Source organism: Malus domestica, chromosome 09, assembly GCF_042453785.1.
Source record: "Malus domestica chromosome 09, GDT2T_hap1".
Classification (NCBI taxonomy): domain Eukaryota; kingdom Viridiplantae; phylum Streptophyta; class Magnoliopsida; order Rosales; family Rosaceae; genus Malus; species Malus domestica.
Window position 1 is genome coordinate 29,068,414 of NC_091669.1, and position 71,982 is coordinate 29,140,395.

The window sequence follows — 71,982 nt, forward strand, 5'->3', positions numbered from 1 at the left end:
GTATTGAGGAGCGAGCCCTTATTCTATAAAAATGACTCCCCTACCTTCAACGCCACAAGCCAAGGCAACATAAGCTACAAGTTGAGCAGCCTCGCAACATGTGCTAATTCTAGTTTAGCATCATTTCACATTGAGCACCGCCTCATATCGAGTATCAGTTCTAGACGGCATCTAGTTACTTCGACCCACACACGGACTGAATTTCAAGTCTCTAGCCAAAAGACTCTCTTGACTGAAGACTTTGGGGATTACTGTTTGTACCATATTTAAGGCCTCCGTATTTAGACCTCGTATAAATACTCAGGGGACTCAAATGTAATTATGTAATAGATGAAGGGGCAAATATGTAATAAGTGAGAAGCTCTCATTAAGAGAGGCCGAGTTTTAGGCCATGGGAAGAAAGCACATAGAAAATAGGCTAGAGAGCACACTGTCTCTAGCCTTCTTGTATATTCACCATTCAGGGTGAAACAATATCAACATCAGTGTGGACGTAGCCCAAACATTGAGGTGAACGACGATACATCTTGTGTTCTTTACTTTCTTGCAGATTCACGGTCGAATTTACGTTGTTCCAAGACCCCTCCGGTTTTGTGCATCAATAGAAGTCATAATCCGACATTCATGAACAAGTCATAATCCAACATTTAACAAGAAATCATAATTCAACATTCAACATATAATCCAACATTCAATAAACATGTAGCAACATTCAATACATAATCTTAATGCAAACTACAAACCACATATATAGTCCTAATTCATAGTTTTAAGGTTTTAGCTCCTTATTTTTCTTTGTTGAACATATATTTCAACCAAGTTAGTTGGACTTTAGGATCTTTCATCATGCCAAACACCTCTTGCTTCTCCACACTACAAAATAAACATGTAGCAAACAACCATAACTCGCTAGGTGGCTTAAAACCAGGCAATTGTGCAACAGTCGCTAACGCTTCCGGAATACTATTGCCTATATGCAATTTGGACATCAATGAGTTTGCAGAACTCCTAGTTTCATAAACTTCAACAAGACGGTCAATTTGACCACAAAGTTTTGCAGCACCTCCAATTTTTTTCCCTTTCTTATCAACCTTCTTCTTTTGCAATTCTCCTTGGTTAGCCGCTCTTTTTTGTCCCTTCCTAGTAGTTTGCCTTAGATCCTGCATAGTCTCACTTTCTTCCTCATCATCTAAATCAATTTGTCCTATAGATTCATCTCTTGTCTCTGGTGGTAGTACCCTAGATGAAGGTGCCCAGGCATGTTCACCGGTAGCAACTGTGTTCGAGAACATCCTATCTAACTTGTCATCCGTCTCAGGACTAATTCCCTTTTTTCGCAACCTTCCATATTCTTTGTTTATCTACAAGTAAGAAAGAATATGGTTAATACATATTGCATGATATCATAATATTAAAAGATAAATACACAAACCTTACTTTTATTATTCCACCACTCCTCAGAGGCATCAACGGTACCCTTGCTTGAATTCCATCCTAGGCCATTTTCTTTACCAACTAGCTCTTTCCACAACTTCCACTCATTTTTAAGTGCATCCCACTTATTTTTTAATTGCTTTCTTTCATAATCATGCCCTGTCTCTACCTTGAAGTTAGCTCTAATATTTGCATATCCATTTTTGTCAAAGTGAGTGCCCGGACGATGTCCAGCCTCAACCTCCTTGATGCATACATCACAAAATATAGATATATTGTGAGCATTCCATGTAGCTGTAGGATTTGACGAAGATGCCCCCTTGTTTGCCATTGATACCAACTAGTTGGAGCTTCAATCTGTGCTTAAAGTTGCTTATATGTGAGTGTCATTTAAACCACAGTGCAGATATACAATACAAGTGAAAGGGTTGTATTATGTAAGGACTCAATTATATGAATTACACCAGATTAATTATATATTAGAGGGAAAACTAAAGGTGGTTATCAATTCAAATAAAATGCAGTTGTAACCTACACAAACTGACATCAACTGCATCTCTGATAGGGAGATGTAGTTGTAGCATATAAAGTCGATTTTGGTCTCTCTTCTCGGGTACTACTTGTTCTCATATCGAATACCAGTCCTATTGAGAGTATTGAGATACTATTTCTGAATCCAAGAGAAGAGAAGACAAGATCATGGCTTCACTGTCTTCCACACCGGATTAATTCTATATTTCTTATACTATCACAAACCCTAATCATGCACGTACTGCATTTAATATGGTCATGCATAGTTTTGATTATCGTTTTAAGCACTGTCATATTGGTATAGTTGTAATCAATCCTTATACATATACTTGTCTACACATCCTACAAAGCTTCCAATATCTCTCTCACACAAACACACAAACAAATTCAAATTCCCAATTTGCATCTCACGATCACCAAGTAGCAGAGAATAAAAGAAAAATTGATGTAACAATTGAACCAAAAATGAGAAATAGCAGCAGCCAGAAGCATGCTCAGGAATTCCATTCCACAAAGGCAAATTAAATCAGCAACAATACAAATTAAAGGGGAAGTAGAAGAAAAAAATGAACCTCCACGGAAGAACAATCACAAAGCTTAGGTGTACAAGTCTTCAGTCAAACCAAACATGGAACACTCCCTCCCTTTTCTGTCTCTTTCTTAATTAGGAACTCAATCTCACATATGAATCAGTACAAAAGACAATAAAAGGGCCAATACTAACATATTACAATGTAAAACTGAAAGCAAATAATCCGTCATAACTAATCGGCATGGAAAACCACTGCTGCATATTTCATGTGAAAAATACCAATGGCTACTCCATACCACCTGAATGAGAAACAGCAACCAAAGAACCTCCCCACACAAAATGAAAATGATGTACAAGTGAACTTCCTCACATCAATCATGAAAAGCACCAGAGAATGATATACTTTTTCTTTGTTACACCCATCCACATTGTAATTTCCACCAATTTGATATAATAACCAGGAAAAGACCCTGTTACATTTTTATTGCTAACAAAGATTGTTTGACTTTTGAAACACTCAAAATGATGATCACTGATCCAACCAAAGTCATAGTATTAAAAAAAGTTGTAAACCTGACTACAATGACAGGTGAAACCAGCACCAATGAGGAAGAAATAGTCACAACAACTCCGGTTCAAGGGCAAAGAGCAGATAAATACTAAATAGGTCAGGAATGCTGTCGTCTACTATAAAGTCTAGTGTGACCATAATGAACAAGAAAGTGTGACTACCAAGAGAAAACAAATTCGAGTCTTTTACAGCCTTGATAAATATCTTCATACCCAATTTCAAGGACTTCTTGTTATTAACTCATCACTTCCCACAATCAATGACTAATGGAGAAAGCAACTTCCGCACAATCTTCAAACAGTACCGTGCTAATCCTAGCTAGGCATATTCTCAAAAACTAAAATCGACTCTTTTATAATGACTCCATATAGACATCTAAAGGTCAAGCTTTTAATAATATCAAGAAACTTTTATGACTAGAAAATAACCACATTCTCTAGAATACTTTCGCTATACCTACGATAAGATCAGGTCACACTACTCCTGCAATTTACAGACAACACCAATTTTATACTCATCTTATGCAAAAGGTTTCTTATATCTTTGTTGGCCTAAAAAGACATAGAAAGGAAAGCACCAAATAATTTGAACACATAGCACTCTGCACATATAGCATACAACATACAACATACACATTCTCCCTAGCGCACAAATTTTCTTGTTTCCTCCACAAACCCTAATTTTTTCCCCAATTGTTTTCTCCATCCCCAGTTTTCTCGACATCCATACATTCATCCCTTTGCTCTTCCCACCCCTCTTTCACTCTCCCCATCCCCAAATTAAAAAATCCAAACAAATAAATAACAAAATTTTAGAGAAGAGAAGCTTACCAGAGGAAGGAGGGAAGGCGACGGCGATAGAATGAGGGAAGGCGACAGCTGGCGCTGAGACCGACGGAGAAAGAGGAAAATGAGGAGGATGAGAAGAGGTACAGCTGCAGGCAACAGAGGAGAAGAGGGTGAGTTCAGGAGGGCGTGCGAGAGAGAAGATGGAGTGAATGTTCTGTGATTTCAGGAGGGCGTGTGAGAGAGAAGGCAGAGAGAAATGATGGCAACATTGGCAATTTGAAAATTTCATTAAAAGAATTATTGTAGCTTTGTGTTTTGAGAAGAAACTGTTTTATGAAGTTGCTATTTGCAGCTTCAGGTTTTGGACTTTTTTTCACCCTAAACTTTGAAATAAAGCTGTTTTTCAAAGTTTACCAAACACCAAAACTACTACTAGCTTTTTTTCACCCCAGCTTTTTTTTAATCACCTCACTCCCAAACCTGACCTAAGTATTGGTTGGCGAAGAACTCATGGGGTATAGAATGGGGGTGAAGAAGGGTACATAAGAATGCAAAGAGATGTTGGTGCACCTGAAGAACTTTGCGGCATTGCTATGTCTGCATCTTATCCCACTGCATAATTTTATGGATAAATTTTACCCCCTCAGATTTGGGGTTGATTTCAATTTCTTACAACATCTTTAAAACATTTCCATTTCATACATTTGCTTATCATTTTATTTCAATTTCATACATCCGTTAGAAAATCCGTTAAGTAAACTATTAAGTGATGACGTGGCTGCCAAATTTGTGCCACATGACAAAAAAAAAATTTTATACATTTAAAAGATAATAATTTACCCTACCCTATTAAAATTAAAAAAAATAAAATAAAAAACCCTAAAACCCATATTCCCCAACCCACCTTCTCCCTCTCCTCCACACTGTTCACCTACCCCTCATCTTCAACCTCTTATTTCCTCCCTCCCTCCCACCAACACACTCTACAAATCCTTGCAATTCCTACACACCTTGAAACAAAACCGAGCAACTCCAAATCCCTCGCTGCAAAGCTCTCTCCTCTCTCTGCCGCCAACCCCAACCCTATCCCCGAACCAACCCAAAACCCATTATCTATCCTCACTCTATCTCATCTCACCGAATTCACATAGGCTCATCTGCCCTTCCCCTAATTTCAAACCCATACATGGACACAACCACCATTGTTGGTGCCTCCAGAGTCCATGAAGTGCACAACTGCACGTCTTTGTGTTTTCCGAATTAGCGGTAATGTGGTTCATCTTGGGAGTCTAAACCTTTTTGAGATCCCCGACTACCAATGGAGACTGGGTTTTTTTTGTGACGGAGGCTCAGATATTTGTCGCATTCACCCCTGATTCGCCTTTTTCCAACGAGGCTCATAGACCTAACGACGTGTAGTCATCCCTGGTGACGGAGATCTCATCCCCGACGACTAGATCTGAGTGATTTCGGTGAAATAGGTCTGGAAGATGAAGATGCACAACGAAAGAGAGAGGTTGTTGAAGAAGACGATGTGGAGAAGATGTGGGGTGGAGGGGTTGCGGGGGAGGTGAAGGTGGGGTGCGGGGTTGTGGGGGAGGTGGAGGTGGGGTGGGTTTTTTGGATGAGAGTAGAGGTGGGCAAATGGGTCCTAAACCCACAGGTTGTGGCGGGCTCATAAGGTTCGAGGCAGGTCCAAAATCTTCAAAGACAAAACGAGGCGGGGTGGGTCCAAATGTATGAGGACACGGGCTTTCGGCCCAAACTATCTAATGGAACAAGTCTGCAAATCTCAAATCATGCTTTATACCCAACCAAATTTCTCTCTTGTCCATCACAAACCCACCCACCCTCTCCCAAATCCACCTTCAAAATTTAATAACGATTTTTCCAACCAAATCTCTCTCTCTTGTCAGTCACAAACCCTTCCTTCTTCCAAATCCCAAATCCACCTACAAAATTTAATAAAGATTGAAGCTTTCACTCTCACAGACAGTGAGAATGGGCAATGAAAACCCACATGGAATTCTGATCAGGGGAAGCTTTTTATTTGTGGAATTTCATGGGTGACCTCATATGATAAGCTTAATGAGTACTTCAACTACGACGACGTTTTATAGAAGGTGGTCGTGAGGGATAAGGTCTTCGGCCGCCCTAGAGATTTTGGGTTTATGGTTTTTGTAAATCCTGCTATTCTCGATAGGGTTCTTCAGTATAAGAACACCATTGATGGTAGAACGGTGGGATTCAAATTCCCAATTTTTTATTTTTTTCGATGGTAGAATGGTTTGTGGTTTCAGAAACAAGGAGAAGATGGTTAAAGATTTGAAAAAATAACTCGATTCTCTCTAGAAGTTGGGCACTATAGAAATAGAGTTCACTGCGGAGAAGGAGTTCTCTACATAAGGACCTGTGGAGGACCCATAGAACCGGCCCGTTTCAAACTGGTCGGGTTAGGTCTGGTTCCACTTTTAAACTTTCTATTACCTAATCTGGCCCATCCCGTTTTATTTTCAAGCGGGTCCAGTCCAGTTCCTCTAATTTTGGGCCCGACCCGATCCGTGCCCAACCCTAGATGGGAGGAGAGGTGAAGAGAATGGAGGAGGAGAAGGTGGGTCGGGGGAAGTGGGTTTCAGGGTTTTTTTTTTTAATAATAAGGTAAATTATTATATTTTAAATGCATAAAAAAATTATTTGTTTACCACGTGGCACAAATTTGGCAGCCACGTCAACACAAATGTGGATCTCATATTTGCAATGTCATCACTTAACGGATTTTCTAACGGATATATGAAACTGAAATAAAATGATAAGTAAATGCATGAAATTGAAATGTTTTTAAAATGTTGTATGAGGTTGCAATCGACCCCAAAACTGAAAGGGGTTAAAATGTAATTTACCCTAATTTTATAGTATCAAATTAAATATTGGGTAAATTATATTTTACACCCTCAAGTTTGAATGCAATTGCAACCTTATACATTATCTTTAAAATATTACAATTTTATACACAGAGTTACCATTAGTTGCAATATCATACATCCGTTCAAACTTTTGTTAAGTAAATGGTTAAGTGATGATGTGGTAAATATGGGTCCCACTTTTTAATGATGTGGTTTCAAATTTGTGCCATGTGGATTAAAAAAAATTTAAAAAAAAAAATGATAGACAAGAATTATCACAACTTTAGCGGCTCGGTCATCCACTTAAGATTCCCAACTATTCCATTTTTTGATGTTAATAATGTATAGCGGCCGAATAGGACCATTTTCTTCCCAAGACCTTTTACCATTTTTTGATGTTAGTGATGGAATTTTCTTCCCGAGAACTATGGATTATACCGAGAATATTTGAAAGGATAAATGACTTGGCTTACAAGTCATTGGACTTTCAACGATTCTCGGAGCCCTAATGTATAAGAATTATGGAGTCTTAACTAGTGTTAAAAATATCGGTATCAGTGGGAATATCGATATGTAAATTTGTGAAAATATTGACGGATATATCGAATATTGACATTGGCTGCTTTCGATGGAAATAATGGAAATTTATAATGAAATTTTAGGGATTGTTTAGCATTGGTTTGGATGAAATATAAGAGTTTCTCCGATATTTGACAGATGTGTCAAAAATATTGATGATATATGTCGAATTTAGCATAAACTTAAGAGTTTCTCCGATATAAGGCCAATTTTAGACTCAACCCCCTCATATCTTTAATTCTATGATTTTTTGCATATATCCATAGAAATATCAACTCCGCCTATGTAAGTTTATCTTACATGGCCGGTCCCAAGCCCGGGTAAAGGAGGAGGGGGAGGGCGTCAGGTAGTCGACAACCGGCACTCCACAGTTACGTCGAATCCTTATGAAAATGAATTCAGAACGAAATCGCGCTAAAGCTAGGGCGTCACCCGTAAGTGGCACGCTGTGTGGCCCGAGCACAGTGATAAGTGAGCAAGGGTCGCTGTATCTCCATAGGCACCCGGATGCAGTGTTAAATGAGCAAGGGGGCCATAGAAACTTCTTTTCGAACGACTCCACTCAAAGTTGTTTGGGAGCATATGCACCTATCAACTTTACACAGGACACACAAAAGAAGTACTTTGATTCCATTAGACGAGGGAGGGTGAAGAAGCTAGGATAGAAAGGTAGAGTTCAGAAGAGTAGAATGCGTTTAGGAACGTGGAATATAGGAACCTTAACGGGAAAATCTATGGAAGTAGTGGACGTTATGGTGAGGAGAAGGATAAATATTATGTGCCTACAAGAAACTAAGTGGGTTGGTCTTAAGGCAAAGGATCTAGAAAACTCAGGGTTTAAACTTTGGTACTCGGGCACAAATAGAACGAGAAACGGTGTTGGCATCATCGTGGACAAGACCTTGACACAAGATGTTGTAGATGTCAAGAGGGTAGGAGATAGAATCATGGCAATCAAGATTGTGATAGGACAAGAACGTATCAATGTGATTAGTGCGTACGCACTCAAGTAGGGTTGGATATGAGTTCGAAGGAGAAATTTTGGGAAGACCTTGGAGACTTGGTGCAAGGAATTGCTCAGACGGAGAAGTTATTTATAGGAGGAGATTTAAATGGACACGTGGGCAGGGAGACAGGCAACTATGGAGGTTTTCATGGTGGCCATGGTTTTGGGGAGAGAAACGAGGATGGGGAAGCTATCTTGGATTTTGTAATGGCATATGATCTCTTCTTAGCCAACACCTTCTTTAAGAAGAGAGAAGAACATGTGATCACCTACAAGAGTGGGTCGTCAAAAACACAAATAGATTTTCTTCTAATGAGGAAAGGGGATCGTATAACTTGTAAGGATTGCAAAGTTATACCAGGAGAGAGCGTGGCTAATCAACATCGCTTGTTGGTGATGGATGTACATATCAAAAGAGTGAGAAAAAAGAACAAGACTTGGAAGTGCCCAATGACTAGATGGTGGAATCTAAAAGAAGAAAAACAAGTCATTTTCAAAGAGAAAGTAATCACCCAGTGTGTGTGGGATAGAGAGGGGGAAGCTAGCCAAATGTGGGATTCCATGGCTAGTTGTATCTGAAAAGTAGCAAAAGAGGTGTTAGGAGAGTCCAAGGGCTTTGCCCCACACCAAAAGGAATCTTGGTGGTGGAATGAGGAGGTACAAACAAAGGTGAAGGCTAAGAAGGAATGTTGTAAAGCCTTATACAAGGATAGGACCAATGAAAATGGTGAAAGGTATAGAAAAGCGAAGCAAGAGGCGAAGAAAGCTGTGAGAGAAGCTAAGTTAGCGGCTTATGACGATATGTATAAGCGACTAGATACCAAAGAAGGAGAGTTGGATATCTATAAACTAGCTAAAGCAAGGGAAAAGAAGACAAGGGACCTAAACCAAGTGAGGTGCATCAAGGATGAGGATGGAAAGGTTCTTGCTACAGAGAACGCGGTTAAAGATAGATGGAGAGGTTATTTTCATAATCTTTTCAATGAAGGACATGAAAGGAGTGCTTCTTTAGGGGAGTTGAGTAACTCAGAAGAGTGTAGAAACTACTCTTTTTATCGTCAAATCCGGAAGGAAGAAATGGTTGTAGCTTTGAAGAAGATGAAGCATAGAAAGCAGTAGGCCCAGACGATATACCAATCGAAGTGTGGAAAGTTTTGGGAGGGACAGGTATAACATGGCTTACTGACCTTTTCAATAGGATTTTGAAAACGAAGAAGATGCCAAATGAGTGGCGAACGAGCACTTTGGTGCCTATCTACAAGAATAAGGGCGACGTACAAAATTGCATGAACTATAGAGGTATTAAGCTAATGAGTCATACAATGAAGCTCTGGGAGAGAGTCATTGAGCATAGATTGAGGCAAGAGACACGGGTTTCGGACAACCAATTCGGGTTCATGCCAGGGCGCTCAACCATAGAGGCAATCTATCTCTTACGAAGATTGATGGAAAGATATAGAGATGGGAAAAAGGATTTACACATGGTCTTTATAGATTTGGAAAAAGCATATGATAGGGTCCCAAGAGACATTCTTTGGAGGATTTTAGAGAATAAAGGAGTACGAGTAGCATATATCCAAGCTATAAAGGATATGTATGAAGGAGCAAAGACTGCCGTAAGAACTCATGAAGGACAAACCGAAAGCTTTCCCATAATTGTAGGATTACATCAAGGCTCATCCTTAAGTCCTTACCTTTTTGCGTTGGTAATGGATGAGTTAACAGGACATATTCAAGATGATATTCCTTGGTGTATGCTTTTCGCAGACGATATAGTGTTGATAGATGAAACTCAGGAAGGGGTAAATGCAAAGCTTAACCTTTGGAGAGAAGTGTTGGAATCTAAAGGTCTTCGCCTAAGCCGATCAAAGACAGAATATATGGAGTGCAAGTTCAGTGCAAATGGAGGCCAAAACGAGTTAGGGGTGAGGATCGGAGATCAAGAAATACCAAAGAATGATCGTTTTCGTTACCTAGGATCTATCTTGCAAAAGAACGGAGAATTAGATGGAGATCTCAACCATAGAATACAAGCTGGATGGATGAAGTGGAATAGTGCATCCGGCGTGTTGTGTGACCGCCGTATGCCACTGAAGCTCAAGGGAAAATTTTATAGGACGGCAATAAGGCCGGCGATGCTGTATGGCACAGAATGTTGGGCGGTGAAGCATCAACACGTACACAAAATGGGTGTAGCGGAGATGAGGATGCTTCGTTGGATGTGTGGGCACACAAGAAAGGATAAGATTAGGAATGAGGATATCCGGGGTAAAGTAGGAGTAGCCGAAGTTGAAGGAAAGATGAGAGAAAATCGGTTACGGTGGTTTGGACATGTGCAAAGAAGGCCTACTGACGCTCCGATTAGAAGATGCGACTATGGGACAGAGGTTCAGGGCCGAAGGCGTAGAGGAAGACCTAGGAAAACTTTGGAAGAGACTCTAAGAAAAGACTTAGAGTACTTGGATCTAACGGAGGACATGACACAGGATCGAGCACAATGGCGTTCAAAGATTCATATAGCCGATCTCACTCAGTGACTTGGATTTTCCAAGTCTCCAACCAAGAAGTTTTCCTCACTCGGGAAATTAAGGGAATACTACCTCAAACAACCTACATGCTCCACTCACAAAGCTTCAACATACAAGCTTCAACAAAAGAAAATTCAGAGAACTTAGCGAAGAAGACTTTGGTGTATTCAACACAATAGGTTGAAATGAAGGAAAGCTATTTATTGATATCCCCGATAAGTCACAAATATGTACATATACATGAGTCAAAATAAACAAACAAGAGGGAGCCTTCACAAAGGTTGCTTAGGAGAAGTCTCAGCAGTCGGTAGAGCCCCAGAAAGAGCAGGCACGGGAGGGGGATCATTTGGAGCCTCAGTACTGGACAGAACCCTAGAAGGAGGAGGCAGCAGAGGTTGATCATTTGGAGCTTCATTACGCGGTACAGCCCCAGAAGACGAAGGCAATAAATGCCTTTGGAACAAACCCACAAATCTCTGATGATCAAGTAAAACCTGACCATCAGATTCCTTCATCTGGTCAAGCTTCCTCTTCATGTTTGTAGCATAGTCATGTGCGAGCCGGTGCAACTGTTTATTCTCATGCTTGAGCCCTCTAATCTCCTGTTTGAGACTCATCACTTCAGCCGCCAATTATTCAACTTGGCGGGTTCGAGCAAATAGGCGTTGGGCCATGTTAGACACATAACCTGCACACTGAACACTGAGAGCCAGAGAATCCTTAACAGCCAACTCATCAGACCATTTGGAAAGTAGTCTGTTATGTTTGTAAGTGAGAAGGTTCCTGGCCACTACCGCAGCGGTCATATCATTCTTTATCATGGAATCCCCAACAGTAAGAGGACCAGTAGGGGAGACGAAGGATGGGCGCCATATGTTGTCTGGAGAAGGCGTGGCTGCCTCTTCAACAAGGTTCAAGTCAAAACGACGGTCGGAGGGGCCAAACATTTTCAAAGGTGTTGAAGAGAGAAGAGGTCGGACAAATCAAGATCTTAGAAATGCAAGAATGGAGCTTCTACTGGTGGAGATTCAAGTGTGCTTTGGGACTTAATGTCAGCCTCTATAAAAATCTGCACTCGACGGAGCTTCAGAAATCGAAGAGGCGTTTGCTTTCTCAAAAGCTGGGCTGCTCAGAGACCACGAGACGTTTGCTTTCTCAAAAGTTGGGCTGCTCAAAGACCACGAAGGTCGATCTCAGAAATCGAAGAGGCGCTTGCTTTCTCAAAAGCTGGGCTGCTCAGAGACCACGAGGGCCGATCTCAGAAATCGAAGAGGCACCTACTTTTCCAGCCTTGTCAGCACCTGTCAGCTTTGCGGAAATTATGGGCATTATGTCGAAGATTTCTGGTGAAGTAGAAAGCACATGAATCTTACTGTTCAATCACCCACTTCCCACACGCAACATTAGCTCATGGGTACCACAGATAACTTTGCCAAAGTTCTCTGACAAAGTTGAGACACGTGAAGCTTGCAGCTCCCACTACACCGCTTTAACCAAGAAGGGTAAAAGAATAGCAAAGAAACAGCACTAACAAAGTTTAGACACATAAATTTTTGAAGGTCTAGCTACCATATTATTACCCACAAGGGTAAAGGAACAGTACCACTGCTGGATAATTGGAAAGTCCCTGTGTGTCAACCTCTGTGCTTCGTGGCAAGATAGACTAGCAAACATGCCCAACCTTTTCTCACATTCGAGAAAACACTCCCAACAAGATTGCTTGCTCCAAAATCGAAGAGGCACCGCCCTCCGAATCTCGAGAGCCAGACTCCCAACATGATTACTTTCTCAAAAATCAAAGAGACACCGCTCTCCGAATCTCGAGAGCCAGACCCCTAGCAGGATGGCTTTCTCAAAAATCGAAAAGGCATCGTTCTTCGAACCTCGAGAGCCAGATCTCTGACATGATTGCTTGTTCGAAAATCGAAGAGGCACCACTTTCACAACTTCAAGAGCCGGATCTCCTTGGATAAAGCTTGTCTGTAATCTTTACACGCAACATCAGCTTTCCAGATACCATAGACCACTTTTTCAAAGTGCTCTGACAAAGTTAAAACATGTGAAGCTGGCAGCTCCCACTACCGTGTTATGACCAAGCAGGGTAAAGGAATAGCATTACTACTTGTTGTTAGGGAGACTCCTATATATGTTGACCTCCATCCCCAACAGACAGGCAGACCTGCAAAAATGCTCAACCCTTCCTCATATCTGAGAGGGCACTCCCAAAGAAGCCTTTCGAAATATTCATCTTTCTTTCCCCCCGATAATACCTCTGCAAACAAGCTATACTAGAGCAAGAATATCTCATATCATCAGGGTTAAAAGCAAGAGTATCCCATATCATGTTTTTTCCCTGTCTTTTCCTTTGGCCTTGTTCTTACCTACAAGACAAGGAGAAAAAGAGCAATCAGTCAGCACTTGGAATCAAGCTTCCAGTCAGGAACTGACTGCCTGGAACCCCTTACTTGATTACTTACCTGGCATTGCTCTTGAGTACTCATCTTCAACATCTTATGCTTCCAGGGAAGATACCGCATCTGCCTGAGGAACATATAGGGCAAGTGAGAAGGATACAATGAAGCATGTGGAGACAAGCGTAACAGCACATGTGCCGATACATCCACTACTCTGTCAAAAGCAAAAGTATCCCATATCAGCAGGGTCGAACGTACTATAGATTTGATGGACTTGTTTTGACCCTCAAATTCTTCAGTCGGCCTTATACTCTGGAGGAAACCAGAAAACCCTCCAGCCCAGTTCAAGAATAAGCCTGTGGAAAGTTACTTCTTCAAAAGCAAAAGTATCCCATATCATCTCTTCTCATTTTTCTTCTCTTTATCCTTCATGCTGCCTGCAAGATAGGGAAAATGTGAACAATCAGCCGGAACTCGAAATCAAAGCTCTGATCTGGGACTGATTGCTTGGAGCTCTGATTGCTTACCTTGTCTGTCACCTCTTTCAGCAGATCCCCTAGCTCGGCGACTTGGATGACTCCTACTACATGGTTTGTATCGCGCTTGACCAAGCCTGAAACTACAAGTAAGCTTCAAGTGAAATTGATACATTACCTTGTGCATCTCCACCAGTTAAAGATACCACCCCTGGATGGAGGAAGAGTACTTCCAGAGAAGATGCCACATCTACCTACGAGACAGATAAGGCAAGTCAAGACGATACCACACTCCGGAACTTAGAAGTTTCGTGATTACGAGATCATTCTCCCACAATATTTCCTAATGTCATTTGTACTAAATCATTCACTTGTACTCACTAAAAGAGAGCTTGAACCTATGTACTTGTGTAAACCCTTCACAATTAATGAGAACTCCTCTATTTCGTAGACGTAGCCAATATGGGTGAACCACGTACATCTGGTGTTTGCTTTCCTATCTCTATCCATTTATATACTTATCCACACTAATGACCGGAGCAATCTAGCGACGATCACAAAAAGCGACCGTTTTCGCTACCTAGGATCTATCTTGCAAGAGAACGGAGAATTAGATGGAGATCTCAACCATAGAATACAAGCTGGATGGATGAAGTGTAAGAGTGCATCTGGCGTGTTGTGTGATCGTCGTAGGTCACTGAAGCTCAAGGGAAAATTTTATAGGACGGCAATAAGGCCAGCGATGTTGTATGGCACATAATGTTGGGCGGTGAAGCATCAACACGTACACAAAATGGGTGTAGCGGAGATAAGGATGCTTCGTGGGATGCTTCGTGGGATGTGTGGGCACACGAGAAAGGAGAAGATTGTGAATGAGGATATCCGAGGTAAAGTAGGAGTAGCCGAAGTTGAAGGAAAGATGAGAGAAAATCGGTTACGGTGGTTTGGACATGTGCAAAGAAGGCCTACTGACGCTCCGGTTCGAAGATGTGACTACGGAACAGAGGTTCGGGGCCCAAGGGGTAGAGGAAGACCTAGGAAAACTTTGGAAGAGACCCTAAGAAAAGACTTAGAGTACTTGGATCTAACGGAGGACATGACACAAAACCGAGCGCAATGGCGTTCTAGGATTCATATAGCCGACCCCACTTAGTGGGAAAAGGCTTTGTTGTTGTTGTTGTTGTTGTTGTATCCATAGAAATATCAAATTGTATCAAAGAAATTTTAAACCCTAGCCTTAACCATATGATAAGGACTCTTATTAAGTAAAACACAAAGATTTATAATCATGAAGGGACTCTAATTGATTTAATAGAGTTTTTGCTAATATCCTTTCCAATAATAGGCCGAGTTTGACAGAAACCGTAGCTATAAAACCAAGGAGCATCTGCTCCCATACCGGTCGATCCTCACTAAAACTACAAACCTATTTCGTTATTAGAGGTTATTAAGGATACTGGAAGTAAAAGAGTACTTCAGTTTGCATTCAGAAGGGCCATGCCTGCAGGTAAGTGTCTCTACTGTTTTTGCATGCATGTCGAGATATATTTCATGTACAACTGTTTTAATTGTTACTCTAGTTTCATGTTGATCGATTTTGTGGCATTCTTACAGAGAATGGATAATGTGTTGCTTCTATAGCAAAAAACTTCAGTAATATGTTCTCCCCTCTTCAGGTGGAGGCCATGGGAAGGACATCTTTAGGCGTTAGAGAGGGGTTTTCAAATGTATCATGTTGGAAAGCGATTCACTCTATAGATTGTTAAACCCTTGCACCATCCCTTACAAAATTATGATCTCCTGTTGGGCATTTTGTAGAGGACTCTCTAACAGTAACTGGAGCTTCTTCATCCCATGTGAGACACCAAGCCGCCCACCGTTTAGCTCGTTTTGCTCTTCAAATCGAAAATCTGTACGTAATGGGTTCGAGGAACCCCCCCCCCCCCTAGTATTATTACTGACCTGCTCCTCCCAGAAAGCCTTAGTTGAATTTAACTCCTGTGCCATGTTTGGCTTTCTAATGACATTTGCCTCTTTTTTCCTAAGAAAAAAAAATATTATATTCAGGTGGTTTGCGCACTAACGGATTGCAGAAAATTTATCGTTTCTTTTCAATAATGGATCTGCAAGCAAAACCAATTATTAAAATAAAAAAAACATAATGAAGAATAATGAATAAAAATTAACACATATCATCGTTGTAGAAATTGAAATAAGAAAAATATAGGTTAAGAATCTTAAACGTATAGGTGCTTTTCTGCACTTGTTGATCTTGTTGTTTCCATGTCATTCTTTATCTTTGTATTCTCAAGTTGAAATCGGTATAGGTGACTTGTTGATCTTGTTGTTTCCATGTCATTCTCTTAGTTTTGTATTCTCAATTGAAATCGGTATAGGTGCTTTTCTGCACTTGTTGATCTTGTTGTTTCCATGTCATTCTTGTTGACTTGTATAGTTTCCTATAATTTAGGATTTCCTAGTTTAGGATGAATCCCGTGTAATCTGGGAGAAATCTCTTTGTAATCTCCTGTAATTATTCTTCCCTATTTGGTTAGGATTAAGATTGTATATGTTGAATTGTAATCTTGTCTTGGCCCAAAACAATTAATCCGGCCCATACACAAAGAAAGATCCATGCACATGCTAAAGAGTTCTAGCAAGGTTCAAGTTGGTGGAATGCATGCATAAATATCTAAGGTTTTTTTTGTAGAAAATCTAGAATCTTGTAAAAATGTGTAGTTGTTAAGCATTAGCTAGAAAGTTCTAGCAATGCCAAAGTTGGCAAACCTTGCCTATAAATAGGTGAGGTGCTAAGCTATGTGATGTAACAACCAAGAGAGTAAGAAGTGAGAAAAAGAGTGAAGAAGTGTAAGAGTGTTTGAGTGTTTCCTCTTATACTAAGTTTGTGAGTGAATACAAATCTTGTGTAATACTTTGAGTATTCTTTCTTTCTCTTGCCTATCAATTCTGCTGTATTACATTCTTCTTTGTGAGGTAAACATTTCCAAAGTAGTGAAGTCTTTTTAAGCCCCAACAAAGTGGTACCAGAGCTATGGCTAGCAACGCTGTGGCAGCCTTCCAAGTTCCAATGCTTGACAACAACAACTTCGATAATTGGAGTATCAAAATGAAAGCCTTTCTGGGAGCACACAATGTATGAGAAGTCGTGGAGAAAAGCTACACTGAGCTAGAAGATGAAGCTACTATGTCCCAACCCCAGAATGAGAGTTTGAAAGATTCAAGAAAGAGAGACAAGAAGGCTTTCTACCTCATCTACCAAGCATTAGATGACAATGGCTTTGAGAAGGTCCTGAGTGCAACCTCTGCCAAGCAAGCATGGGAGAAGCTTTAAACCTCTTACAAAGGAGATGAACAAGTAAAAAAGGTTTGTCTTCAAGCATTAAGAGGTGAGTTCGAATCTCTACAAATGAAAGGGTCTGAATCAATCTCTGATTATTTCTTAAGAGTCTTAGCTGTTTCCAATCAATTAAAAAGAAATGGAGAAAAGTTAGAAGATGTTAGAATTATGGAGAAGATACTACGCTCGTTGGGCCCCAAAGTTCGAGCACATTGTCGTGATGATTGAAGAAACTAAAAACTTAGAAGAAATTAGTATAGAGCAATTAATGTGTTCGCTACATGCATATGAAGAGAAACATAAGAAGAGGCAAGGGAATGATGAGCAGCTCCTCAAGACACATGTCCACCCAAAGAAGAAAAAAGAAAGAAAAAAGCTTCGACAACGAGAGAAGCCAGTACGGAAGAAGTTGTGGTCGAGGTCGCGGACGTGAACGTGGTTGGAACTTCAACAACCATAGCAACTACGAAAGAGAAGAAAGCTCAACAAAAGGTCATGGAAGAGGACGCTCAAACTTGAGGTATGAAAAATATCAAGTTCAATGCTACAATTGTCAAAAGTTTGGGCATTATGCTTGGGAATGTAAAGCTCCAAGCAACAGACCTGATGAGAAGGTCAATTATGTGAAAAAAAAGATAATGGCATTGTGTTACTAGCATGCAAGAACAATAGTGGAGACCAAGACTATACATGGTACCTTGACACCGGCACCAACAACCACATATTCGGAAGAAGAAGCATGTTTGTAGAGCTCAATGAATCAGTGAGTGTCAACGTTTCTTTTGGAGATAAATCCAAAATACTCGTAAAAGGAAAAGGTAACATCCTTATTCCCCTGAAAAATGGTGGCCACCAATTAATTTCAAATGTCTACTATGTACCCAATATGAAAAGCAACATTTTGAGTTTGGGTCAACTCTTAGAAAAAGGTTATGATATTCACATGAAAAATTATAGCCTTTTCTTAGAGATGACAAAGGAAGATTGATTGCCAAGGTAAAAATGTCAAAGAATAGGATGTTTCCCATGAACATTCAAAACAATGTTGCAAAATGTCTCAAGATATGTTACAAAGACATATCCTAACTTTGGCATCTTCGTTTTGGGCATCTTAGTTTTGGGGGACTGGAGTTACTATCCAAGAAGGAGATGGTGAAAGGCTTACCGTGCATCAATCACCCTGATCAAGCTTGCGAAGGTTGTTTACTTGGGAAACAGTTTAGGAGAAGCTTTCCAAAGGAGTGGACCACAAGAGCCCAGAAGCCACTCGAGCTCATTCACACTAATGTGTGGATCCAATAAAACCAAGCTTTTTGGATAAAAATAATTATTTCCTTCTCTTCATTGATGATTTTTCAAGGAAAACCTGGGTGTATTTCTTGAAGCAGAAATAAGAGGTATTTGGAGCTTTCAAGAAGTTCAAAGCCGCTGTAGAAAAAGAAAGTGGTTGCAAGATCAAAGCCATGAGATTTGATCGAGGAAGAGAATTCACTTCAAAGGAATTTCAAGAATTCTGTGAAGCTAATGGAATTCGTCGACCTTTGACAGTTCTAAGATCCCCCCAACAAAATGGTGTGGCAAAAAGGAAAAATCGAACCATCCTCGACATGGCTCGAAGCATGCTCAAAAGTAAGAGATTGCTTAAGGAGTTGTGGGCAGAAGTTGTAGCATATGATGTCTACATATCCAATCGGTTTCCAACAAGAAGTGTGTGGGGAAAGACTCCGCAAGAAGCATGGAGTGGAAGAAAACTAAGTAAAACTAGGTATCTTTCATCTAAGAGTTTTTGGAAGCATAGCCCATATACATGTACCAAATGAGAGGAGAACCAAACTCGACGACAAAAGTGAGAAGTTCATCTTCATCGGATATGATCAAATTCAAAAGGCTATAAGCTATATATTCTGAACAATGGGAAAACTGTGATCAATCGAGACGTGATGTTTGATGAAAAAGGAGAATGGGATTTTGGCTCTCATGCAAGTGATCTCAGCTTCTTTCCTCAGTTTGAAGAAGAGAATGAATAAGAGATGATAAAGCAAGCAAGAGAGGTTCAACAAGAATCCACTACTCTACCTGCGTCACCAACATCAACCAATCATGGTAATTCACCAGCATCAGCATCATCAAGTGGGAGCCTAAATGAAAGAGAAGTACCACGCACAAGAAGTATACGAGATCTCTATGAAGTAGCTGAAATACTTGATAATCCTACGTTTTTCTGTCTTTTTGCTGATTGTGAACCAATTGACTTCCAAGAAGCAATGCAAGATACTAAGTGGAGGAAAGCAATGGATGAAGAAATTGAAGCAATCCAGAAGAATAATACATGGGAACTCGCTATTCTTCCAAAATGACACAAAGCCAACGGAGTTAAGTGGGTGTACAAGACAAAGAAAAATGCCAACAGAGAGGTCGAAAGATACAAGGCGAGATTAGTGGCAAAAGGCTATAGTCAAAGAGCCGGAATCGACTATGATGAGGTATTTGCACCTCGTGCTCATTTGGAAACGATACGATTACTAATTTCTTTGGCAGCTCAAAAAAAATGGAAGATTCAACAAATGGATGTGAAGTCCGCTTTCCTAAATGGATTCCTTGATGAAGAAGTTTACATTCAACAACCATCAGGTTATGAAATCAAAAGGCATGAAGAAAAGGTTCTGAATCTGAAAAAAAAAAGCCCTCTATGGGTTAAAACAAGCGCTACGAGCATGGAATAGTCGCATCAATAAGTACTTTCAGGAGAATAACTTCATCAAGTGCCCTCATGAACATGCTCTCTATGTCAAAGTCAAAGATGAAGATATTCTGAATGTGTGCTTATATGTGGTTGATCTAATCTTCACAGGAAATAATCCAAACATGTTTGAAGAGTACAAGAGAGTGATGACCAAAGAATTCGAGATGACTGACATTGGGTTGATGGCATACTACCTAGGCATGGAAGTCAAGAAAAACAAAGAAGGCATTTTCATCTCCTAAGAAAGCTACACAAAGGAGATACTGAAAAAGTTCAAAATAGACGACTGTAAGCCCATAAGCACGCTAGTGGAGTACAAAGTCAAACTAACCAAGCAAGACAAAGGAGAAAGCGTAAATCCAACATTTTTCAAAAGTCTGGTTGGAAGCTTAAGCTACTTGACTTGCATAAGACCATATATTCTCTATGTCGTCGGATTAGTCAGTCGCTACATGGAGAATCCCACAACTACACATTTGAAGACCGCCAAAGAATTCTTCGATATCTTAAAGTTACTATTAACTTTGGCTTGTTCTATTCAAGTTATGATAACTACAAACTTGTTGGATATAACGACAATGATTGGGAATGAGACTCCGACGATAAAAAAGTACAACGGGATTTGTGTTCTTAATGAGAGACACTGCATTCACATGGATGTCAAATAAGCAACTGATTGTCATTCTCTCTACCTACGAAGCTGAATACGTAGCTGCTACCTCATATATCTGTCATGCAATCTGGCTGAGAAACTTGCTGAAAGAAATAAGCATGCCACAAGAAGAGCCAACAGAGATCTATGTCAACAACAAGTCTACAATAGCTCTAGCAAAGAATCCAGTATTCCATGACATGAGCAAACACATAGATACCCGCTATCATTACATAAGATAGTGTATTGCAAGAAAGAATGTGCAAATGGAATACGTGAAGTCTTAAGACCATATTGCAGACATATTCACTAAGCCACTCAAACAAGAAGACTTTATGAGACTGAGGAACTCAATCGGTGTCACAAGACAAGATTAAGGGGGGATGTTGAATTGTAATCTTGTCTTGGCCCAAGACAATTGATTCGGCCCATACACAAAGAAAGATCCATACACGTGCTAGAGAGTTCTAGCAAAGTTCAAGTTGGTGGAATGCATGCATAAATATCTAAGGTTTTTTGTAGAAAGATCTAGAATCTTGTAAAAATGTGTAGTTGTTAAGCATTAGCTAGAAAGTTCTAGCAATGCCGGCAAACTTTGCCTATAAATAGGTGAGATGCTAAGCTATGTGATGTAACAATCAAGAAAGCAAGAAGTGAGAAAAAGAGTGAAGAAATGTAAGAGTGTTTGAGTGTTTCCTCTTGTACTAAGTTTGTGAGTGAATAAAAAACTTGTGTAATACTTTAAGTATTCTTTCTTTCTCTTGCCTATCAATTCCGCTGTGTTACATTCTTCTTTGTAAGATTAACATTTCCAAAGTAGTGAAGTTTTTTTAAGCCCCAACAGTATATTATACCTCTTCCTGAGAAAAATAACCATATATTTCAAAGCATTCTCTTCTTGGTATCAGAGCCTAGGTTAAGAAAAAAAATCCACTGCTATGTGCAGAATCCAGATCACGAAGCCACACCACCTAATTGTGTAGCGTGCCGTTCGATCATCAGCCACAGCGCCAGTTGTGATGTGGGCCGTATAACCAACGAGCAACACCGTCTTTGCTAGACTGACCCTTCATGTTCGTTTGCTTCATCGCATCGGAGTCTATACGCATTGTGTTAAGGCCCAGAACTCAAACCCCCACATCTGCCACTATTGGTTGTCGCCTTTTGCAATCCGAAATTCAACCTGACAATCGTTTCCACTGCCGAACCTCTTTGCCTGAACCCAAGGTCTACAATATCGATGATATCGAAGATATCGGTAGTCCAAAAACATGGAAATTTTGATGGAAATATCGGGATATTATCGATATCGATAAAAATTGAATAAAAACCACAGAAATTGTAAGAAAAACTTGGAAATTTTGATGGAAATATCGGGATATTATCGATATCGATAAAAATTGAATAAAAACCACGGAAATTGTAAGAAAAACTTAGAAATTTTTATTGAAACTTTGCAGGATATTTATTTAGTCAATTATCTATTAGTTTATCACAACAAATTGGAAGGAAATGCATTGCATGATGGATTTAACTGATTTAAGTTGATTATATAACGAGCTGGCAAACATTGTGAGTGTAGAAAATACTAGTAATTAATTAAAGAAGTTTAAACACACCATAATCATTTATATATAATGAATTAGTACAATATTTTATACTTTATACATTGCATGGTAAGATACATGAGTGACTTAGTACCACATAGAGTTCCTATGAGGTTCAAAATTTTCACCATCTTCATCATTTCTATGTGTAGAGTATGTGTAAAATGGGAGGGGTTCAGATCCCCTTGATGTTTTTTTAAATATAGAAATTTATCCTAGATTAAGTAACCTACGAGATTTGAATCCACATCGTAGTGCAAGGGCAACACATCTCTCTACCATTGTGATAGCCAATTATACTGAGGTTTTAAAGGGTATCAATTAGCGAGGGTGAGAGGTATTAAATTGGTGGAGCTGGATTAGTTTATCTAGTGTGTACTACAGCAAGTCAAATTGAAACATGCATCCCGTCTCTCAGAAACTCTCTCAGGAGCGCGTGAGACTAACACCCCAAACCCCCGAATCCCTTCTTTATGCGTGAAATTGAAGCATGCAATTGTCACCTCTCTCTCTCTCAAGTTTTCATGTCATGTCATGCAGAAAGAGAAACACAGAGAGCGCATGCAGATCCCAAGACCCATCACCACCGTCCAATCCAACATGTGTACTTCTTTTCCACCTGGACCGTCCGATGCTCACCAACTCCATTCTATAGAACTCTGATTCAAATCAAAGCTCACACTTTTAGCTTTCGTTGTTGACTGAGCTTTAAAAGATAACAGAGAGTAGAAGAAAAAACGGAGAGAGAGAAAGAGAGAGGAAATGGCGAGAACGAGTGTGAGTAAGAAGAGCGAGAGCGAGAAAGAGAAGACTAAGATGAGGGAGAGGCAGAGAAGGGCCATCACCACCAAAATCTTCCACGACTTGCGCAAGCACAGCGGCTACCACCTCTCTTCCCGCGGCGACATTAACAAGGTGCTCCGGCATCTCGCCACAGAGGTAGGCTGGCTCGTTGAACCCGACGGCAATACCTATCGCCCACCCAACGTAACGCACCTCCCTCTTTTTTCAGTTTTTCCTTTCCTTTGCTTTCTTACATTTTCTTACCATCCAAAGTGACCACTCCAGTGGCAACAGCGACACCAACCCCAAGCAATAGCGTGGTGATTTGAGGTGGTGAGTGTTCAACCACAGCATCTTCAAGTTGATTCCCCGCCTTCAAGTATTTTTGGGTTTCATCTCGCGATATTATCGATATTATCGATAATATCGCGATATATTGCCCAAATAATGCATTAAAATGTTGAAAATATCGTCTCCGATATTATCGACAAAAATATCGATATATTGACGATAATTAAGTGGATAAGTGTGAAAATATCATCCTCTAAAAAAATGATATTATTGGCGAAATATCGCTGATAATATCGATATTTAAGACCTTGCCTGAACCAACCAACCACATATGATCTGCTTCTGAACTTGCTTGCACCCACCATCACACCAATCCACGAACCATTTGCTGCAAGTTTTTTTTTGCTTGCACAAATCCCATCCACTACAATCATTTGGTATCTGTGTGAACTAAAGGAAGTCTAGAGAAAAGAAACAATTTAAAAAGGGAAAATGCATAAGCATTTAAAAAGAAGAAAATAAAAAGGAAAAAAAGAAAAAAAAGAAAAAAAAAAGAAAAAAAGATAAAAAAGAAAAAAAGAAAAAAAGAAAAAAGAAAAAAGAAAAAAAAAGGGAAAAGCATTGTCTTTGAGTTTCAGTTTGTTTTTTGTGTGGCACACACACTACAATTAAAATGGCTCACAATGAAATCATTACTGCTCGGACCCGTGGTTCTTCCTATCATCCACCCAGCAAGTGTCCTTATTGTGGCTTGAGTGGACATTCCAAAAATCGTTGTTTCGAACTTATTAGCTATCATGTTAATTGGACAAGACTCGTGATCCCTGTTGTAATAAGTCGTGTGCATTGATTGCTGAAACTAAAGTACAATCTGAACATACAGTTAACAATGGTAAGGTTTTAAAGGTTTCTGCATCTATTACGAATAATACATGGATAATTGATTCTGGTGCTACTAAACATATGACTTGTGATTCTAGACAGGTACAAACCCTAAAACCATCCCCCAAAACTGTCGTGAGTGTTGCCAATGGTAATGTTGCACCCATTATCGGGAAAGGCGATGTCTCACTTTCTGATACCCTGAATCTTGATTCTGTAATCGTTGTTCCTTCTTTTGACAATAATCTATTATATGTTGCTCAAATAACTGTCGCCCTACATTATCTTGTGATTTTTTAGCCTTCTTTTTGTGTTTTTAAGGACATTTGGACTCACGAGACGATTGGTTATGGTATTAGGAAGGGAAAGCTCTACTACTTGGAGCTGACATCGAACAGTTCCCGAATGTTGACTCAAGCTCTTGCAATGGAAGGAAATCAGGGGGATAGGAATAAAGCTTCATAGATTTGGTTGTGGCATCGTCGACTTGGACATGCTTCATTCAGCTATCTGCGGAGGTTGTTTCCTAGCCTATTTGTTAAGCATGATATTTCTAACTTTAAATGTGGTGTTTGTGAAATGGCTAAAAGTCATCGTACTTCGCTTCCACCTAGTTTGAATAAAAGTTCAATCCCGTTTATGATAATTCATTCTGATGTTTGGGGACCATCTAAAACTGCTACACTTGGTGGTGCTCATTGGTTTGTTACTTTTATTGATGATTGCACACGTATGACTTGGGTTTGTTTGCCAAAAGTGAAGTTACTTCTTTGTTTCAACAATTTTACAAAATGGTACTAGTACAATATAAGTCACAAATACAAGTTCTTGGGAGTGACAATGGCGGCGAATATGTAAACTTTGAATTACATGCCTTTCTTGATCATCATGGTATTGTTCATCAAACTACATGTCCATATACTCTACAACAAAATGGTGTTGCAAAACGCAAGAATCGTCAGCTTTTAGAGGTTGTTCGAGCTTCTTTGCTCGAGATGCATCTCCCGTTATCTTTTTAGGGAAAAGCTCTCACCTCAGTTGCATATCTCATGAATCATGTTCCATCCCGATTAGTCGACTTTCAAACATCGCTTCAGACTCTCTCTTCATATGTTGATGCTCTTATAGTTCCTAACCTTCCACCTCATATGTTTAGTTGTGTGGCCTTCGTTCATCTTCATAAACAGCAGAGAAGTAAGCTTGAACCTTGGGCCTTATAGTGTGTGTTTGTGGGGGTATGCCTCAAATCAAAAAGGGTATCGTTGTTATCACCCTCCGATAAAAAAATTGTTTGTTACTGTGGATGTTGCATTCCATGAGAATGATATGTACTTTGCCAATCCCGAGTCTTCATTTCAGGGGGAGAATTAGACAGAAGTTCAAACTCTTGATTATACTATTCTAGATTTAGATAGTGTGAATGATTTGGATTTAAGTGGTGATGTCTTGGAAGTAAGTGGTGATCATTCACACAAAAACAATGAAGTGAATAAATTGGAACTAAGTGGTAATGTCTTGGAGACAAGTGGTGATCATTCACATGGAAACAATGTTGAAAACCTTGAAAGGGATGAATCGACATTGCCAGATAACTCACTGCCTGATAGCTCACTGCCAGTTTCCTCACCACTGGACAATCTTGTGTCACCAACTAGCTCATAGTCGATCTTGAGTTCCAATAACCATAATCAATCGTCTTCGATCCTGGATGCACCACCACCATGTCATCTCCCTAATCGCGTCAACCGAGGTATTCCTAAACTTACTTATAAAGCCAACCTTAAATGCAAAACTAGGTATCTGGTGAGTAAGCCCAACCCTGAGTCAAATTTGTTATACCTGTTAAATAATTATGTGTCTACTAGTCACCTGTCAGAATCAAATAAGTCATTTGTGCATCAATTATCTACTGTATCTATTCCTAACAGTGTGCATGGGGCTTTAGCTGATCCACGTTGGCAAGCAGCAATGAATGAAGAGTTGAAGTCTTTGAAGAAGAATGCTACCTGGGAGATCATAGACTTGCCAGTTGGCAAGAAACTTGTGGGATGCAAATGGGTTTATACGATGAAATACAAAGCTTATGAGACAATGGATCACTTCAAGTCAAGACTAGTAGTAAAATGATACACTCAAAAATATAGAATTGACTATACATATACATTTGCCCATGTGGCCAAGATCAATACAGTACGTGTTTTGTTGTCCTCAACTGCAAATCTTAACTGGCCATTATAGCAGTTCAATGTGAAAAATGTTTTCTTGCATGGGGATTTGACAGAAGAGATTCACATGGAACTCCCACCAAGGAGTAAAGTTCCAAATATGCATAGACAAAAGGTGTGTAAGCTTCGAAAGTCATTATATGGGTCGAAGTAGTCCTCAAGAGCGTGATTCGGTAGATTTACCAAGTCTATAAGAGCATTTGGATATAAGCAAAGTAAATGTGATCATATGATGTTCTTGAAACGTCGGAATGGAAAGCTTACAACACTCATTGTATATGTGGATGACAGGGTAGTTACCGGTAATGATCTGGATGAGCGTACAGCCTTGCAGAAATATTTAAGTACAAAATTCAAGATGAAGGATCTTGGGTCTCTGAAATATTTTCTCGGGATTGAGGTTTCAAGGAGCAAGTTAGGAATCTTCATGTCACAAAGAAAGTATATTCTTGACCTGTTAAAAGAAATTGGCATGTCAGCATGCAAACTCGTGACTACTCTGTTGGTAGAAGGAATAAAGCTAAGCATTGATTTAAACCAAGTACCGGTAGATAAAGGGTTCGAGTGATGATAGGCACTCAACATCAAGTTATTTCACCTTTGTTGGTGGAAATCTGGTTCATTGGAGAAGCAAGAAGCAGGGAGTAGTAGCCAGGTCGAGTGCAGAAGCGGAATACAGAAGTATGGCCCTTGGTATTTGTGAAATGTTATAGCTTAAACCACTACTACAAGATTTGGGTGTCAAACATAGTCAATCGATGAAGTTGTTTTGTAACTCAAGATATTGCTCATAATCCAGTGCAACATGATAGAACTAAACATGTAGAGGTTGACAAGTATTTTATTAAAGAAAAGCTAGAAGGTAAAATAATTGAAGTGCCTCCAATCAGAACGGAAGATCAAATAGCTGACATCCTCACCAAAATAGTTTCTAGTGAAAAGTTCTCTAAGTTTCTAGACAAGTTAGGCATGTGTAACATTTATGCATCAACTTGAGGGAGAGTGTTGACTTGTATAGTTTCCTATAATTTAGGATTTCCTAGTTTGGGATGAATCCCGTGTAATCTGGGAGAAATCTCTTTGTAATCTCCTATAATTATTCTTCCTTAGTTGGTTAGGATTAAGATTGTATATTATACCTCTTCCTGAGAAGAACAAACATATCATTCAAAGCATTTGCTTCTGTTCTCTTATCTTTGTATTCTCAAGTTGAAATCTAAAAGCTCATTTGAGTAACTTTCGTGTTGATAAGTTGAAAATAAAATAGAGAGTAATAAAGAATTTAAGAGAGAGATTGGGAGGAGAAATAAAAGTATTTAAGAGAGAGATTGAGAGGAGAAATCAAAGTCAACATTCCTTCTCATTAGACAATGTATTTATGGGCTTTAAAGTTTACATAGAAATGTGTTGAACTATTAAGATATTACATATTGACCCCAGAAGTGAACAACTACATAATAAATATCACTTGCAACAATTTATGTCCCTAATTATATTTTTAAATTATTCAATCCAAAGTGCAATAGAAAGAAAAAAAAAAAAACACAACAACAACAACAACAACAAAGCCTTTTCCCACTAAGTGGGGTCGGCTATATGAATCCTAGAACGCCATTGCGCTCGGTTTTGTGTCATGTCCTCCGTTAGATCCAAGTACTCAAGTCTTTTCTTAGGGTCTCTTCCAAAGTTTTCCTAGGTCTTCCTCTACCCCTTCGGCCCTGAACCTCTGTCCCGTAGTCACATTTTCGAACCGGAACGTCAGTAGGCCTTCTTTGCACATGTCCAAACCACCGGAACCGATTTTCTCTCATATTTCCTTCAATTTTGGCTACTCCTACTTTACCTCGGATAACCTCATTCCCAATCTTATCCTTTCTCGTGTGCCCATACATCCCACGAAGCATCCTCATCTCCGCTACACCCATTTTGTGTACGTTGATGCTTCACTGCCCAACATTCTGCGCCATACAACATCGCTGGCCTTATTGCCGTCCTATAAAATTTTCCCTTAAGCTTCAGTGGCCTACGACGGTCACACAACACGCCGGATGCACTTTTACACTTCATCCATCCAGCTTGTATTCTATGGTTGAGATCTCCATCTAATTCTCCGTTCTCTTGCAAGATAGATCCTAGGTAGCGAAAACGGTCACTTTTTGTGATCTTCGCTAGATTGCTCCGGTCATTAGTGTGGATAAGTATATAAATGGATAGAGATAGGAAAGCAAACACAAGATGTACGTGGTTCACCCAGATTGGCTACGTCCACGGAATAGAGGAGTTCTCATTAATTGTGAAGGGTTTACACAAGTACATAGGTTCAAGCTCTCCTTTAGTGAGTACAAGTGAATGATTTAGTACAAATGACATTAGGAAATATTGTGGAAGAATTATCTCGTAGCCACGAAACTTCTAAGTACCGGAGTGTGGTATCGTCTTGACTTGCCTTATCTGTCTCATAGGTAGATGTGGCATCTTCTCTGGAAGTACTCTTCCTCCATCCAGGGGTGGTATCTGTAACTGGTGGAGATGCACAAGGTAATGTATCAATTTCACTTGAAGCTTACTTGTAGTTTCATGCTTGGTCAAGCGCGATACAAACCATGTAGTAGGAGTCCCCCAAGTCGCCGAGCTAGGGGATCTGCTGAAAGAGGTGACAGACAAGGTAAGCAATCAGAGCTTCGGCTGATTGTTCACATTCTCCCTATCACTTTCTTGTAAGAGTGGGCAAGGGTCGAGTCGGATTTATTTTTGGTTGATCAAACTCGACTTGTTTTTTGTAAATAAGTCCAAGCCGGTTCGTTTTTATGTATTTTTACTAGTGGAATAAGCACATTTGGATTCGTTTGATACGATCTAGTTCCTACGAGTCGAATGAATCTGTTTTCAATTACGTGTCGTAAATTAGCAATCTAATGGATTAATGATCATGATATTTCATAGCAAATTAGCAATCTAAATATTTAAAGATAGTAATATTAACAATATAGTAGCTAATAATATTTTGTAAGGAAACGGAAAATTGAATTTTGATGCAAGCAGTAGCACTGTAGCAGGTACAGATTATGGTATTTCCAAAACCCATGGTGGATGCGTTGTTATGGGAAAACTTAGAGCTCATTTGAATGTACTTTTAAAATAATTGAAAACGTTTTTGAAACCCAAGAACATTTTTTTCTAAAAGCATTTTAAGTGATTTCAATCATTTTAAAAGCACATTCAAACGAGCTCTTAGTTTTAGGCTTTGCTAATTTAAACCCTTTCTTTGGTTTAGGAAAGTAAGAAAGATTTAGAACCTATAGGGTGCGTTTGTTGCATCGAACTATTTTGGACTAGACTAGCTTCAGAGACTAAGTTGGATTGGCTTAGGATAGATTAAGTTAGACTGACTTAATGAAATGTTTGGCGCAATATCCGACCAAGAAGTGGGATAATATACATAAGTGGAAAATTGAAATTTTTTTTTAAACTAAAGAAATCTATTGCCAAAATAATGTTGAATACCACACCGTCAAAAATTGTATCAGTTGATAAAATTTACCCAAATTTGTTGTCGTTTTCTAATAGGAACTTTAATCGTTTTCTAATAGGAACTTTAACGAAAAGCTTATAGTATTGTTCACTTTAACGAAAAACCACATTTTTACACTAAAAAATCAATCCTAGTACTATTCATTTTACTCTTTATTTTGTCATTTTCGTTAAAACTCAAATCATTTTTATTAGATTTCCTTTTTCTAAATTCACCTTAAAAAATAAAAAACAATTCCCAGCCACATTCCTCATCTCACCGACTGCCTGCCATGGCTGTTGTTTTTTTCCAATTGCCCAGCTCATGGATCATTCTAGTTTCAGATGAATTAATCACACCCCTCCAAATCTCAAAACCCTCTACAGCTCTCTCTCTCTCTCTCTCTCAACAAAACAATGGTGGAAATCAGTATCCCAATTGAACATGCAAAGTGGGCTAATATAAATTTGATTCGCACTCAGTTCAATTACTTGATCCAAAACATCGAGCAAAAAACATTCAACCACCAACTTGAAGATCGAATAAACACAATCATATCTTGACCTAAATTAGCAGAGAAAACACGGACGGGAAATTGAGAGAGGATAGAGACGAAAACCTCATGTTTGGCGTTGGCCCTAGCGAGCTTGAAGGTAAATCAAATGTGGCCAGAGCAAGATCTTCCTCGTGGGGTTTCACCACAATCGGAGCTCTATGCAGCTGCAATTTGGTTTTTGTTTTGCAGTTGCCGTGGCTGATGATCGAGTTGGCCATCTCTGCAAATTGAGGAGCCGGAGATGACAAGGACGTGATATGAGTTGTCAGTCGGAGATGAAGGATGCGAGAAAGAGGAAGAGGACGCTAGAGATGTGGTCTTAGCAGTGCCATGGTTTACGGGTGGACTAGCTAAAGTTGAATATCAGAGTGCGCAACGAACAAGACTAACAAAATAAGAATATTATTAAATAAACAAGAATGCCGAAACGGCTACAAAACCCTAAGAAACTACATTGTGAATGACTTGATTCTCAAACTAAATTATAAGCAATATTTATAGAGAACTAAACCTAAGAAACCCTAACTCGGATGGGCTAGACCCAAATCCTAAACTAACAAGCAAAACTCAAATACTAAAATAAACCTAAATACTAATATTTTCTAGCACCCCTGTCAAACTCATGACGGTACACGACATGGGTTTGCCAAAGTAGATGTGGATGCAAAACTCCAAATTCCGATGCCGATGCTGATGTCGATGCTGATGCCAACTTCCGAACAAACAAACAAAAAATCCAACCAAATTTTTTTTCCCTTTGCCCGCATGGGCCTCAAACAAGCAAACAATTTTTTCTTGTTTCTTCCTTTTTTTTTACTCCCCTGTTTTTCCTTCTTTTTTCCTTTACAGCAATACAGACTTGCGGATATTCCTGCAGGCTGCAGCATTCAAAGGTGCAAAAGCAGAGTCACGGGACAAAAAACGTACGACCAATTTTTTTTCTTCTTGCAAACAATCAATACCAACTAACAATCTGAACACGAACGACAACGGAATCAAGCAAACAGATACCAACCCGAATCAGATTAAATCCCGAAGGATCAAACCTGTTCTGATACCAAGTTGAATATCAGAGTGCGCAACAAATAAGACTAACAAAATAAGAATATTATTAAACAAACGAGAATGTGATGCGTAAAATAACTAAACACATAAATTAAACCCTCTTTTTATCAATTGTAGTAAAGTATGTAAGTAGGGATCGTTCTAGGCCGGGGATTAGGAGGGATTGCTAAACACTTGAAAACTGACTTAAAAACATAAAAACAAAATTTAAAACACTAAACTAGAGTCAAAGAATGCAAAACTATACTTTAAAATACTTAAACAAACATAAAACTCAAAACAGCATCCTAATGACTCAAAACTGCCTAAAAACCACTTTCTGGGCAGTTTTGAGAACCTAACAAGAACTTGGACGAAGTTGGATGAAAACTTGAATCAAAACACTTAGAAACACAAATCAAAACACTTTCTAACTAATCTAAGACTTCAAAATAAAGGGGGATTTGTTTTGGACGAAAATTGAAAACAAAATAGAAACTTTAAAACAAAACAGATTGTAAAACGTTTTTGGATGAAAAGGATGGATAAAAGGCTAGTTTGGAGGTTCTTCTCCACACATGACACACTTGCAAACAAAATGATTTTCAGTTGTTCTTTCAATAAATTATGAAACTCAACACCCCAAGTTAATTAGATACGCTTAAATTAACCTTCAAGTTCTCCTTAAGTTAATGAATTGGATGGAAAAGCGCATACAACAATTCAAAGCATTCCTCAAAGGTTCCTTCCGTGATGAGCACAATAAAGATACAATCAAGAATCATGAAGCACAATGAGAACTATAAGTGTTGACGAGGCATTCGTTACTATGATGAGCATGAAACTAGTGCCAAGAATTCATTCAACGCGATCATTTTCAAGCGACCTTCACTACTTGTGATTATAAGATTGTAACTATTAGGTGAAACTCCCTCATAATCTAGCATTATATTCATGCATGAAAACTAAGCGTGCACTCTCAATCAACATACACAAATAAGTTATCAATCAAGTAGATGAACGAATTGAATCCGCAACTTATGAAATAACAACTTAATGTAATCAAATCATATTGCAAGCATGTACATGGTTTCGAATCACCCCCCAACTAAGGGGGTTTAGTTCCTCATTCTTGCAATACAAAGATACATAAAATTAGACATTAAAATCAAAGGAAAGAAAACACCTAAAATGCTCCAACTTGGTAGCAAGTGCATCCAAGATTCCTCCTTTCCCTTGCTTGCGGCATGAAGCTTGTGGACAGATTTTTGGGTGGATTTATGGTGTAGAATGGATGGGGAATTTTGTGGAAGGGTTTAGGGTGAGAGTGGAAGAGTGTTTGATGGTTGGGGAGTGGTAGAGAACTAGGCAAAGATGGTGGAAGAAGGTGGAGTGGCTGTTATGTTTTCTAGGCACTAGAATGGTGTTTTTGGGGTGTTTTGCTTCCTAGGGTGTGTATGGACGAATTTCTGTGATAAAATGATGAATATGGGGGATTGTCCTTTTGCCAAGGGGTGTAAACATGTATTTATAGGCCCCAAAAACCTTAGAAAATCAAGTTAGGTTAAGGATGAAATGCATGGTAATTTGTATGTGTGGTGTGCAATGGTCCAAGGGTGAAAATGAAGTGATGATGCAAAGTGTGAAGGGTAAAATAGAGTGGTCTTGAAGCTAGGGAGCATGAATGATTGTGTACATTGCATAGAGATGGAAAGGGAGGTGAAAATGTGTCAATAAATGGGTCAAAGGTGCAGCAACATGTGGTACACAAGGCATGGGATTCCAAATGTGAATGATGGAGCATCAATTGGTGCATGTAATGGATGTAAATGTTGTCTAAAATCTAATGAGTGAAGGGAACAAGAGGTATCAAGCAATTGAGTGTAATAATTAAATGAATTGAAGCATGAAATTAGAAATTATGTAGGGGACAAGAGTGATCAAGCATGGCATGGAATCCAAAGGGAATTCTATGTGGTTTGCATGGCAAGGAATGCAAGTTGGGGTGACAGATTTTTGGGCTATTTTCTTCATCTTTTGGACCATAATTCTTCATATTCTTGGCCTCTTTAGTTCTCAAATTCGTCCATCCACTTGGCCCATGCATTTGCTCTCCATTCCAAGCTCGAAACATGCTCCAAAGGCCTCCAAAATGCATCTTCTTGCATACTTTGTACTTAGAGTCTGAAAACACACAAAAATGACTTTAAACATTAAAATAACTAAGGAAACACGACATAAATGCACAAGAACAAGCCAACTAAGTCGCATAAATATGCTCCTATCAAATTCCCCCACACTTAGCTTTTGCTAGTCCTCGAGCAAAACAAAGAGATAAAACGAAACAAAACAAATAAAACACAACCTAAACCTTCCAACATTTGCCTCAGGGATTTCCAATGCACATGACATGTTAAAAATCATTATCCCCACAGATTTGAGTCATCTTCACACTTAAGCACGTACTTAATCATAGTCACCACTTACTTGTTCACAATTAATCGATTAAAATAACGTTTTTGATGTAGTAACATGCCTTAGAGAAATCACTCAATTCCTTACAAGAATGCACTCAATTTTCACTCAGATTTTCTAACTACACACCCTATACTAGTTATATGTGAGAAGATTGATGTAGATATGAAAACGAACGCTCACATATATGTATCACAAAGAAAGCAATTTCTGGAGTTAATAAGCATGTTTAGATATGATCTCATGAATGGAATGCTACTACTTAGATGCGAGAACCAGTGACACCATATGCTCATACCAAATTCAAACTCCACATATTGAAACGCATGACACTCAAGATGAAGTTAAGGGTTGTAACGGGGCTTGGGGTGATGGCTAACAAATGAAGGATAAGGATAACAATCGTTCTTAAAGCAATAGCAAGTAAAGTAATGAAATTGAAACTTAGAATTCACTTAGATTGCAGAAATCAGCTTTTAGACACGAAGGGAAAATTCAAGCAATAATTAGGGCCGAATTCTATGTTTTGGACCCTTTCTTCAACAAGCAGCACTTTAAAACTTTTTTTTTTTTTTTTTTTTCAACTCTTCTTTTCTTTTCAACAAGCATAATAACTCACACTTCCCCCACACTTGTTTTCTGCCATACATTAATCAAAAGAAATTCAATTTGAATCATGTTTTACTATGCTTCAAGAATAAGGGTATGGATGGTCCTAAACTAGGCTAGGTAAGGATAATGTGGTTTAACAAAGAATGTAGGCTATCAAGGCTCAATGGGGTTAACTTAAACATATAACGATATGGGATACATGGCAGTTTGGCTTTGGTGGTGGTAACTACACAACTTCATCTTGAATATGTGTTATGCAAATCAATAGCATGCTTTGAATGAAATAGGCATGAGTTCTACCATTTGGAACTAAATGATGAAACGCCTTCTAAGTAATAACCAAGCAAAGAATAATGAGATCATGCAACGACTTTAGAAAACAATAATGCACAGATTTTAACTCTCCAAATAAACATTTAGGCTCAAGTCTCACAAGGTTGTAGCGTTAGTTTGAGTTCTTTCCTTCAAGCATGTTACAAAAAAAAACTAATTTTTTTTTCTTTTATGATTACATGTGATTTCATAAGTTATAACCACAATCACGCATAAATAAAGAGTAAATCAAACTTTCATCCATGTTTATAACTCTCTTTAACAGTCATGCAATTACAAACTGAATCCTCATCATTGTGTTGGAAGGTACCCTAAGACACAAATAAGCACACAAAAACAACTCTTTTTGGGATTTTCAAAAATAATTTTTCAAATTTTTATGAATTTTTGGATTTTTATGTCAAAACACACTGAAACACTCCAAAACAGCTTAAAAAATACTTAAAACAACAAAGAACAATACTAGAAGTAATGGGTGATAAATTTCTACGAATTTCATGCAAAACAATGGTTACCCCCCCACACTTAAATCAAACATTGTCCTCAATGTTTCAAGCATATACTCACACCAAAAACAAGCAAATAATAAACGACAAATAAACATGACAAATATGGCAAAGTAAAAACCAGACAGAGTAGAGTTTAAGAACGCAAATCTGGTTTTGGAGATAGTTGATCTTGTTGACTTTCCACAGCTTTGATCTTGAACTGGATTGGAATTGTACGACGAAGCTTTTCTCTTTGGCGATGTTGCAATTCCTTATTTGTTCTCCAAGCAGATGTGGCAGCTTCTCTAGTTCTTCAGCTCGGACTCCTTGTGCTGGGTTGATTGTACGAGCTGCATTCTTCTCTGCTTGTTTCTTCTGTACGTTGTCTCCACATGCTGCTGGTATCATTTTCGCTTGCCTTATCTGTTCTTCAGGTAGATGTGGCAGCTTCTTTGGAAGTACATCAGCAGTGGAAGACGAGTACTCGAGAGCAATTTCTCCATGTCCTGCAGGTTAGAACAAAGACAAGGAAAAAAACATGGAGAATGTATGATATGAGATACTCTTGCTTTCAACCTTTATGATATGAAATACTTTTGCTCTGGATGGGTTGTTTGCAGGGGTATCCCAGGGAATGAGAAATACAGAGTGACTTGAGAGGGTGTGTTGGAAATACATTCTCGGAGATGAAGAAGTGCTGAGAGGGTGTGCCTTGCTGTGGAAGGCGAAGGTAGATACTTATAGGACTTTTCTTCACAACCGGAACTATTCCCTCACTCATTGTCGGCAGCCGGTGGATGGATGAATAGTACAAATTACGCGCTTTCTGACAAAGCTGCCCGTAATTTCTGCAAAGCTGCCAGTTGCATGTGACGAGTGACGACACGTCTGGACAATTTGATCTTTTGAAATTCGGTGTTCGGCTCGTGGTTTCTGAGCAAGCCCAGCCTTTAAGAAATGAAACGCCTCTTTTGAGAAAAGAATCCGACTTTTGAGAAAGGAGCCCCGACTCTTCGATTTGCGAGATGACGCTTCTCTGAGGAGCGCCTCTTTGATTTCTTCTTTTTATAGAGGCGTTAATTTTGTTCCACAACACACTTGAGCTCCCTCTTGTAAACACTCCCTTCTTGCACTTGTTTAATCTTGATCAGTCCTCCTCTCTTCTTTCTTCACCACCTCTGAAAATGTCTGGCCCTTCCGATCGTCGTTTTGACTTGAACCTTGGTGAAGAGGCAGCTCCGCCTTCACCAGACAACATATGGCGCCCATCCTTCATATCCCCTACCGGTCCCCTCACCGTTGGGGATTCGGTGATGAAAAATGACATGACCGCTGCGGTGGTAGCCCGGAACCTTGTCACCCCCAAAGATAACAGACTGCTCGCTAGACGGTCTGATGAATTGGCGGTTAAGGAGTCTCTGGCTCTTAGCGTGCAGTGTGCGGGTTCTGTGTCCAACATGGCCCAACGCCTATTTGCTCGAACCCGTCATGTTGAATCGTTGGTGGCTGAAATACAGAGTCTCAAAGAGGAGATTAGAGGACTCAAGCACGAAAATAAACAATTGTACAAGCTTGCACACAATTATGCCACAAACATGAAGAGGAAAATTGACCAGCTGCAGGAAACTGATGGTCAGATTTTACTTGATCATCGGAGGTTTGTGGGTTTGTTCCAACCGCATCTGCCTTCGTCTTCTGGGGCGGCACCGCGTAGTGAAGCTCCAACTGATCAACCTCCGATACCTCCTCCTTCCGTGGCCCCACCGACTGCTGAGACTCCGCCAACTATTGCGACTCCGCCGACTACTACGACCTCTCCCAAGCAGCCTTTGTGAAGGCTCTTCCTCTTGTATTATGTTATGTTTCTTTATTTCCCAGATTCCTGTTCATTTCATGAAGTTTAATGTCAAAAATCCCTTGCATATTTGTTAATATTTCAAAATAGAAAATCATAACCAAAAATAATTAAACAAGTAATAAAATTGACAATCAAGCAGAATAAATGGGTTGCCTCCCTTAAAGCGCTTGCTTTAACGTCTTCCAGCCGGACGATGAACACCTTCACTTCTCCTTGGAACCCACGACATGCAGTGGGATCTCCTCCACAACATGCTCCACAAAGTTCTCGTAGTATGGCTTCAAGCGATGTCCATTCACTTTGAATTCTTGCCCGGTTCTCAAGCTCTTAATTTGGACTGCACCATGCACAAAAAGATTAGTAACAACAAACGGGCCAACCCATTTGGAACGTAACTTACCAGGGAATAGACGAAGGCGGGAGTTGAACAACAACACTTTCTGCCCAATTTCGAAAGTCTTGCCTCGAAGCATCTTATCATGGAATGCCGTGGTCTTCTCTTTGTAAATTCTAGCATTCTCATAAGCTTCATGCCTTATCTCATCAAGTTCACTCAATTGAAGCTTTCGATGAATTCCAGCTTGGTCCACATTCAAATTGAAGGTCTTGATGGCCCAATGAGCTCTATGTTCTAATTCCACGGGAAGATGGCAAGGCTTGCCATACACAAGTCGAAAAGGAGACATACCAATGGGGGTCCTGTAAGCCGTTCGATACGCCCATAGTGCATCATCCAGTCGTAAGCTCCAATCTTTTCTATTTGGCCCAACGGTCTTCTCCAAAATCTGTTTGATCTCACGATTAGATACCTCAGCTTGGCCATTGGTTTGGGGGTGGTAAGGTGTGGAAACCTTATGCGTCACATGATACTTCTTGAGTAATGCCCCAATGGTACGGTTGCAAAAATGAGACCCTCCATCACTGATTAGCACCCTAGGCATCCCAAATCTAGAAAAGATATTAGTTTTCACAAAATCTGCCACAACTTTAGAATCGTTAGTTCGAGTGGCTTTCGCTTCCACCCACTTTGAAACATAATCAACGGCAAGTAATATGTAGGTGAAACCAAAAGATGAAGGAAAAGGACCCATAAAATCGATACCCCAAACATCAAAGATTTCAACAACAAAGATGGGTACCTGCGGCATTTGATCTTTTTGGCTAATATTACCTGTCCTTTGGCAGCGATCACATGTTAAACAGAAGGTTCTAGCATCTTTAAACAAAGTAGGCCAATAAAAACCACATTCAAGAACCTTAAAAGCTGTCATTTGGGTGCCAAAGTGACCTCCACATGCATATGTGTGACAAAAACTTAAAATTGAGTGAAAATCTGATTCATGCACACATCTTCTTATAACCTGATCTGAACAATATTTCCACAAGTATGGGTCATCCCAAACATAAAATCTAGCATCCTTTTTAAGTTTATCACGTTGGAATTTGTTTAGGGTGCTAGGAACTTGTTTAGTCACCAAATAATTCACCAAATCCGCGTACCAAGGCTCACTTACCTGGATAGACATTAGTTGCTCATCGGGGAAGGTTTCAGAAATTGGCGATGCTTCCTCATGCACCATTCGACTTAGATGGTCAGCCACCACATTCTCCACGCCCTTCTTATCCCGAATCTCAATGTCAAACTCTTGTAGAAGCAACATCCATCGAATTAGTCTAGGCTTGGCCTCTTTTTTTGTGAGTAAATACTTGAGAGCTGCATGATCAGTAAAAATAATAACTTTAGTACCAAGTAAGTATGATCGGAACTTATCTAATGCAAATACCACAGCAAGTAATTCTTTTTCAGTGGTGGAGTAATTTAATTGAGCATCATTTAATGTCCTAGAGGCATAATAAATAACATGAGGTTGTTTGTTCTTTCGTTGCCCCAAAACAGCACCAATCGCATAATCCGAAGCATCGCACATCAACTCGAATGGAAGGCTCCAATCTGGAGGTGTGATAATGGGAGCCGAAGTAAGAGCTTCTTTTAATTGCTTGAATGCCGTGGAGCATGCATCATCAAACTCGAAAGCCACCTCTTTTTGAAGCAATCGGCATAGTGGTTGTGAAATCTTGGAGAAATCCTTTATGAAACGCCTATAAAAACCTGCGTGACTAAGAAACGAACGAACCTCTCTAACCGAAGTTGGAGAGGGTAAGTGACGAACAAGGTCTACCTTAGATTTATCCACTTCAATGCCTTCTTCAGAAATAATATGTCCTAGAACAATACCTTGCTTAACCATGAAGTGACATTTTTCCCAATTAAGCACAAGATTCGTTTCAACACAACGTTTCAAAATTAAGGTCAGATTACTCAAGCAATGATCGAATGAATTACCAAACACGCTGAAATTATCCATGAATATCTCAATAATTTTCTCCACATAATCAGAAAAGATACTCACCATGCATCGTTGAAATGTCGCAGGGGCATTGCACAAACCAAATGGCATGCGCCTGTATGCAAAGGTGCCAAAGGGGCACGTGAACGTTGTCTTTTCTTGGTCCTCCGGAGCTATCACAATTTGGTTATATCCGGAATATCCATCAAGAAAGCAATAAAATTTATAACCGGCTAACCTTTCTAACATTTGGTCCAGGAATGGCAACGGAAAGTGATCCTTCCTTGTCATGGCATTTAACTTCCTATAATCAATACAAACACGCCAACCGGTCACCACACGAGTGGGTACAAGCTCTTGTTCTTCATTCTTCACCACCGTGATCCCGGACTTCTTTGGAACAACCTGCACGGGAGACACCCAACGACTATCAGAAATAGGGTATATAACACCACAGTCAAGCAATTTTATAACCTCCTTCTTTACTACTTCCAACATGGGTGGATTAAGGCGACGTTGAGCCTCCCGAGATGGCTTAGCTCCCTCCTCCAAAAGGATGCGATGCATGCACGTGGTGGGACTAATGCCTTTGATATCCGCCAAGGTCCATCCAATGGCAGATTTGTGCTCCTTTAACACCCTTATCAACTTGTCTTCTTCTTGGGCCGTGAGTGAGCTAGATATGATGACGGGTAGTGTTTGATCTTCTCCCAAGAAAACATACTTCAAGTGACTAGGTAATGGCTTCAACTCAAGTGTAGGTGGCTGCACAATGGATGGAAGTAACTTGTTAGCCAAAACCGAATCTAAAATTGAGAGTGAAGACTTACCAGAATGTGATGGCAATGACTCGAGGGCCGCGACCATTTCAAACACTTCACCACAAGGGGGCACGGAAATATGGTCAGATTCCATGCCGTGGGTTGCTTGGATTCCCCCACACTTGTTTCTTGCTCCTATGCCGTGCACTAAGGCTATTTCAAGTGCATCGTCGTTCATTCGATCCAAATGTACCTGTGCCAAAGAATCAACAATGTCAATAGCGAAACAAGAATGGTCCTCCATTGGATATTTAATGGTTTCAGAAAGATTAAAACGAATAATGTCTCAATCAAACTCCATGGTTAATGTTCCCATAAACACATCTATTTTTGTTCTCGCTGTTTTCATGAATGGTCGGCCTAGCAAGATTGGCAATGATGGAGCATGGCTTGAATCCTCCATTTCTAAGACATAAAAATCTGCAGGAAAGATAAGATGATTGACCTGCACTAAAACATCCTCAAGGACTCCCTTGGGATAAGCGTTAGAACGATCGGCCAATTGAATTATCACGCCATCCTGTTTTAACTCACCAAGGTTCATTGATGCATAAATGGAATATGGCATAACATTAATAGAAGCACCTAAATCTAACATGCATTTTTCAAATCTAGTGTTTCCAATTACACATGGGATAGTAAAGCTCCCTGGATCCTTACACTTTGGAGGTAACTTCCGTTGCAAAACCGCGGATACATTTTCACTTACCTTCACAACTTCTTTGTTTGGAATTCTTTTCCTAGTTGTGCATAATTCTTTTAAAAACTTTGCGTACCTGGGCACTTGCTTAATAGCATCAAGTAAAGGAATGTTCACTTGGACTTTTCGAAAGGTATCCAAAATGTCCTTTTCGCTTTCTTCTTTCTTCGATTGTGCAAATCTGCGAGGGAAATGAACATTGGGCAGATTAGTGTTCGAAATCACAACATTTGGAACATTCTTACCTGAGGTGGACGGATGGGATGTCTTAGATGGCTGCGGCATGGGTGATGGTACCCTTGCCGTGGGGTAGGTGTTCTCATCTTCCTTGAGTTGTATCTTCTCATCTTCCTTGTTTCTCACCTCTTTTCCACTTCGTAATGTGATAGCCTTTGCAGATTCGAAGCCACCCTTTGGATTGACCACCGTAGTGCTTGGTAACTTACCATTTTCACGGAATTGCCCCAAAAATTCGGCCATTTGGCCCATTTGCTTCTTCAGCTCATTAACCTCCTTTGCTTGGTTCTACATTCCCTGCGCCATGGTGGTTAGTAACTGATATGTTTTATCATCATTCATAGACGTACCTGGGTTGGTTTAGGAAGATTGTGCCTGAGGAGGTTGTGGTGCCATTGGCCTTGGAAAGAAACCCGGGGGTTGTCGGAATCCACTTTGTTGGCCATATTGTGGTGCATCTCTCCATCTGAAATTGGGGTGGTCACGCCATCCCGGGTTGTATGTATTGGAGAAAGGATCATTCCTTGGTTGGTTTTGATTCCCATAACCTACAGCATTGGCCGATTCCCATCCTCCATTCTCAATTAATTGAGGGCATTGATCAGATTAGTGTCCTTGAATGGAGCATACACCACAGATTGTAGTTCCTTGCGTTTTGGGGCCTTCAACCAACTGCGATAACATAGACGTAAGGTTAGCCATTTGGGATTGTAACTCAGAAATAGAACTTACCTCATTGACATGATGTGGCCGTGGGGTGTCTCTTTGCCCAACACCTTCATATTGTTGTGCATTGAGTGCTCGATTCGCAATGAGGGTTTTGGCATCCCTAGGTGTCTTATCCACTAGAGCTCCTCCCGCGGAAGCATCCAACATTTGTCGTTCAAGTGGTAAAAGGCCTTCGTAAAAGTATTGAAGAAGTAGCTCCTCCTTCATCTGATGCTGTGGACAAGAAGCAACAAGTGATTTAAATCGTTCATAATAAGATGGAAAAGATTCACCTTGGCTTTGCTGAATTCCACTTATTTTTTTACGGAGAAGAATGATGCGAGAAGTTGGGAAAAACTTCTCCAGAAACGCCCTCTTCATACTCTCCCAAGATGTAACTGTACCGGGAGCCAACTCGTATAACCAATCCTTGGCTTTGTCCATTAAAGAGAATGGAAAAGCCTTCATCTTTAAAATACTTCCGTCAACGGTAACTGGAGTCATACTTGAGCATACCACTTCAAATTCCTTCAAATGTTTGTTCGGATCCTCCATGGACAGCCCATGGAACTTTGGAATGTGGTGGAGCAAACTTGACTTTAACTCGAACTCTTCAGTTTTACCTTGAGCAGCCATGGGATATTGGATACACAATGGTGCGGCATTATCCAAACCCGAGGCGGCAAGCTCCTTGAGCGTACGGTTGTCCATGGCTATACCTTGCTCTTCTCCACCCACTTGTGCCGTGGCCTTCTCTTCAACCTCAACTTCTTGCTCTTCTAATTCAGGCTCGGGACTAGGAGGATTAGACTCTTGCAATTTCTTTTTCCTTCTCAAAGTCCTCTCAAAATCACCGTCAAAGTCGGAGATATGCTTACGAACAGGTTGTGAGCTACGGGTCATAAACTAGTACCTAAAAACAAAGAAAACAAAAAGAATCAGCAACTTAAACAGAAACTTAAACAAAATACAATAATTCGAAAGAAAACAATCCAAGAGATTAGCAAAGTTGCTAATCCCCGGCAACGGCGCCAAAATTTGATGCGTAAAATAACTAAACACATAAATTAAACCCTCTTTTTATCAATTGTAGTAAAGTATGTAAGTAGGGATCGTTCTAGGCCGGGGATTAGGAGGGATTGCTAAACACTTGAAAACTGACTTAAAAACATAAAAACAAAATTTAAAACACTAAACTAGACTCAAAGAATGCAAAACTATACTTTAAAATACTTAAACAAACATAAAACTCAAAACAGCAACCTAATGACTCAAAACTGCCTAAAAACCACTTTCTGGGCAGTTTTGAGAACCTAACAAGAACTTGGACGAAGTTGGATGAAAACTTGAATCAAAACACTTTCTAACTAATCTAAGACTTCAAAATAAAGGGGGATTTGTTTTGGACGAAAATTGAAAACAAAACATAAACTTTAAAACAAAACAGATTGTAAAACGTTTTTGGATGAAAAGGATGGATAAAAGGCTAGTTAGGAGGTTCTTCTCCACACATGACACACTTGCAAACAAAATGATTTTCAGTTGTTCTTTCAATAAATTATGAAACTCAACACCCCAAGTTAATTAGATACGCTTAAATTAACCTTCAAGTTCTCCTTAAGTTAATGAATTGGATGGAAAAGCGCATACAACAATTCAAAGCATTCCTCAAAGGTTCCTTCCGTGATGAGCACAATAAAGATACAATCAAGAATCATGAAGCACAATGAGAACTATAAGTGTTGACGAGGCATTCGTTACTATGATGAGCATGAAACTAGTGCCAAGAATTCATTCAACGCGATCGTTTTCAAGCGACCTTCACTACTTGTGATTATAAGATTGTAACTATTAGGTGAAACTCCCTCATAATCTAGCATTATATTCATGCATGAAAACTAAGCGTGCACTCTCAATCAACATACACAAATAAGTTATCAATCAAGTAGATGAACGAATTGAATCCGCAACTTATGAAATAACAACTGAATGTAATCAAATCATATTGCAAGCATGTACATGGTTTCGAATCACCCCCCAACTAAGGGGGTTTAGTTCCTCATTCTTGCAATACAAAGATACATAAAATTAGACATTAAAATCAAAGGAAAGAAAACACCTAAAATGCTCCAACTTGGTAGCAAGTGCATCCAAGATTCCTCCTTTCCCTTGCTTGCGGCATGAAGCTTGTGGACAGATTTTTGGGTGGATTTATGGTGTAGAATGGATGGGGAATTTTGTGGAAGGGTTTAGGGTGAGAGTGGAAGAGTGTTTGATGGTTGGGGAGTGGTAGAGAACTAGGCAAAGATGGTGGAAGAAGGTGGAGTGGCTGTTATGTTTTCTAGGCACTAGAATGGTGTTTTTGGGGTGTTTTGCTTCCTAGGGTGTGTATGGACGAATTTCTGTGATAAAATGATGAATATGGGGGATTGTCCTTTTGCCAAGGGGTGTAAACATGTATTTATAGGCCCCAAAAACCTTGGAAAATCAAGTTAGGTTAAGGATGAAATGCATGGTAATTTGTATGTGTGGTGTGCAATGGTCCAAGGGTGAAAATGAAGTGATGATGCAAAGTGTGAAGGGTAAAATGGAGTGGTCTTGAAGCTAGGGAGCATGAATGATTGTGTACATTGCATAGAGATGGAAAGGGAGGTGAAAATGTGTCAATAAATGGGTCAAAGGTGCAGCAACATGTGGTACACAAGGCATGGGATTCCAAATGTGAATGATGGAGCATCAATTGGTGCATGTAATGGATGTAAATGTTGTCTAAAATCTAATGAGTGAAGGGAACAAGAGGTATCAAGCAATTGAGTGTAATAATTAAATGAATTGAAGCATGAAATTAGAAATTATGTAGGGGACAAGAGTGATCAAGCATGGCATGGAATCCAAAGGGAATTCTATGTGGTTTGCATGGCAAGGAATGCAAGTTGGGGTGACAGATTTTTGGGCTATTTTCTTCATCTTTTGGACCATAATTCTTCATATTCTTGGCCTCTTTAGTTCTCAAATTCGTCCATCCACTTGGCCCATGCATTTGCTCTCCATTCCAAGCCCGAAACATGCTCCAAAGGCCTCCAAAATGCATCTTCTTGCATACTTTGTACTTAGAGTCTGAAAACACACAAAAATGACTTTAAACATTAAAATAACTAAGGAAACACGACATAAATGCACAAGAACAAGCCAACTAAGTCGCATAAATATGCTCCTATCAGAATGCCGAAACGGCTACAAAACCCTAAGAGACTACATTGTGAATGACTAGATTCTCAAACTAAATTACAAACAATATTTATAGAGAACTAAACCTAAGAAACCCTAACTTGGATGGGCTAGGCCTAAATCCTAAACTAACAAGCAAAACCCAAATACTAAAATAAACCTAAATACTAATATTTTCCAACAGCTAAGACCGTTTAACGAAGTCGGCAGTTGGAGTCCGTTTAGCGAAGTCGGCAGTCAGAGTCCGTTTTCCGTGTTCCGGTTACACTAAAAAATATCTTCTTGTGGATCCTATAAACTTACTTGGCAAATCCTAATTTGTCCCAAGAAAACGCCAATTTTTGTCCCTTTTAGACGTGGCACTTTTGCATAGACCACAACCCACAAGTCCAAAACATTTGCCGTGTGACTCGAAGTCCCAATTCTTGCCACATAAGGACAAAATAAATAATTTCTTTTAGGGGAGGACAAAATAAAATAATTAAAATGATAATAAAGGGTAATTCTTGGACCCCATCTTGTTCCGTATAAATGCTTTGCGGAAACAATTAGAAGTTTGAGTGAGATCGAAAGAAAATTCGGAAGCCCCAAAAACCCTAGATTCGATTCGCTATGGGTCTCGCTACTGAACGGGAGAACTTCGCTTACCTTGCCAAGCTCGCTGAGCAGGCAGAGCGATACGATGGTTAGGGTTCCTCCCTTATTTCTTTCGTACATTTTTGTATTTCTGTTTCACACTGAGTGTGATTATTTATCTGGAGTTTTATTTTATTTTTAATCGCTTAATTTTGCAAATTTAGTGTTTGGTTGGTGAGAAAGTGAGGGAAATGGGAGTCTTTCGTTTAATTTTATGGTTTAATGCTGATGATTGGAACTAGGAATCAATCAAATACTCAGTTATTGCTGTATAAATCTTCGGTGCATTCGATTTCTTGGTATCGTCTTTTTTTTTTTTTTTTTTTTTTTACTTCTTTGATTTGATACAAAAACTTACTGCTACAGAAAGTGTTTGTTGTTTTTCTTTTGATGGAAACTAAAGCAGTAACCCAGGCTAAGTAATATATGTATTGAATTTGGGTTAGGTTGAGTAAATCAGTGAGTAATTTTTAATATCGTTATCTTTGGTTGTTTCAATCAAAAGATGCAATTTTTAGAGATAAACCTTTACTCAACCTTTTATTTTCTAGAAGTGCATCTCGGGTTGTGACACATGATTATTTGTCGCTCTCTGACCTAACCGATTAACATAGTTCATCGATTTCCATTCTAAGTGTTCAAAATTTTAATTAGAACTCTAATTTCAATTTTGACCAAGTAATTGTTTTAAGCAAGTCATATTGCTTCAAAACTCAAACTGAACCTACCTGTATCTGCTTATTCCAGATTTAATAGAGCAATTGCTCCCCTCTCTGTAACATGGTTCTGCCTTGTTGAAAAGTGTGGGTCCTTTTACTGGACCATAAATCTAATATAAGATGTTGTTTGTGATTTCTTTGCTAAATTTTAACAGAGATGGTTGATGCAATGAAGAAGGTCGCAAATCTTGATGTTGAATTGACGGTTGAAGAGAGAAACTTGCTCTCTGTTGGGTACAAGAATGTTGTTGGTGCTCGTCGCGCATCATGGAGGATCCTATCATCAATTGAACAGAAAGAGGAAGCAAAAGGAAATGAGATTCATGTGAAGCAACTCAAGGAGTATAGACGGAAGGTTGAATCAGAGCTCTCAACCATTTGTAGTGATATCATGGCAGTGATCGATGAGCATCTCATTCCTTCAGCTACAGTTGGTGAATCAACTGTTTTCTATTATAAGATGTGAGACTATGTTTTTCAAAACCCAAGAGATATTATTTATTTATTTGTTCTTCTATTGTTTTTGAAATGGGCATCATGAAGGTAAATAAATGTTAACATGAAAATAATTTGGTAATAGGAAAGGAGATTATTATAGGTATCTTGCAGAATTCAAGAGCGGTGACGATAAAAAAGAGGCTGCTGAACAGTCAAAGAAAGCATACGAGGTTACTCTCTCTCTCTCTCTCTCTCTCTCTCTCTCTCTCTCTCTCTCTCTCTCTCTCTCTGATGATGATGCTCTCAAATTGTTGTTTCATGGCTGTTACTGTTGTTCTATCTGCCAAGGTCCTTTTTCTTTTCCCCTATTGCTTATACACTGCAGGGTTGGCACAATTTCTTTTCTGCAAAAAACGGCATCTTAGGTTTTCATGCTCTATTAACACTGGCACTGGAAAATGTTTATTTATCTTAAAATTGATGCCTTTGCAGACTGCCACCACTACTGCTGAGGCCGAGTTGCCTTCCACGCATCCCATCCGTTTGGGTCTGGCTCTGAATTTCTCAGTCTTCTATTATGAGATCATGAATGCTCCAGAAAGGTTTGTAGGATGCTATTTTGAGATTGATTACTGTTATGTTTATCTCAAAATTCCCTTCTTTTGATGTGGATACTGTTTTTCAGTGCTTGCCACCTTGCAAAGATGGCTTTTGATGAAGCTATTGCTGAGCTTGACTCTTCGAATGAGGAGTCATACAAAGATAGCACCTTAATCATGCAGCTTTTAAGGGACAACCTCACATTGTGGACTTCTGACCATCCAGAAGATGGAGGTAATAGCAATAATAATTTCAGGAGTTAATGATGCACATAATTCCCATCTCTATGAAAGTTCAGAGGATTAGTTTCTTTTATTAGATTAGCCCCCCTCCTCCCTCTTTTTTTTCCTTTCCGCCCATTTCAGGATTTGCTTCAGTATATACTACACCTTCATTTGACTGGATTTTAAATATAATTGTGTTTCTAGGCTTTCTTGTTGATGCATTTATAAAGTTACATGCTGTTACCATTCTTATGCTTGTGATGTGTGTTTGCCTACTTTTGAACTATCTTGTTAGAGGGAAAATATTCGCATTGGCTGGAGTCTTGTCCACTATTGTAGAGTAATGACATGAAAGGTTGCATAAGCTCGTTGAGAAACTATGTTTTTTACTATTAACTCATATTTTTCAAGATACATCACCTTAGAATGGTCCTAAATGTGATGGCTTGGAATACTGGTATAATTTGGCTTCTTTCCTTCTTTTAGAACTCCTGGGTTTTTGCATCAAAGGAGAGAAATAAATAGGTAGTGGAAGAATTTTCTAAAACTCAATGCCCATCCGAGACCTAGATCATATTTCAATTATTTCTATCAGAGATGATATCTCCATTTTATGCTTATGGAATTGATGTCTATGGATTCTTTGATTCAAATACTCTTCAAAGGAATTGTTTCTTTTATTCATTTAGACCGAATTTGATAATCTGCTTTTGGTTGTTAGTTACGGAAAAATGTTTTCTGCTGACAAATAAGTTGTCACGATTATCATTGGGCCAATATAAGTGTGCAGGTGCTGTCTTTCAGAGAGTGTTTTTTTCTGCAACTCACCAGTTGCTCAGACCCAACGAAACCAAATTGTAATGGAAAAGAAATAAAGTCAAATATGTAGTTCTTGCAAAAGAGGTCGCACTTGGTGCGATGGCAAGTGCCTTCGCCCATGAGCGGTAGGTCTCGGGTTCGAGACTTGGGAGCAGCCTCTCCATAAATGGGGGTAAGGCTAGCCGACATTCACCTCTCCCAGACCCTACGTAAAGCGGGAGCCTTGTGCACTGGGTACGACCTTTATGTAGTTCTTGCAAGACTTATGCAAACAAATTAACAAGTTTATTTTAGTACAGGCAGTGGTTTCTTTTTTCATTTTAGATTCTAGGATCACATTAGCTTTTTTATAGTTGATTTTGAGGAATCTTGTTGGGTTTAGAAACGTGTATGTAGGAAAACTTTTGTATTTATGAAACTTGCCTGGTTGTTGGGTGGGTTTCGTCTCAGATGTTTTACGTTGTATGCCTTGCTTCTTGACAATCAAAAGTTTATGTCTCTAATTATGACTTAGTGGAGGCGGTTTCATAACAAAACAAGTTTTCAGCAAGCACTTTATATAAGAGCCCCCTCCAATCTTATTTTATGATATCTTTCATTTAGTAAGTAAAATTAATCATGCATTTATAATTTACATTCAAAGAATTGGGTTTATTCATTTTACAAATGATATCTAGAGTTGAGCAAAATGTTATCTAACGTTTGATTGTTCTCTGGGTGCATTTAGATGAAATGCAATGATCCTGTTTGTTTTGTAGTTCGTTATGTGAATCATCTTTTATACTTAATATTGCTCTCATATTTCTGCCGCAGAGGATTCCCAAAAGGTGAATGGCAATGCCAAGGTTGGCGAGTTGGAAGAGGCAAACTCACAGATTTCTTAGCTGTTTGTGAGTAATATTGATGTACGACTACTTTGCTCTTTTGTTTACGTGGCAGTGATTTAGGTGGCATCTTAGGATATGCTCTGTGTAATATGGACCAAGGACGGGCCTGAGTCTGATTTACTTTGGTGCTGAACAAATTCAGGCGTTCATTGTTTGCCGTGTTATTTTGTAGTTATTCTCTTCTTTTTCCCCCTTCATTGAGTTGAGTCCGATGTTATGTGGTGTGGTTTATAATCGCATTGTATCCGGATGTAGTCCTATCTGCTTTGCACTAGCTTTTCCTACTCGTTTATGTTGGAAGGAGCGTAGAGGATTAACCAGTTGCTTAGGGTGACTTTCTGTTTTGGTGAAAATGCCGTAGCCCAGAGGGAGGATTTTGTACTCGTGTGTAGTTTGTTTCACTGTTGCTATAGCCTTTTATGTACGGTGTTGAATCTGTGATATGAAAAGTCTACCTGTTCTTCTTGCTCCTTGTTCCTTACTTTGTTGTCTCGTTTATAGTTGTAGTGACTAGTGAGAAACAATAAAGCTTGCTTGCCATAGAAGAATTGGGGGAGTATTGGAAGAACTAGAGCTCACATGGGTCGCCTCTGAAGGCGGCGTACACTAGTTTTGTTGGTCTCCACCGAGTTTTGAGCATCGAACGAGTAAACCCTAAACCTATGTGTTTGAACCCCCATACCACCGATACTTGCATTAGTCCTGTCAATGCTGTCCTTGTCGTCGAGCACTCAAATGGCGTAAGCTGTGGAGTTTTATGCTAGTGATTCTGTGATGCTTGAACAGGTCTATGCCTCCTAGTGGTAGAAAAAGCTCTGGTTTGGAGTGGGGTTTGTGATAAAGAATGGATTCGTGCGTCCACGATGTTGTTGTATCGACATGCTTTTCATATATTCCCAAAGTTTATGGAACGATTGAGTCCAATCCAAATCCGAATGGAGGACTTTAACGTTCACGCTGGACTTGTATTGCTGTCTGCTTCATACAACAGTTGCCTATTTGTTTTCTTGTTAATTAATCCACTGGTTTTGTTGATTAATCAAGATTTGAATACAATGGAATCAATTGGCATAGCAAGCCAGCCACCTACATTCTTGTTTAAAACAAAACGCCAACTCTTTGTGAGTTTTGTTCGTATTTATTGTACTTATGTGCAAATTTACATGATTTAATATAGAGAACTTTAATGAAAAGCTTTTGGTACTGTTTACTTTAACGAAAAATCATATTTTTACAATAAAAAGTTAATTCTGGTACTATTCATTTTATCATTTATTTTGTCCTTATCGTTAAAATTCAAAGTTTTCGAACTCTTTTTATTAGTTTTCTTTGGTAATATTTGCTAATCACAAACACTTCCTCTATATCTTCTCAATTTTAACCAACTTGCTTTTAGGGGTGTACGCAATTAAGATTTTAAGAAATTTTAATAGATTTATAAATCTATGGATTTTGATTGAGTTTAATTGATCTGTAGAGATTCCATATAAGATTTTGATTTAATTCCCTTGAAATCTCAGGAGGAGAGGTGAGATTTGTTAATGCTTAAAATACATCATGAAATCTCTCTCATTCCCTCAAATTCCCGAACTTAAAAAAAAAAATTAAAATCAATTCTTAATTGAATACACCTGAAATGTGATAAACTTTTCTAAAATCATAATTGAATACAACCGGATTTTTAAAGATTTTAATAATCTATCTTAAAATCTTGATTAAAATATCCCTAGGATTCATTAAAAGAATTAAAATTTCTCAAAATCCTAATTGAATACACCTAATGATAATGGTCCCAAGTTCGGATTCCCATCCCCTTCCTACATTGACCTAGACAAACAATCTCAAACGTGGCTCTACTTATAATCTTGGTGTTAGCATTGTATTTGTTGTCCTAATAACGACATAGTTTTTACTTTATACAAACATTAGTGGAAAGGAGGGAATTGAACACTTATGGCGCGTTTACTAATCCGTAATCAAATTGAGAGGAATTGGATTGAGGGGGAATTGGATTGAGGAGGAATTGAAATGAGGTGGAATCAGAATCAGATTCCTGTTGAAGTTGTTTACTAAAACTGTCAGGAATCGGAGTAGGAATGATGTTGAGTCCATATAAGTTGTTTACTAATTCATTTCAATCGGAATGAAAACTAGGTTGATTACTATATTGCCCTTACATAAATAAATTATTTTCATACTAATAATTTAATTAAATTCTTAATTAAATTTATATAATAAAATTCATCTATATAAGCATGTATAAATAGGTTTTATTTATTTATTAAAAGATGAAAAAAATGATATTGAGTCTATATAAGTTGTTTACTAATTCACTTCAATCGGAATGAAAACTAAGTTGATGACTAAATTGCCCTTACATAAATAAATTATTTTCATACTAATTAATTAAATTAAATTCTGAATTAAATTTATATAATAAAATTATCTATATAAAAAAATATAAATAGGTTTTATTTATTTATTAAAAATGACATAATGAGTGTCAAATGAAGGGCAATGTTGGGATAATAAGAAACAAGTGAGGGCATAATTGGAATAAAATATGCATTCCTGATTCCCTTGCCCTTAGGGAATTCAAATACCTCACAAAACTAGGGAATCCGGTTCCTCCAATTTCAGGAATTGGATTCCTTGTTTCGTGTGGGCTCCACCACTTTTTTGATTCCTTAATATTTAGTAAACACCGGAATACTCCGTAATCGGAATTCAATTCCCTTTCTTTATTCCGATTACCCTTACGTAAACATGCCATTAGTGTAGACGGCAGTCGCTTTCAGGTCTTGTACGCATACGACATTGTTTACTTGTTTTTTTTTATTTTTTTATTTTAAAGGAGGGACAATTGGTGGCAAGCCACAGTTATTCATTATTTTTGGAAACTGAAAAGACTTACAAAGACATTTCAACCTCCATGACCACAAATCTAGCTTCCACAACGACATTGTTTACTTGGTTCAACTACAATTTACAACACAAGAGAAAGCAAGCGAGAGAGAGAGAGAATCTGAAACTCTGAAGTTATTTCTTCAATTTGCACTGAATTCTCAGCACAATGGCATTCGAATGAATGCTCATCTTTTTTTACACCCAAAAGTTAATTGGGGGTTAATTAAATTTAATTACAATTAACAATCTGGCCTCCCCTTGTGCATATTTATATACTTGGATACTTGAACACTGGAAAACCAGTTCCAATTCCAATTCAATCCTTGTTTTCTCACTTGTCTCACTACCAATACCAATACACCAATATTACCATGAACTGCTGTGGGTGTGAGTGCAACAATGCAGCCGCAGAGACTCCAAAACCCAAGATTTTGGCTGTTATTTTTGATTTGGATGGCACCCTTTTGGACACAGGTCTCAAATTTCCTCCCCTCCCCACTTGTTCTTGTTTTTTTCTTTTTTCTTAATTTTCAAACTCTTAACTCATTAGTGTGTGTTTGTGTGTGTGAATGTGGCTCAGAGCAGGCAACAAAGGGCGTTTTCGAGGAATTCTTGGCTCGCCATGGCAAGGTTTTGGACACGGAAAGGGAGGAGAAGAAGAGGTTGGGGATGACACTCAAAGACTCGGCAGCTTCGGTTGTTGAGGACTATCATCTTCCATTCACCCCTGATCAGTTTGTCCAACAAATCATCCCCATGTACCAAGAAAAGTAAGTCTCACTCTTGCCTCTATTCCGTACATATTACTTATATTCCTACCGAATTAAGATGCTAAGCGCTTTTGGACGATCTTGTGCCATTTACATGTTGCCACTCAATTAATTGTTGTTAACACATTTGCAAAAAAAATGTGATACTTTTAGGTGGATGTACGCGGAAGCTCTACCTGGTGCTAATCGCCTTATCAAACACTTCCATGACCATGGAGTACCTATAGCTCTTGCTTCAAACTCCTTACGAGAATACATAGATGCAAAAATCTCTCACCATCGAGGTTTGTACAATTTTCCTCACTATTAACAATAACCGGTGTTATATCTTTGTGCTAAGCTGGCAATTAATGACGAGACAATGTGTTGCTGCGTTTGTCCTACTACTTTACGGTTATTTTCTGAATTACGGTCTTTAATAAGGCTAGCTGAAGCTGATTCAATTGATACTGAATCTACTGCTTCCAAACCAGTCAGAAAACTTATTCTTGTCGAAATTTACTTGGCGAATAAGTGTTCCACATCAGTTGTTGTTGTTGTTGTTGTTTATGTATTCCTTGATCCAATTTTTCTGATTACCTATCGTTCTGCGTTATTCTCATACAAGTATCTGTGAAACATAATGGATGACCTGTGATGCCTCTGTTTGTTATTAATCTGTTTAATCATATGTATACCATAGGTTGGAAGGAACTGTTTTCAGTAATTCTTGGCAGTGACCAGGTTAAAGCGGGGAAGCCCTCTCCATATTTGTAAGTGAATTCACAGAAAATACAAGGCTTCCTTGGACGCATACGGAAATTTGGAACTCCCCATCCCTTTTTAACCTAGAAACGTTCAAAGACCTGATCAATTTCATGCCAAGAAGAAAGTATCCCTCGCATACATTGTACTTTCCTTTTCACCGATGCTAATATAGTTTCCAAATTGTTTATAGATTTGAAGAGGCAGCGAAGCAAATGGGTGTGGATGCTGTTCACTGCCTTGTGATTGAAGACTCATTGTAGGATCTGATCACAAACATATACATCTGAACTTAAATTTGTCTCATTTTTATCAATAGTCTATCATGTTTCCCTGTCTGCCAAGAAAAGTTGGTACACATGGATATATGCAATGCCGATTTATTTAAGCATGTGCCGCCAGAGTAGTTGTGTGTATAATCAATGTATTTTAACAGGGTTGGTGTTAAAGCTGCCAATGCTGCCGGAATGGAGGTAGTGGCTATTCCATCCCGTGGTGAAGCTCCTGGTTCTTCCTCCCTTGCAGATACTGTGCTTCATTCTCTTTTGGAGTTTCAACCTGAGCATTGGGGCCTTCCTCCATTTGAGGACTGTACGTCTCTCACCTCTCATTGTTTGCATGTATTTGTCCGTAGGGCCTTCCTTCCCTGTTAAATATTTTCTTGATTCATTTTTGCAGGGGTAGATAAGGCACTGCCAATTGAACCAATTTATTTTAGTGGTCTCTATGTCAATGGGTTTGTCTGTGAAGTCACAGGTTAGTGTAACGTTTTATTCTTGAACGATGGAATATATTTTTCAAGTTCTTGACAGGTGGCTTTTTAAGTCCTCCGTCAAATCCCAGGGCCCAACCCTGGACAGGCGCCGGTGGAAACTGCCAAGCTGGAGTACGGTTGATGAGGCAGTTCTAGTTAATTGCATCCACATTTTCATGGTTGAAGATTTGTGGAAATTTGTATTTATTCTAATGTGCAGTCCACATATCAGGGGATGGAAGATCTGCTCTCCCGGACCAAGTTTGGGGAGTTTTCTTTGGTTGGGCTGTAGCTGTAGCTGATATGCAGAAGACCTACAGGGTAGTGGTTGGCATTGGATTGGATCGCAACAGTTCTCCTGATAAAAACATTGTGAGCAATCTACCTTAAATTCTTAATCAATTTAGCTTCATCTGTTTATTAATTTTGGTAATTGGTATCCGTTGAAAGAAACGAGCTTACCAATTGATTATAAATTGACTGTTTTTCGTTCTTGCAACTTACCGAAAACAAGTTATTTATGCATTGATCCTGTCGGTTCCATATTGATGATAATCTTTTTATCCTTTGATGTAGCAATTACATGTAGTTGATGGAAACAATTGTTGTATATCCAATCAGCAAATGAAACTGCTACTTGTCGGCTACATCCGGGAATCATATACAAAGGTAACAGCATATTTTCAAAGATGAAGTAAAACTGATGAAAGATACTACAGGAAGTCATATAGTTTATGCACTTCCCTGTGTCACTTTGTGGAGCAGTGCCTTATGCCTCGTAACTTAAATCAATGCAACCGAATGTAACATGTCCGAAAAATGTATGCTCGTAAATTATCTGTGCTTGATCGTCTTCTAAGCAAAACGACGCATGTGTTGCAGGAAGTTTCATCAATGGATGCAGAAACACTCGAGGAATGTAAGTCGATTGCAAGTGCTTCACTCGATCTGCCAATATTTAGTCACCATGGTTGTGTGCCTCTGTATCCACCACAACCTTTTTCTGTGGAAGACATGATTGCCAGTGATGAGATAGAACGATGCTGACTTATTCCAGCATTTTGTTTGCACAGGAAAGTGATTATGTACTGAATAAACTTTGATCACGATACATTTACGAACTTTGCTTTGCTGTATAATGGCCTCTTGACAAGCACTGCCTAGTGCCCAGCACTCAAAACATTAATCAATCAATAAATTAATACTATGTTAAATACTTGTTTGGTCACTTCGCAAGTTAATCTCATTCTCTGAATTGTTAATTTTTTAGGCCTTCATATAAAAGGTCACAAATCAAACATCGTTTAATTATCTGTTTTGCCTTAACATTGCATAATTTATCTAAAATATTGTGTTCGTTTATTTATTTTCTTTACGAAATGAAAATGGGGAAGCATTAAAAGTGGTGTTGGTTTTTTACTAATTGTCCAAACCAAATTTCCAAATGTTACTTTACGGGTTTAACTTCCCTACTGGGTTAGAAATACCCGATTGAGACCCAAGTTAAAGTTTTAATGTCAGCCGTTAAGATTGATGCAACGTTTTAAATATTTTCAAAATATTTTTTCGGATAATTGTCAAACATATTCTATATTTCCGGACAAAATCAAGAGGATTTCAAAGATATTTTGGTAAAAAAGGTGACAAAACTTTGGTGAATTTTCCAAAAGCATTTGATCTTTAATAAAAAAATCTTGAACACTTGATACGTTCTTCGCACAAACATATCGTTTTGGGATTTTTGGCTCCTCAACTCTCCCGCCCAAGGTTTCCACTTTTGCCTCTCACAATCGAAATAACATTTTTAAATTTTAATCTAATTTTCTAACCTCTCTCTCTCTCTCTCTCTCTCTCTCTCTCTCTCTCTCTCTCTCTCTCTCTCTCTCTCTCTCTCTCTCTCTCTCTCTCTCTCACACACACACATTTTGGAAGTCGGCAGTTGTGACAATAAAATCTGAAAAATCTCCCTCTCAATCTATTTGGCGCATGAAAATTTCACTTTTCAGAATTTAGAATTAGAAACCCACCCACCGCCACCGCGCAAACCCAAAGCATTACAAATATGCCCAGCACCACCACCACCATACTCAACCATCCATTCTTCCCGTTCAATACCAAACACTTTCTCTCTTAACTCTCTCAACGTTTTGTTTTATGGGGGCCGTCTCCGTCGCCAACGCCATCGCCTGCCGTGACGGCGACCACAATAACAAAGAGAACATCCCTCCAACTCCAACTCCAACTCCAATTCCGTTGTCTGCAACTGCAAAGGCAATGCTGACCAACGCAGTTTCTGAGGATAGCAAGAAATGTAATAAAATGAGGCTGAGGAGGAGGCGGATGAGGAAGCCTCTTGCCGATATTACCAACCTCTATGTCTGCACGAATTCCGTTCAACTGCCAAGCCGGACATCGCTTTCTTTGTCTTCCTCCTCCGTCTCCACACCCGCCTCAATTTCTACAAAAAGAAAGTCTCTTCTTCCAGTCGCCAGCTCCAACTCCAAGTCTCTGAGGATGGGTTTCAGATAATGAACTTTGCCTGTGTCACCACGTCACTGTGTTTCTTACAAATTTTCCTTCTTTTTCTTGTTTCTATACTCAAAATGTTATGCTCTGGGGGTTGATTCCTCTTCAATCTCACCATAATAATCAAATTCAAAGAACAAATAATAATTTATACAAAGAAAGAAACGCAGTTTGTCATTTCCCACGCTTAGGGGTTATGGGTGTTCATGATCCGATCCAATCCAATCAGCCCAAACGTACCAATTTCATCCAATTCAATCACATTTTTATCGGTTTTGGTATTTGGCGAATTGGGTTAGATGCTAACTTCCGAAATCAATATAATTGAATCGAATGGCAGATTTGGTTGAGAGAATCCAGCTGAGAATATTTGGGTTAGACCCTAACGACCCCAACCAAATCGAGCCAAACTTATCAACATTAGGTTGGTTTATTTAGTACAATTCCCTCATGAAGTTTTGTCAAAACTGAATTTTATCAAACCTTTATATCGTTATTTGTTTAATTATGACATTGGGGTGAAACCGACCTAATTTGGGACAGATTTCGGGTACACGGTTCGGTATACAAGTGTTATAATGTAAGTGGTTAATACTTAAAAAATAAAAGATTTCCAACCACTTAAATTATGATCGAGCAGTGTTTCCAGCACACTAAAAATTACTTTAAATCCTAAACATATTCACTCCTATCGAGGATGATTACATTTGATAATTGATTATGGCGCCAATTAAGATAAAAAAAATGGAGCCAAATATTTACTTGGATGACATGTTTTGATTTGGCGGCTCCTTCCTTCCTTCCTTCCACTCCCTCCCCGCCCAAAGTGAGAACTCGTAATTTTGTACCATTGCCCAATTGGCGGTCGGTTGAACTCGGGAGTTCAAACTTTTTCCAACCTTTTGGTGTGGGTAGTCCTGTGTACACTTTAACCCTCACATTTTTATGGACACTCAAAATAATTTATTAAACTATCAATAAAACCTTCTTTTGTACTTTTAATGAGTTTTTTTTTTTTTTTTTCTGTACACCCATTTTTCATTTTCTTTGTATTAATTATGAAGGTTCTCTCTTCAATTTGGCGATTTCCGCCGATAACATAATTATGTTCTCCATGTGACTGCATGGTTCTTTTATTTCATAAAGCTTGAGTAGAGTTTCAAAAAAGCACGACAATGTGAAGTTTAGATAAGTAGGGTAAACTAAAATTCAACAATCGTAAAGTTTATCAATCGATTAATTACCACATTACTTGTTTGAGAACTCTATGGGTGTCCAAGAAAATAATTGCCAAATCTTTTGATGAGGGTGGGGAGACAAAACTTTAGTGTACAAAGAATCACTATTTTTGGAATTTGTCAGCTGAGTTGCGGTGAAAAACATCCCTCCAAATCCAAACTCCAAAACAGACTCTACAGCATCCCTCCAAACCAAGGAAGAAAATATCGGTGATATCGGAAATATCGGTAGTTCGAAAACACGGAAATATCGATGGAAATATCGGTAAAATATCGATATCGATAAAAATTACATGGAAACCACGGAAATTGTAAGAAAAACTTGGAAATTTTTATTGAAACTTTGTAGGATGTTTATTTAGTCAATTATCTATTAGTTTATCACAAAAAATTGGAAGGAAATGCATTGCATGATGGATTTAACATTATCAAGTTGATTATATAGCGATCTGACAAACATTATGAGTGTAGAAAATATGTAGTAATTAATGAAAGAAGTCTAAACACACCATAATCATTTATATATAATGAATTAGTACAATATTTTACACTTTAGAACCACATAGAGTTCCTATGAGGTTCAAATTTGTCACTATCTTCATCATCTCTATGTGTAGAATGAGTGTATTGTGAAGAGTAGTTATCAAATGATAAATCCCCAAAATAGTTTTGCATGTAATTGTTAATATGCCACTCATATGGATCCGAGATTGGTTGAGGTTGTCCATAAGAAAAATCATTTGAAGATTGAGGCTGGGATTGATTCCATGAGTCGCTCGATTCCATCCCAACAGGAATGGGATATGAAGGGTAGGGAAATGGTTGGTTATGAGGATAACCATAGTTACTACTTCCCAATCCAACAGAGTCTGAAGTTCTAGATAACGAGTCATCTTCTTGACTTGACAAAATCTTTTTGCCTCTTTCTCTGCGAGTATAGTCCTTCCCTATGGCACCAATTCCTGGTCCTGCCCGCCTACTGCCATGGTCATCATCCTGGGTTGCATGCGTGAAGTTTGCCTCACCAGTGAAGGGGCTCATATATCCGGGAGGTGGTGGTCCATAATAGTTTCCATATCCACCACCACTACCTCCAGCTCCACTACCTCCAGCTCCACTATGTCCTTCATCATTCCCACCTCCGGTGGTAGGTGAGTCTCCTGATCTTGTACTAGAGCTATCATTAGTATCAGCACGATGTTGTGGTTGTGTAGGATTGGAAAAAGGTGGAATTCCAGTGTTGCTTGGTCTTGGCTGCAAAAGTTCTTCGAAAGAGTCAGCGCTGCTAGATCCCACCTCCTCCTCTAATACTCTTTCTACATTTATCCCTTCATTACGTGCTTCTTCAGCAACTCTGGGAGCTGGGTTGCCTTCATCATCATCTAAATGAAGAGGTCTAATCCATTGAAAAAGTTGGTTACCCTCCGTATCATCATCTTCACCAACAATATCAAACACATCTAGTGGGTCACCACGGTCGACATGATCGATTTCTGCTTCCTTATCTCGAATTTGAAGCTTCATGTTGTAGTAGCAATAAACTAATTTTTCCAAGCTACTATGAGCCAACTTATTTCTTTGCTTTGTGTGGATGAGTGCAAATGTGCTCCAATTTCTTTCACAAGCAGATGAGGAAGCCGTTTGTGATAATACTTTTATTGCTAACTTTCTCACAGTTGGTGCATCGGTCCCATACATGATCCACCATTCAGCTACAATGAAAAATAATGTTGATAAGCCTAATAATTCCAACAAATTCTATTATAAACTTATAGTGAAATATGTTTATACTCACTAGGAGACATATTTGTTCGAGCAGCAACTGATGTTGGTTCTCCAAATGTTCTTCTTGCATCTTTAAACCATGTTAGCTGAATACAATAAATTGTGTTAGTTTAATCCAACAAAGTAATTATTATAATTTAAGTAATTGTGTACCTCATTTCCAAATTGGCCAACTGCTGGTGATGCAGGGTCTAATTTATTGTATACATTATGTACAGCACGTATAAGGTTACCATCATCTCCAACACCGGGTCTATATTGGTATCGGGGATTCAAATAATATGCTGTTCAAAGAAACACATACTCTAATAAGATAAATAATACTTATGCAACTAAAGAAATGAATTGCAAATTATGACATAATTTATACCTGCTGCATGCAAATCGTGGTATAATGTTTTATACCATCGATCTTCAATTATTTTTACGACCCACCTTGCACCATGTTTTCGTTCCAATTCATCCTTCACTACACGCATCAACTCATATACAGCCCCCATAGTAGGATACACTTCTGTGTCAACGATCCGTAAAACTTTGTAAAGAGGTTCAAACACTTGACACACATGTTCTGTTTGACTCCAAAAAGCATGATCAAGCACTATACTTTCCACCATACGACCTGTATTTGAGCGGCTGAAATTGTGGTTGGCCCAATCGTCACTAGTGAATAGTTGCTTCAACCCTGCTTTCTTCTTGAGTAGGCTGTTTAATGCAATATAGTTGGTGGCGAATCGAGTGGTAGCTGGACGAATAATTTCTCCTCTGCAAAATTCACGCATCTTTGCCAACAACCAACCGTGATTGTAAATATAATTAGTGATCGTTCTAGCTCTTTTGACCACAGTAGCAACATTCTCTCTCTTCCCCATTGCCTCAAACATAAGATCAATACAATGTGCTGCACATGATGTCCAAAACACATTATGATGCTTCATTAACTTTTTTCCAGCTTTGACAAATGCAGAACCGTTGTCGGTCACGACTTGGACAACATTATGCTCTCCCACCTCCATGATTACATCCCTCAATAATTTGTAAATATACTTGTAATTCTTTATATGGTCTGAAGCATCAACAGACTTCAGAAAAATTGTCTTGCCCTTGGAGTATACCATGAAGTTGATGATAGATAATATGGTCGGGCCGGTCCATCCGTCACACATGATTGTGCAACCATTAGTTTCCCACTTTGACCTCAACTTGTTAACATACTCGCCAATGTCTTTATACTCCATATCCAAATATTTGTTTCTTATCTCATAGGGAGTGGGAGGTTGTACTCCAACACCGGCCTGTTGACATCCCACTACCATATTTTTGAAATGATGTGATGAAGCCTTCGCAGCAGGGACATTTTCATAGATAAAGAACTTGCTAATTAGACGCCCCATTCCCTCCTTCACATTACCTCCCTTGAAATAACTCCAAACACTCTTTTGACGTGCGTTGGATGACTTATATAAACTTGGGGCTATTGGTGGTGTTGGTTGTGATTCTCTAAGACTGCCTCCCCGTCTCATTTGTGCACCACCACTTGTCCCGGAACCTTGTCCCCTATTAGGAATTTTATGAAGGTGTTCTCTTTCCCATGCTGACTGTTTGGAGGCACGTAATGCTTGTTTCAAACTGCGTCGTTCTTCAGGTCCCATGTCATCATCACATTCGTCCTCATCGTCATCCTCATCACTGTCAACCGCTTGGCCATAGACTTCTCCCCGTAGCCCAGCTCGAATATTTTCCATTCCTTGTGTCATCTTTTCCTTCTGCTGTTTTTTATTTTTTAATAATGTGCTGATGAATGCCTTCACTTCTGGGGGGACATTATCGCATCGTTGGACATTTTTTGATGGATCTAATCCACTAAGATGATACTTCAGTCGTGTCACTCCGCCACTCTTCATTACCCGACCACAATATTTGCAAATTGTGCCATGTTTGTTTCCGTCTATTGGGTCTCCATGTTCCCAAGCTGGATCACGTTTACTTGACATCTTAAACGTACCTATATTTATTTTTCATTAAAATTAGACAATTATTTTTTGATAAAAATAGGAGAACCTAAATAATAAAGTTATTCTACAGAAGAATTAAATACAAAGTAAAGAAAATGATTGTAAAAAGTTAAGTAATTATACAAATAATATGGAATAATAAAACCTAATATTAATGAATAATAATCCAATTTGATAATAATTCAATTTAATGAATAATAATCCAATTTGATAAAAAAAATCCTAATATAAAACATGGTGATGAATAATAATCCAATTTGATAATAATAATCCAAATTGATAATAATCCAATTTAATGAATAATCCACCAATTTGATAAAAAAATTATCCTAAATTAAAACATGGTGATGAATCATAATCCAATTTGATAATAATAATCCAATTTGATAATAATCCAATTTAATGAATAATCCACCAATTTGATAAAAAAATTATCCTAAATTAAAACATGGTGATGAATAATAATCCAATTTGATAATAATCCAATTTAATGAATAATCCACCAATTTGATAAAAAAATTATCCTAATATAAAACATGGTGATGAATAATAATCCAATTTGATAATAATCCAATTTAATGAATAATCCACCAATTTGATAAAAAAATTATCCTAAATTAAAACATGGTGATGAATCATAATCCAATTTGATAATAATAATCCAATTTGATAATAATCCAATTTAATGAATAATCCACCAATTTGATAAAAAAATTATCCTAAATTAAAACATGGTGATGAATAATAATCCAATTTGATAATAATCCAATTTAATGAATAATCCACCAATTTGATAAAAAAATTATCCTAATATAAAACATGGTGATGAATAATAATCCAATTTGATAATAATCCAATTTAATGAATAATCCACCAATTTGATAAAAAAAATTATCCTAATATAAAAGAATAATAATCCAATTTGATAATAAAAAAACCTAATATAAAAGAATAATAATCCAATTTGATAATAAAAAAATCTAATATTAAAGAATAATAATCCAATTTGATAATAAAAAAACCTAATATTAATGAATAATAATCCAATTTGATAATGAAGATGGTAAGGGAAATAAAATAATAAATAATATTAAACATATTAAAATTATCCTAGGGAATAATTATACAACATTACTTAATTACTTAAAACAATTAATATTAACATTACTTAATTACTTACAAAAATTAACATGCAAGTATTAATTACTTAAAAAGATTCACATACGAGTCCACACAAATTTATTTGTTGTTGTATAAATTACAATAATATAAATTTAAGTTTGTAAACTTACCTTAAATATTGAAGCCTTTGTGTTCAAGCTTTGGAATGGATCTGGAATGACTTTGAAAATGGTAAGGAAAATAAAATAATAAATAACATTAAACATATTAAAATTATCCTAGGGAATAATTATACAACATTACTTAATTACTTAAAACAATTAATATTAACATTACTTAATTACTTACAAAAATTAACATAATTAACATGCAAGTAATTACTTAAAAAAATTAACATACGAGTGCACACAAATTTATTTGTTTTTGTATAAATTACAATAATATAAATTTAAGTTTGTAAACTTACCTTAAATATGGAAGCCTTTGTGTTGCTTGGCGTTGGAAAGGATCTGGAATGGTTTTGAAAATGGTATGGGAAGAAGAATGTAAGTTAAAATTCGGTGAATGCCTCTGATGATGAAAGAATGTAAGTATATAACAGACATTGACACTATTTTACATGTGAAAGACATTGACACTGTTTTGCATATGAAAGACTGTCACACGCTTTCATTATTAAAGCAGTAGTATTTGTTATGCATGTTCTGAAATTGCAAAAAGTTCTTTGGATTATTGTATCAGAGAGGTAGACATAGGTTTGGAATGATTTGGTTTTCAATAATTTGGAGCATTGGATGCTTTTTTTTTCTAACATGCCATCACTCAGACAGTAAAAAAAGACTGAATAACTCACACTCCACCACACACACACTTCGAGACCCCCCCACCACACCACACACGCACACCACACACGTACTACCCTATTCCCGAATCCTCTCAGTCTCTCTCGAATCCTCTCAGTCTCGATCTTTCATTTCCCACTCCACTACCCTATTCCCGAATCCTCTCAGTCTCTCTCTTCTCTCTTCTCTCTCTGAGGTCGGTCTGAGCCTTCGTTCTCACCGAGAAGTTCTCAGTCTTCTCCCTCCCTTCCCCCTTCTCCACTTCTTCCACACACACACACAGAGACATCATCACCGAGAAGTTCTCAGTCCTCGTCCGTGTCTCCGTGTCTCCCTGTCTCCCTCTGCTCCTCCCATCTCACCCGCCCTAAACCCAGCCGTCGACACCACTCCTTAACCGTCCGTGTCTCCGTGTCTCCCTGTCTCCCTCTGTCTCCGTAGTCCAAGCCGTCGACACCACTGAGGACCACGAACTTGTCCCAGCCGTCTTGGATTCGTGAGGAAGACGATGTTCCAGGCTCCTACTTCTCTTCTTCCCCTCTATTACTTTAAATTTTTGTAAAGATTTCAATTTTTCTGCATGTTGCACACCTTTGTTGTACTGAAATTGATTTTAGGGATTTAGGAATTAGGGTTCTATTTTTGTACAGATTGCGATTTATCTGCATGTTGCTTGATTTTTGTACTGAAATAGATTTTAGGGATTTAGGAATTAGGGATTCAGTTCAGTTGCTTTGAATCCGAATTTGGGGATTTAGGGATCGGTTCATTTGCTTTGATTTTTGTACTCAAATCGTTCTTCTCGGCTTGTAAACATGTTGATTTTTGTAATGAAATCGTTCTTGTCGGAATCCTGTATTGTAGATTCAGTTCATTAGGCTGGAAATTAGCATTTGGGGATTTAGGGTTTCGGATTATTTGCTCCGGCCGTGTTCTCCGACGAGTCCATACCAAATATCGCGATAGTTTCGAAAATATCGCGATATTATCGATAATATCGCGATATTATGCCGAAAACTAGTTGGATAGTTACTAAAATATCGGGGTCCCCTAAAAACGATAATATCGGCGATATTTCGCCGATATTATCGATATTTTCTTCTGTGCTCCAAACCCACAAATATTACAAATAGCTCACTTCTTCCTTCCTTCCCTCGTCACAGCAGCACCACCACCAACTCATTCGTAATGGAGGAGGAGGCGGTGGCCATTGGTATTCTCAACAACAAAGAGAACATCCCTCCTCCTCCCGTTCCAACTTAACCACCTGCACAATCCTAAGGTGTGGGGTTTTATCACAAAAGACATCGATGTTAGTTAAAGTGGGGTAATACTATTTAAACCCCTTTGGTTTTCTTGCACCCACCGATGTGGAACTTTAACAGGTATTCTCAACAACAAAGAGAACATCCCTCCTCCTCCCGTTCCCACTCCGGTGGCAACTGCAAAGCCAAGGCCATCTTCCAAGAAGAAATTATATAATGGCAAGATGAGATTGAGGAGGAAGCCTCTTGCTCTACAATATCTACAACGCTTCACTTCCATCTCATCTTCCGATCACCAGCGCAACACCAAATCCAAATTCCAGGAAAAGAAAAGCAATCGCGGTTCGGGAGGAGGAGGAGGTTCAAGTAGTCACCTGCAGGAGCAGCTCCAACCAACTCCAAGTCTCTGAGGATGGATTTCAGATGATCTACTTTGCCTCTGTCTCTGTGTTTGATGCAAATTACAATTAACATCCTATTCTGCTCTTCGTACCAGAAAATCAAAATGAAATGCAAATTTATATGAATAAATACACAATTCTTTTCTCCCTTTTTGTTGCTATTTCTCAAGTTATGGTATGATATATATATATATATATATATATATATATATATATTAGGGATTACCCTTTCTATTTCTTTTTTTTACTTATTTTTTGCAATATCCCGGAATCCGAACTTCATCTCACTTTCTTTGAAACTCAATATTGGCTCTACTTTAGCAGAAAACCTGTCTATTCCGTCAAAATGAGGTTAAATGTGTTGACGTGGAAGGAATACTTCTTATGTGGCTTTCATTTGGCCGATGGGAGAAGGGTATTTTGGTCAAATCGACTGAGATTTCTGGGGAGTTTGCTTGAGTGCTTACCGACCCAGTTTCAAAGTTTTCTCAAGTTGGTGGTCTTTGGCATCATCTTTCTGGTTTGCTGGGTCCATATTCCGCACTCACAACCCCATTTTAGCCTCCCTATTTATTCCTTGATCTCCAATTTCTTCTCCAAAAAGAAAATTAATCTCAGTTTATTACCTTGAATTTTTTTTGTTTTCAACATTTGGTACATGAAGTTTTTTTTCATTCAATCTGGTACCTAAAGCCATAATTCTGGAACACTTTCATACATCTGTTAAGTTTTCTATTAGAAACTCATTAACTAATGACGTGACAATAACTAGATGCTACGTGTCAATATGGAGCCACTTTGAATATTAAAAATACAAAAATACAAACAAACAAAAAAAATCCCCATCCGTCTCCTTCCTCTTCCCCCTACACCCCTCCCTCTCTTCTCTCTTCTGCAACCCGCATCCCCTGCCTCCTCCCGTCTACAACATCTTCCCTTCCGGTAACCCACTCGCACGCATGCCCCCCAAAAAAAAAGCCTAATCCCAGACTTCCTTCGAAACCCGCTTGCAACTTGCCGTCGAAGAAGTCCTAAGACGTCGGCTGCTCTCTCAAAGACGCTTTGGTCTCCCACCGCCGCCATGTCTCCTCCTCCTCTTTCGATTCCATGTCTCATCCTCCTCTCCTGAATATGTATATGTCAAACACCATTCACAATTTCACAGCACTTCACAGTTCACAGCTGAAGCCAATTCCAATCAAACAAAAACAACAATTGAATCACATAATGCACAGATCATTACACCTTACACTAACATCAACAGATGCCAAAAACGCACAAACCAATTAACCTCTTGAAGACTAAATCCACAACCCAAAATATAATCAAACCATATGCCAAAACACACACAACCCATCAGGAAAAATCAGGTCTTCATGGATTAGGCATTTCAACAAACACATAACAGAGATCCATATCTTCACCAACAACAAAACCCATGTTACAGAATACCAAATTCTCTATAATCCCATTATTAACGAAGAGAATATAAGCAAACGAGGTGTAATGATCTGTGCAACCAAGAAAATACAAGTTCTAATAACATTACTAACCTGCTCGGTTTGATCATTCGCTGTCGAGATCCTCGACACCTGGGGATGAAAAAATGGGGATAAAATTAGAGCTAATAAAATTTTGGGGATTAGGGTTGGGTGTAGGTTAATCTGGGAGAGAGAAGGGAGGGGAGATGAAAATGGTGGAAGATAGGGAAAAGGTGGGTCACAGAGGTGAAGAGGGGGGAGTGGGAGGTAGGGCTGGGCATGGGCCGGGCCGGGCCCAATTTTGGAGGAACCGGACCTTAACCGTTTTAAACAGTTACGGGGCGGGGCGGGGCAGGGCGGGTAGAGGGATTTTACGTTTTGGAACCAGACCTAACCCGGCCCGTTTGATGCGAAATATATAAGCACACAAATTAAACCCTCTTTTTGACAATTGTAGTATAGATGTAAGTAGGGTATCGTTCTAGGCCGGGGATTAGGAGGGATTGCTAATCTATTAAAAATATTAAACAAGACTCAAGGACACAAAACTAGGCTAAAAACTCTAATAACTCGAAACACACTTAGAATGACTCAAAATAATGAAAACAATCAAATTAAACACTAGGAACTGAAATGGACGGAAATTAAATTAAAAGACTAACAATAAAGAAAACTAACTAAATAATATAATTTAACAATGGATGGGTGTTTGGTTTTGATGAAAAGTAAATTAAACTTAATTAAATTACAGAATTTACAAAAACATGAAATTAAAATGAAAAGATAAATGACGGACTAGCTAGAGGGTTCTTCTCCACACATGTTATACTTGCATACAAAATGATTTCCAGTTGTTCTTTCAATAAATTGTGAATTTCAATACTCCAGATTAACCGTGAACAGCACTTTTTTAATCTTCAAGTTTTCCTTAAGTTATTGAATTGGACGGGAAAACGCATACAACAATTCAAAACATTCTTCAAAAGTCCCCTACGTGAAAAGCACAATAGAGATACAATCAAAGATCATTAAACTTTGTGAAAACTATAAGCATTGACGAGACATTCGTAACTATGAAAAGCATGATACTCTTGCCAAGAATTTACTTAACGTGATTGTGACTAGCAACCTTTACTACTTGTGAAAATAAGTTCATAACGATTAGGTGAAATTCACTTATATTCTAGCATCAAATTCATGCATGTAAATTAAGCGTGCACTCTCAACCAACATACACAAATCAGTTTTTATACGAACGGATAAGTAAATTGAAATCACAACTTATGAAATCACAACCGAAGGTAATCAATTCATATTACAAATATATCCATGACTTTGAATTAACCTCTAGCCAAAATAAATTTAATTACACATTATTAAAAATAGAAATAAAAAAATAGGAGTTTGGAAAGATTAAACCGAAAGAAAGGATCTGCTGCTTGGACTCTGAACTGCATGAACTCTGAACTGCATTTTCATGCTGACCTCCTGTCCTCTCTACGTCTGCGAGCTGCCCTCCTTCTTTCTGTTTTCCTGTGCTGTCTGACCTCGCTGCCAAAGGGCAGCTTCCCCCTTCCCTTCTCTCCGCAGCTTCACGCTGCCCAAAGGGCAGCCCTCTGCCTTCCACCAAAATTCCCCTTCCACAATCACCTCCTCCCCACTGCTCTCTGCCCTCTCTTCTATATATCTTTTTTTATGCGCCTTCTGCTTTCCAGTTCATTTATATTTCCCTTTTTTTTTTATTCTTCTCCGCGCTGTCCGTCCACTTCTCTCTGCGCATACCACGTTACTCTTTTCCGCTCCTCTTTTCTGCTTGCTGTCAATCCCCCTTTTCGTCTCTGGCAGCCTTGCTGCGACTCTGCCTTGCTCACGCTGCTAGGCAGCTGTTTTCTTCCCCACGCTGCCCTCTTCTATTTTTATTGCTGTTCAAAGCTGCCAGGCAGCTCTTTCCGCCCACGTCTCCTTTTGTTATTTTTTTATGCCATTTCCTTTTGACTTTTCAAAGCTGCAAGGGCAGCTTACTCATTCCCTCTTAGCTGTCTCCTTTTATTTTCATTTAGTTTCTAGCAGCCCCACATAGTAGAAAAATAAGTTCTTTTGATCATGTTACTCCTACAAACACAATATATCAAAAGTATCATAAATACTTAAAGCTTCCAACTAAATTAGACAAGAAAAGAATTATAAAAGGATGAAATGTATAGTTTAAATATTGGTTTATCATTTAGCGTCACAATGGATTAGCAAAATTGTAATTTAAATTTGCTTTTGACGAATTTATTACATAAAATTTCACTTGTTCTATTTTTATTTTCTTTGCATAACAAATCCTATAAACACAAAAATAACGTAAATAGCTTAAAAATATAAGGAACTAACTAAGAAAAGACGAGTGAATTCGAAGTAAAAATATATATAAATATCATCCGATCAAATACCCCCACACTTAACTTTTGCTAGTCCTCGAGCAAAACAAAGAAAACAAGAACAAGAAGTAACAAGAAAAACATTAGTTTCTCCCTATCTGACCCTCATAGAATTTCATTTAAGAAAACAAATCATCAAGAACCATAGCTAGCATCAAGGAACTAATCCAAGTTCATCTTCCTTATTCAAATATTAGCAGTAGTCTTCAAATCATCCTTGAAGTGTAGTGTGTGAGATAGCCATGCTAATGCAATTTCAAGTTTTTATTTTTAAAATCATCATATGCAAACTAGTGACCTTCTCACGGGATATGCACTCAATCACACATGTGTTTAGTTTTAATGTGTTTCGCTCAAAGAAACAAATGTGAAATTTCTACCATAAGCTTGCATAAAGATCACTTCTCCACAGTCATAATTGCAAAACTTAAATCAAGAGGACTTTTATTGGATGTAATGAGGCTTAGGGATAGGGTTATTGAAATGAAAGAATAGGAAAACACAAGTTCCAAGCTATATTGCAAGCAATTCTTTTGTTTAGATTTATAAGAACTCAATTTTTTCAGCGATTCTTCTAGCACCTCCAACCATACCCTTAAACTGAAACTTTTAAAAAAAAACTTTTTATTTTCTTTTTTTTTTTTTTTCTTTTTTTTTTCTTCGTATACAATCTTTCTTTTTCTTTTTCTTTTCTCTCTTTTTTTTTTTTTTTTTAATACAAACATGAAATACCCCCACACTTAATCTTTTGCTAAACATCTTCACAGTACTTCACAAACGTTTCTCATAAGACAATCTCGCATTGCTCGCTTGGAAAGGGTAAGGAAAAATGTTTCAGGTATAAGGGTAGACATATCTGGTGATAAGAAATAAAAGGCTCAACATACATGGCTCAAATTGGCAATCTAATGATATCATTTTTCTTTGGGAAACATGGTTATTTGGGCCATAGTGGTAAACCTAATGCCTCTATCATTTCCAAGTTCATGCAATCAATGACAAACATTTCGAAAGATCGTTACGCAAGTTCTAGAGATGTATCTCACATAAGTTCATCACACATGAAAGAATAGGAGTGTATGAAAAATGCACACACTTTCAATAGGCTCAAAAACTCACATAGGAATTATATATGGTCACTAAATTCACATATGAAGCTTTAATTCATACTTTAGTTTCACATCAACAAAGCTATGTGCATTTGGTTTTTCAAAGATGGTCAAACATGTACAAAACTAACAAGAGAATTAGGAATTTCACAAAACACATGTTAACTAAGTTCTTGATGATCATGGTTCAAATTTGATCCAATTATATCATTGGGTAGGGAAACTAACAAAAAATCTAATTCAAAACAATAAGGGAAACAAGACAATATTTTTGGATTTTTTTAAATTTTCCGATTTTTTTTTTTTTTTTTTTTTTTTTTTAAGAAAACAAAAACTAACAACACAGAAACAAATGAAATTCTAGAGATTTCTACCCCCACACTTAAACTTGACATTGTCCCCAATGTCAGAAAACACTATAACGCAAATAAAAATAAAATAAAATAAATAAATAATAAGAAACAAAATAAAGCAATTGGACTGAAAACTTCCCTAATTTGCAGTAAAATCAAGCGATGACCCTCAAGCTAAAATTCTGCAATCAACTTCAAGGGTGGAAATAACCAAAAGTTCCTGCAAAGAAAAGAAATAATTCAGTTAAGTAACGCAAGAAAATTAATTAAAAAAAATTGCAAACGAAAAATTGAAAATTACGATAAAAGATAATGAATAAAACTAATAAGTAATCATTGGTCGTGCTTGTTGACTTTCCACAGCTTTCCTCTTGAACAGGGTGACACTTAGCTTTTCACTTGCAAGTGATGATTTTATGCTATTGTACTGCAAGGCTTTGCTCTTTGGTTAAGTTGCAGTTCCTTATTTGTTCTCCAAGCAGATGTGGCAGCCTCTCTAGTTCTTCAGTTCGGACTCCTTCCGCTGGGATGATTGTGCAAGCTGCATTCTTCTCTGCTTGTTTCTTCTGCACAACGGGCAGGCACGAGGGAAAGGTGTTGGTCCTTATTTCTTTCTTCAATCTTTCCAAGTGCCCACCTCTTGCTTTCTTTCTCCTTGTCCCTAGCTGAATTGTCTCCACATGCTTCGAGGTATCATTT

The 71,982-nt window shown here is 38.5% G+C and overlaps 5 protein-coding genes across 5 annotated transcripts in view; 3 read left to right on the forward strand and 2 right to left on the reverse strand.

Moving 5' to 3' along the window:
* The window catches only part of LOC103417321 (senescence-specific cysteine protease SAG39-like), a 21,957-nt gene extending 17,569 nt beyond the window's left edge, over positions 1-4,388 (forward strand). The window contains exon 3 of the mRNA XM_070804899.1: positions 4,347-4,388. Within this exon, the coding sequence (XP_070661000.1) occupies positions 4,347-4,388 (42 nt within the window). The remainder of the gene's footprint in view (positions 1-4,346) is intronic.
* Positions 4,389-31,213: 26,825 nt separating this feature from the next.
* LOC139187887 (uncharacterized) lies at positions 31,214-41,568 on the reverse strand. Its single transcript, XM_070804502.1, has 6 exons — positions 40,795-41,568; positions 39,592-40,542; positions 39,291-39,420; positions 38,695-38,825; positions 31,337-31,421; positions 31,214-31,248 (listed from the first exon to the last, which is right to left on the reverse strand). Exons 1-6 carry the CDS (start codon positions 41,536-41,538, stop codon positions 31,214-31,216), a joined length of 2,076 nt encoding a protein of 691 aa, XP_070660603.1. The 5' UTR covers positions 41,539-41,568.
* Positions 41,569-45,697: 4,129 nt separating this feature from the next.
* Positions 45,698-50,011, forward strand: LOC103426670 (14-3-3-like protein D). The gene is made up of 6 exons (XM_008364754.4): positions 45,698-45,907; positions 46,733-47,039; positions 47,158-47,245; positions 47,508-47,617; positions 47,701-47,849; positions 49,472-50,011. The coding sequence occupies exons 1-6, from the start codon at positions 45,835-45,837 to the stop codon at positions 49,540-49,542; spliced, it is 798 nt and encodes a 265-aa protein (XP_008362976.1). The 5' UTR covers positions 45,698-45,834; the 3' UTR covers positions 49,543-50,011.
* A 2,520-nt stretch (positions 50,012-52,531) lies between these two features.
* LOC103411101 (bifunctional riboflavin kinase/FMN phosphatase-like) lies at positions 52,532-55,936 on the forward strand. The gene is made up of 10 exons (XM_008349756.4): positions 52,532-52,926; positions 53,033-53,222; positions 53,376-53,506; positions 53,905-53,974; positions 54,160-54,225; positions 54,403-54,557; positions 54,645-54,722; positions 54,953-55,092; positions 55,297-55,389; positions 55,603-55,936. Exons 1-10 carry the CDS (start codon positions 52,824-52,826, stop codon positions 55,765-55,767), a joined length of 1,191 nt encoding a protein of 396 aa, XP_008347978.3. The 5' UTR covers positions 52,532-52,823; the 3' UTR covers positions 55,768-55,936.
* Positions 55,937-58,969: 3,033 nt separating this feature from the next.
* On the reverse strand, positions 58,970-60,520 carry LOC139188017 (uncharacterized). Its single transcript, XM_070804900.1, has 3 exons — positions 60,423-60,520; positions 60,280-60,355; positions 58,970-60,196 (listed from the first exon to the last, which is right to left on the reverse strand). The coding sequence occupies exons 2-3, from the start codon at positions 60,287-60,289 to the stop codon at positions 59,037-59,039; spliced, it is 1,170 nt and encodes a 389-aa protein (XP_070661001.1). The 5' UTR covers positions 60,290-60,355; positions 60,423-60,520; the 3' UTR covers positions 58,970-59,036.
* Between the last annotated feature and the right edge of the window lie 11,462 nt (positions 60,521-71,982).

Bases quoted from the DNA above. Each gene is read 5' to 3' on its own strand.
- LOC103426670 (XM_008364754.4), top strand. From the start codon at position 45,835: ATGGGTCTCGCTACTGAACGGGAGAACTTCGCTTACCTTGCCAAGCTC. The intron at 47,040-47,157 runs GTGAGACTATGT...ATTTGGTAATAG, and splicing joins ACTGTTTTCTATTATAAGAT to GAAAGGAGATTATTATAGGT. The intron at 47,246-47,507 runs GTTACTCTCTCT...ATGCCTTTGCAG, and splicing joins AGTCAAAGAAAGCATACGAG to ACTGCCACCACTACTGCTGA.
- LOC139187887 (XM_070804502.1), bottom strand. From the start codon at position 41,538: ATGGGCCAAATGGCCGAATTTTTGGGGCAATTCCGTGAAAATGGTAAG. The intron at 39,421-39,591 runs GTGAGTATCTTT...TTCATGGTTAAG, and splicing joins CGACATTTCAACGATGCATG to CAAGGTATTGTTCTAGGACA. The intron at 38,826-39,290 runs GTTTTTATAGGC...TGCTTCTACAAG, and splicing joins TTCGTTTCTTAGTCACGCAG to AGTTTGACATTGAGATTCGG.
- LOC103411101 (XM_008349756.4), top strand. From the start codon at position 52,824: ATGAACTGCTGTGGGTGTGAGTGCAACAATGCAGCCGCAGAGACTCCA. The intron at 52,927-53,032 runs GTCTCAAATTTC...AATGTGGCTCAG, and splicing joins TGGCACCCTTTTGGACACAG to AGCAGGCAACAAAGGGCGTT. The intron at 53,975-54,159 runs GTAAGTGAATTC...AATTGTTTATAG, and splicing joins GGGAAGCCCTCTCCATATTT to ATTTGAAGAGGCAGCGAAGC.